The 69,872-nt window shown below is 48.4% G+C and overlaps 3 protein-coding genes and 1 pseudogene across 7 annotated transcripts; 3 read left to right on the top strand and 1 right to left on the bottom strand.

Moving 5' to 3' along the window:
• Positions 1-2,031: 2,031 nt before the first annotated feature.
• On the top strand, positions 2,032-4,928 carry LOC116760454 (DNA dC->dU-editing enzyme APOBEC-3G-like). Of its 4 annotated transcripts, XM_032645313.1 has the most exons (5): positions 2,032-2,180; positions 2,488-2,779; positions 3,749-4,028; positions 4,463-4,578; positions 4,842-4,928. In XM_032645313.1, the coding sequence occupies exons 1-5, from the start codon at positions 2,152-2,154 to the stop codon at positions 4,854-4,856; spliced, it is 732 nt and encodes a 243-aa protein (XP_032501204.1). In that variant the 5' UTR covers positions 2,032-2,151; the 3' UTR covers positions 4,857-4,928. The 4 variants fall into 4 exon arrangements, with proteins under 4 accessions (XP_032501204.1, XP_032501207.1, XP_032501203.1 ...); XM_032645316.1 differs by lacking the exon at positions 2,032-2,180 and having other exon boundaries at positions 2,211-2,779; positions 3,749-3,919; XM_032645312.1 differs by lacking the exon at positions 2,032-2,180 and having other exon boundaries at positions 2,222-2,779.
• An 18,345-nt stretch (positions 4,929-23,273) lies between these two features.
• Positions 23,274-23,397, top strand: LOC116761395 (annotated as a pseudogene).
• A 12,001-nt stretch (positions 23,398-35,398) lies between these two features.
• Positions 35,399-38,067, bottom strand: LOC116760455 (activating signal cointegrator 1 complex subunit 2-like). Its single transcript, XM_032645317.1, is given in 3 exon segments — positions 35,399-37,068; positions 37,070-37,657; positions 37,962-38,067. Coding segments are annotated over 3 exon segments (1,566 nt in total). The 5' UTR covers positions 38,055-38,067; the 3' UTR covers positions 35,399-36,183.
• Positions 38,068-43,138: 5,071 nt separating this feature from the next.
• LOC116760453 (DNA dC->dU-editing enzyme APOBEC-3H-like) lies at positions 43,139-55,538 on the top strand. Of its 2 annotated transcripts, none has more exons than XM_032645311.1 (8): positions 43,139-43,413; positions 44,737-44,833; positions 46,782-47,052; positions 47,278-47,392; positions 53,027-53,183; positions 53,906-54,173; positions 54,457-54,572; positions 55,256-55,538. In XM_032645311.1, exons 1-8 carry the CDS (start codon positions 43,334-43,336, stop codon positions 55,343-55,345), a joined length of 1,194 nt encoding a protein of 397 aa, XP_032501202.1. In that variant the 5' UTR covers positions 43,139-43,333; the 3' UTR covers positions 55,346-55,538. The 2 variants fall into 2 exon arrangements, with proteins under 2 accessions (XP_032501202.1, XP_032501201.1); XM_032645310.1 differs by having other exon boundaries at positions 44,737-44,893.
• Positions 55,539-69,872: the final 14,334 nt, after the last annotated feature.

Genomic DNA, 69,872 nt, shown 5'->3' with positions numbered 1-69,872 from the left:
TGCTTGGGACATGACACAGCCTGGGGACTTCCGAGAGCCGGGCTGGGCACAGGCAGCCTCTCCTCCATCCCTCTCTAGGGAGCAAAGGGCACCCTCAGGAGGGCAGAGCTGGGACCTTGCACAGAGCAGCCTGGCCAGGACTCCAGAAACTTTGGAATCATTCACTCCAGTCCCTGAGGCACTCAGGCTGAGCAGCCCCGCCCCCTTCCCCAGGGTCCTTTGGCCCTGTCTGTCTCTCTGACCCCAGTCTGGTCTCCCCCAGGGCATCCAGCCCTGTTCCCAGTTTTCCTGATGGAGGAACAGGGGAACGGGGCATATCCCAGCACAGTCTGCACCTGCTCAGGGGGCCACTCTCCCCACACGCACCCTCCCTCGCTGGTGGACCTAGGTCCTGCCTTCCCTTCTGGGACCTTCCCACACTTTGGTGGAGAACTCCAGCAGGGTGTAGGAATTTCCCCACAGTTTTACTCTGAGTGACAGAGGCAGACATAGGGGAGGGGCTGTCATTCCCCAGAAAAGACAGGACCTCTTTTCTGCTTTCTTCTTACCTGATGGACTGAGGTGAGCCGCACACTTTCATCTCATCATCACATCAGCACGGGGCCTCCTGCACCAGAGAGCTCCCTCAGAAATCTACGGGGGCACAGGGGAACCAGAAGAACCCAGTGAGCTGAGTGGCGAGGAGACTTTGTAGCGGTGCCAGAGGAGAGCTTGGTCTGGATCGGGATCACATTCTCCCTCCCTGGAAGGCAAGCGTTGGGGGATGGTTTTGGGGAGATTCTCAGGGACCCCAGCCGGGTCTCTGTAACCCCGGTCCTCGTAGAGACCCCGTCTCCTGCTCAGGAGGACTGGAGGCTGCTGGGTGTGAAGACCGTGACCTGGGAAGCGTGGGCGCTGCTCAGGACACCCCACACCCCAGGGCCGTTCTCACCCACAAACCACCTGTCACAAAAATGGGGGCTGAGCCATCACCTGGGGGACAGTGTCTGTTCTCCAGGGGACCAGGTCTAGAGGGCAGAGGTGACAGAGGGGCCCCAGCCCAGGGTGAGGGCGGGGTGGAGGGCACCCTCCATGAGGAGGGGCACCCACCCGAGAAGGAGGGGACACTGTGCTGAGTTTCCTCCCTGAGGATGTAGGTCAGCAGCCTGGTTCCCGTGCAGGTGGCCAGGCTGGGCTTCGGGGCAGGGCGGGCTGGTAGCCAGCTCCCCTGGGAGGAGCGCTGGGCCAGGACAGGGGCTCTAAGAGGAGCCGGATGGGGAGTCAGTGGGACACGGGGCAGCCCCTCGGGGACAAACAGGGCCAGCTAGGGCCAGGGTCCCACTTGGGGCTGGAAGACACAGTCACCACATTCCTCGGGCCTGGAGGGGGACAGCAAGAGCATGGGCGGCCACGCTTTCTGAGGCCGAAGTACGTCCCACAGCCACGTGTCCCTGCGTGGTCCTGGTCCAGCCTGGTCCCTCCGGGAGCCTTTCTCTTCTCTTCTGTGTAATGGGGTGAAAATGTGCCATGGCCAGTCGGCTGGCCCTGCACGGGGGGCTCCTAAGGAGAGCTCGGCCCAGGTTTCTCCCCTTCCCTTCCCTTCCCCAAGGATGAAGGCGGCTGCCTGCCTGTCTGAGCAACTTCTCCCCTCCCCACTGAGCGCCCCACGGGTCCCTCAGCCCAGCGGGCCCCAGGGAGCCTGCGCCAGGCCACGGCCCGTGCAGGAGACTCAGCGATGGGCCGCCATGGAGCTTGTCCTCCAGGGTACGGACACCTGTCCTTTCATCTGTCCCTTCACCGCCCGCCTTGCTGGTCCCTGCTGCCCAGATGACCGCACTCTCGCAGACCTCACTGGCCCATGGTCAGTTCTGGTGGCATCCAAGTCGGGCCTTTGTCAGAACAGGGAAAAAGAAACCTAAACTTCTCCGTGAAAGTATGACGTTTGGGTGGAGAAGTTCACCGTTTCATCAGTGGCCAGAGTTCAGGAAGGGGTGAGGCCCAACTCTGCCGACACAGTGGTTTCCAGGCGCTCTGATTGTATATAAGGCTCCTGGTGCTTGAAGAGGAGGCCTGGTGCTTGTAGGAGGCTCCTGGTGCTTGTAGGAGGCCACAGGCTGTGACCGAGCACAGAAACAGAAGACTCAGAGCCAGGGACGGTGAAGAAACTGACTCATGGAGGCCAGCACAGCACCCTGGACCAGGTACCACGCTACAGGGGAGCGGGGCAGTGGGAGCTAGGACAGGGGCGGGACGGTGGGGAGAGGCCGTGACCCAGTCTGACTTTGGGCAGAGGGTCAGGTCTTCACTGAGGCTCTGAGCATCTTGCATCGCTCCTGGGGGGAGATCCTGAGTTCCCTGGGAGCCCCCAGTGGGGGTCAGAGGGGGAGGACTCGTGGCTCCAGCAGAGATGTGGGGTGCAGAGGGAAAGGGTGTGCGGGGAGGAGAGGAGCGCTGGGCAGTCCCAGAAGGAGCCCCGCGTCTTCGGGCTTCTCCCGCCTTTGACCGTAGCTGCCTGTTGGATGAAAACACCTTCACTGAGAACTTCATGAATCGTATAAGGCCTCGTAAGACCTACCTGTGCTACAAGGTGGAGATCCTGGATGGTGACGCTAGGGTCCCTCTGGATGAGAAAAAGGGCTTCGTGCGCAACAAGGTGACTGACCCAGCCTGCCCGCAGCAGGCAGGGCCTCCCTATCGTGGGACACTCAGGGTAGAAGGTTGTCAGTTGCACACAGGATGTCCCACAAGCTCTCTCACCCCCGGTCCCTGCCATTGCTACCGCTGCTCTGCTTGGAATCAGGTGAGGACCCTTGCTGTGTGGCTGGCAGCTCTGAGCCACATGTCATAAGCCAATCACAGCAATCCAGGGCCTGGTACCTCCAATGTCACCCCAGGCTCTAGGACTAGGCTACTCCTCTCCTGCTGTGCCTCTGGGGAGGGGTTGGGACAGAGGGAAAGGCATCTGGACAAGGGGCCGGGTTCTTCCCCGGATTCCGCCAGGGGGATGGCTCTGGCTAGAGAGCCCGATTTCTTCCTCAGTCACTGTGGACTTAGACGGGCCCAGCAGGACCCCTGCCCACTGCTTGAGAGATCTTGCCAAGGGCGCTGATCCCTGCAACCCCACTGCCAGCTGTCCTTAGCCCAAGGACGCCCCTCAGCCACGGGGTCAGCACAGGGTGAGGCCCAGAGTAGAAGACTGTAGAAGTTTTGGTGCACATGTGGGGTGGGGTAGAGGGGGAGCTGGAGAGCAGGGTGAGTCGCTCCAGGGAGGAAACACCCACTTCCATGGCAGGAGGCCAGCGTGGGAGCTCCCCTGGCCTCCTCTCTGCAGGGCTGGACTAGGTGAGGCTCCTGAAGGCCCTACCTCGGGCACAAAATAAGAGGCGCTCCAGAAAACTCAGAAATCAAGATGAGTCACATTTCAAGGCAATAGTTTAAAAATCAAAATTAACACAATTCTGTGATGAACAAAACATCAACGTTTGCATGAAGACTGATGGGTTTCAGTGCTATGCAGAGCCACAGGGAGCCGAGGGCTGGTAACAAGTCATCACTGCTTGCCGAGCTTTTTGTAAAACACTGATACTGTGTCTCTCATGGAGTTTTGCGTTACTTTGAATCATGTAAACGCTGCATTGAAATATCATTCACTTGGCGCTGAGGCTTGCCCGTGCGCTAGTTTAGCGCTGGAGGCCAGTGCCTCTCCCACCTGCCTACTCTGGCCTCGTCCTGCCCCAACCCCGTCCACTTTTCTTCCTCTTCTATGTAGGGTGCTAACGAACCAGGGATGCCCCGCCATGCGGAGTGCTACTTCCTGGACCGGATCCGTTCTTGGAATTTGGACCGGGGGCTGCACTACAGGCTCACCTGTTTCATCTCCTGGACCCCTTGTCATTCCTGTGCCCAGGAACTGGCTACTTTCCTGGGGGAGAACAGCCACTTGAGCCTGCACATCTTCGCCTCCCGCATCTATAGACGCCCCGGTTATGAGGCTGGGATTCTCACACTGCAGGCGGCTGGGGCCCAGATTGCCATCATGACCTCTAAGGGTCAGCATGGGTCTCCTGGGGGTGGGGCGGTGTCAGGGAGAGGCCTGTGGGAAGTTGCTAGAAAGGGGCGGGTAGGGTGGGAATCCCTGGTAGAGAGGCCTTTGTGTGCTGCCTGAGAGGTGATGCTTGACTCTGGAAGGAGTCTATGGGAAGAGAGAGTTCGGGGGAGCAGAGCTGGTTTGGGGAGGGGAAGAAGGGGAGTGGGTGGATATGCAAGAAAGACTAGGGGACTTCCAGAAAGGAGAATTGGGCTGGCTCAAATTCCAGTTGCAAGAAAGAGCTGGAGGGGTAAGCTATTGAGTCCCCAGGAGGAAGGAGAGAGGAAGAAGTGAAATTATGAAGGGGAAAGTCTGTCCCGAAGAGTCATCTCAGCCCTGTGGCCCCAACCCTTCCCCAAACTGGAGTTCACCTTTCTCTCCCCTGTTCCATCTCAGAGTTTCAGCACTGCTGGGAAAACTTTGTGGACCACCAGGAAAGACCCTTTCGGCCCTGGGTTGGGCTGGAAGTAGAGAGTCAACATCAATGTAACGAACTGCAGGCGATTCTCCAGGTGAGGGCTCCTTCCTGCTGCTTCCCTGGACCTCCTCCGTCCCCTCCTCTCCCTGTGGCTTTTTCCTCCTCTCAGAGCCTCCTTTGGGTGACCTGCTCCCTCCTGGGGCGCCAGCTCCATCCTTTCCTTCCCTTCTCATGCGGTCCCTCTACTTTCTCACTTGCTGTGTCCCTCCTTCCTTCCCCATCTTTGTAACACTCCCCAGACCTCCTCTCGGTTTTTGTTTCATCTTCCAACGGTCTCACTCCCTGCTCCCGTTCTAGACGCAGGCAAACTGAAGGCTGGACGTCAACCTCTCTAAAGAAGTCAGGAGACCTCTGTTGAACAGGAGAAAAAACAGCTTTTTTTGAGAAATATAAACATGCCATTTGCTACCCTCTCCAGATTGATCCAAAGAAACCAGTGAAAGGCAAATGGCTCACAATAAAGAGTTTAAAAACACCCACAACAATCTGGGGGCTTCCCTGGTTGCGCAGTGGTTGAGAGTCCGCCTGCTGATGCAGGGCACACGGGTTCGTGCCCCGGTCCGGGAAGATGCCACATGCCGCGGAGCGGCTGCGCCCATGAGCCATGGCCGCTGAGCCTGCGCGTCTGGAGCCTGTGCTCCGCAACGGGAGAGGCCACAACAGTGAGAGGCCCACGTACCGCAAAACAAAACAAAACAAAACAAAATAAAACAAAAACAATCTGGGTAGATTTACTTTTCATTCAAACCTATATTATGTTCCAATCTACATTAGTAAGATCCTATTCAATATTATCAGAATGGTTTTCGATTTTTAGAGAAATGGATATTTTAATTGATTTTAAATCCAAAGCAATAAAATGAAATATTAAGAATCTTCCACCAAATATTTTTCCTCAGTAAATGTATCATGAACTACAAGTAGTTTATTAAAAGTTGCAGACATGAAGATGCCTTTCTCTTTTGTAGTGGATCTGATTCATGGTGGAGTGGAGGTATAGTGGTCACACTAATTCCTGCTGGAGTGAGTAAAAATCAACTAAATCTTGTAGGAGGGGAATCTAGGATTCAAAAATCTACAGTATACCCTAATGATGAAAAATCTGAAAGTGAAATTAAGAAAACACTCCCATTTACCATTGCAACAAAAAGAATAAAATATCTAGGAATAAACCTACCTAAGTAGACAAAAGATCTGTGTGTAGAAAATTATAAGACACTGATGAAATAAAGATGATACAAATAGATGGAGAGGTATACCATGTTCTTGGATTGGAAGAATCAACATTGTGAAAATGACTATACTACCCAAAGCAATCTACAGATTCAATGCCATCCCTATCAAACTATCACTGACATTTTCCACACAACTAGAACAAAAAAATCTCACAATTTGTATGGAAACACAAAAGACCCTGAATAGCCAAAGCAATTATGAGAAAGAAAAACGGAGCTGGAGGAATCAGGCTCCCTAACTTCAGACTATACTGCAAAGCTACAGTAACCAAGACAGTATGGTACTGGCACAAAAACAGACATATAGATCAATGGAACAGGATAGAAAGCCCAGAGATAAACCCACGCACATATGGTCACCTTATCTTTGATAAAGGAGACAAGAATATACAGTGGAGAAAAGACAGCCTCTTCAGTAAGTGGTGCTGGGAAAACTGGACAGCTACATGTAAAAGCATGAATTTAGAACACTCCCTAACACCATACACAAAAATAAACTCAAAATGGATTAGAGACCTAAATGTAAGGCCAGACACTATTAAACTCTTAGAGGAAAACATAGGCAGAACAAGCCATGGCATAAATCACAGCAAGATCCTTTTTGACCCACCTCCTAGAAAAATGGAAATAAAAACAAAAATAAACAAGTGGGATCTGATGAAACTTAAAAGCTTTTGCACAGCAAAGGAAACCATAAACAAGACCAAAAGACAACCCTCAGAATGGGAGAAAACATTTGCAAACGAAGCAACTGACAAAGGATTAATCTCCAAAATATAGAAGCAGCTCATGCAGCTCAATATCAAAAAAACAAACAACCCAATCCAAAAATGGGCAGAAGACCTTAACAGACATTTCTCCAAAGAAGATATACAGATTGCCAACAAATACTCAAAAGAATGTTCAACATCATTAATCATTAGAGAAATGCAAATCAAAACTACAATGAGATATCATCTCACACCGTCAGAATGGCCATCGTCAAAAAATCTACAAACAACAAATGCTGGAGAGGGTGTGGAGAAAAGGGAACACTCTTGCACTGTTGGTGGGAATGTAAATTGATACAGCCACTATGGGGAACAGTATGGAGGTTCCTTAAAGAACTAAAAATAGAACTACCATATGACCCAGCAATCCCACTACTGGGCATATACCCTGAGAAAACCATAATTCAAAAAGAGTCATGTACCACAATGTTCATTGCAGCTCTATTTACAATAGCCAGGACATGGAAGCAACCTAAGTGTCCATCAGCAGATGAATGGATAAAGAAGATGTGGCACATATATACAATGGAATATTACTCAGCCATAAAAAGAAATGAAATTGAGTTATTTGTAGTGAGGTGGATGGACCTAGAGTCTGTCATACAGAGTGAAGTAAGTCAGAAAGAGAAAAACAAATACCATATGCTAACACATATATATGGAGTCTAAGAAACAAAAATGGTCATGAAGAACCTATGGACAAGACGGGAATAAAGATGCAGACCTACTAGAGAATGGACTTGAGGATATGGGGAGGGGGAAGGGTAAGCTGGGACGAAGTGAAAGAGTGGCATGGACATATATACACTACCAAATGTAAAATAGATAACTAGTGGGAAGCAGCCGCATAGCACAGGGAGATCAGCTCGGTGCTTTGTGACCACCTAGAAGGGTGGGATAGGGAGGGTGGGAGGGAGGAAGACGCAAGAGGGAAGAGATATGAAGATATATGTATATGTACAACTGTTTCATTTTGTTATAAAGCAGAAACTAACACACCATTGTAAAGTAATTATACTCCAATAAAGATGTTAAAAAAAAATCTACAGGCATTGACAACCTATCACCCTGCCAACAATACTGTTTTGAAATGACAGACCATGCGACAGGAGAAGAGAAAGAATGAGTCTAAATACTGGAAGGGAAATTTCAAATCAGCAGTCGGGTGAACACCAGGAATTACTTCAGCCCCACACCACTCCTAATTCTACCGCCCTGTAGGGGAAGCCAGAGGGAGGTGCTTTCCTGCACAGATGATGAACTGGCCCCTGCACAGTACATGGACCCAAGCAGGACCCATCTCAGGCACTAGATTTCTCTCCTGCCACTGATTCTGTCGGGCCTGAACTGAGCTGAGTCAGCCCCTGACAGCTGGTTGTCCTGCACAGGCGTCCAGACAGCGAAGTCTCCCCAGGCCTCTCCTCACAGACTTCTGCTCACATGTCAGGGGCCCAAACTGTGTCACAACCTCACACAATGACTGTGAGGGGCTAGGAGTGGAATCATCTGGTTTGAGACCTGAAGGGATAGAAAATAAGGGAGAGACGATGATGATGGCCAAGGAGGGAGGAAGGGACAAAGTCAGGGAGGGCTGGCACCCCAGAGGGAAGGACTGATAGAACAGTGTGACCCGGAAGGGGGAGGGGATGGGAGAGGAGGGGAGAGGAAAGGAGAGGAGAGGAGCAAAGCAGGGCCAAGGACCAAGGGTGGAAGGACAAGGGACCTAAGGACAGGATGCTGGGATGGGGGAGGGTGGGCAGGGACAGAGCTACCTGGAGGGGCTATAAGTCAGGCTTGTTTCACAGAAGAAGCCATGTGGGGAGGGTAGGATGGTCCAGGCCTGGCTCAGCTGCTCAGCGGTGCTGTCAAGGAGCAACCTGCTGTTCCTGCTCCCCAATCTCAGCTCTCGGCACTTGTTTCCTCAGGGCCTCAGATGGCTGCCCACCTCCAGACGTCACATCTCATTCCAGAGGGGAAGAAAGAGGATGGGACAAACCCCAGAACTTCAGAGCCTGTACATCTTTTTAATGGATACTAGCAGTGTCCTACCGTGAGAAGGGGCTGATGGGAAAACTCACAGATCACACTTTCTGTTGGTGTTTCACTTGAGCCAGTGTGGGCTGCAGAGGGAAAAAGATCGGTTCTTGGGCTCCTCACCTGGAACATATGGAGAATAATAGTGACTGACTGAGGGCTGTTGTGCAGTTAAACGTCAAGTACTTAGGACGATTTGACACAGTTAGTCTTCAACAGATGATGATGCTACTATAAAAAAGAGGAGAAATCACATTTAATAAATCACTCAATCCACAGATAATGCAGTCTTCCGGCACATTCTGGCTCACACCGCGTGCAGCCAGGTGCCCAGAGAGACGTGGTGGACAGGCAGCACTGGGGGCCTCAGCAGCAGAGCGGTTCTGGCCGAGACCCAGGCCAGGCTGGTTCCTGCTCCCGAGCCCCTCAGTGTCGCTGATGGGGCCTCACCTCCTCCTCCCGGGGTCTCCTCCTCTGACCCCTAGGGGCTCTCCTCCTGCACTCCTGACTCGATGTCTGGGCCTGACCTCTTTTGATGAGTCCCGGGTGTGTTCTCAGCTGATGCCCTCATTTCTGTGTCTCCTGCCCCCTCCTGCTGCAGGTGTGCCAGGGAGTCTGCAAGTCCCCAGAGACGAAGGAGTCACGCCCATGGGAGGGAGGATGGACTGAGAGGGGACTCCTTTCACTTATCTTTATTTTATTTTTAATAGTAATTAATTAATTTATTAATTAGGCTACATGGGGTCTTAGTTGTGGCACTCGGGATCTTTTAGTTGTGGCATACAGGCTCTTAGTTGCAGCATGCTGGATCTAGTTCCCTGACCAGGGATTGAACCTGGGACCCCGGCAATGGGAGCGTGGAGTCTTAGTCACTGGACCACCAGGGAAGTCCCTCACTTGGCTTTAAATTAACAGCTACCTTTTGGTTGCAAACTCACCATGTCTCCTCGCGTTGACCAAGCCCTCTTCATACATAAGCTTATCCCAACTTTACCAAATCTCAGAACAAGGAATTACTACTATTTTGCTATGAGGCAAAATCCTTTTTCCCCTCTTCCCAAGGTCTCACATGTAGGACGTGGTAGAGGCCAGATTCACACCTGGGTCCGTGCCAGTCCCTAGCCAACACTGAGACACTTTCTTAAAGACTGTGAGTTATACTAGGATGCACACAGAGGGGCAGGAGAAGGCCACAAGCAAAGCCGGTGTTTCCAGCCCAGGAGTCTGGAGTTGGCCCAGTCAGACCAGAGAGCACATGTGAGAGACTTCAGGGCAGAGGGGAGGGACTGAGACAGGACCAGGATCCTGGGGAGATGTCTGGAGAGGGCAAAGGAGGGTCAGGGCTGAGGGTCGGAGGGGCCCGAGTGAGGACACAGGAGCATTTGTCACCTAGGGAGCTGGAGGGGAGGTATCTTCATCATCCTGGAACCCTGTGAAGGTGCCGTGCTCTGCGTCAAGGTGTCAGAGGGTACAGACACAAGCACTGTGTCAGAGGACTGCTAGTGACAGAGACTGCATACCCGGTTGACTCTGAATTTCAGATAAACAACAAATATATATATTTGGAACTTAACCAAAAATATATTCACATTTAACTGGGGTCCTATATTTTCGTTTGATCTATCTGACTGCTCTTTTTGTACAGGAGACATTTACAGGAACTCTCATTCTTGTCCCAGCCCTGCTCGGGCTGAGCAGTGGTCCTGCATCCTCCCTGGGGGTCCTTCGGCCCCAATCTCCCCTCTGATGGGCTCCCCTGGGGCACCCCGCCATGTCCCCAGGATGGTTTCTGGTGTGTTCCAAACAGAATTCGGGTTGACAAGGGCATGCTTCCTGTCTGCTTGTGAAATATCAAAAGAGGGAAGTCCTCTGAACGTGACACTAAGAGACTTTGAGTTGCACAAGTGTCGTTGCACAAGCGACACTGCAACACTATGAAGGGAAAGATAACTCTTCTTGCTCGTGGAGAGACAAATATCTGCATACCTTTAGGTTTAAACTGCAGAAAGTGGTGGGTGTTTAACACAGCAGAATATTTTCTCTGAAATGTAAAATGAAAGGCTGAAGTTTCAGGGGAGGTGGACTGGCAGGGAGAAACACAGGGGAGGCTGAGCCCTCCTGTTACAAATATGGGAGCCACGGGAGACGTTCATGGTTGGCATGATGAAAAATAGAATTTAAGCTGGAGGATTGGGGGGGGTGGGGAAGAGTTGAGGGTCTGAGAACAGTGATATTACTTCCAAGGCAGAGACGAGTGAAAGGAAGATGCTGTGGTGTACATTCTCCCCGATCAGAAATGACGTCAAAAGATGATGGATCAAGACCCAGAAGTATAAGCACATCATGTAACTGTAAGGAAAGGACCGTGGAAGTTAGAGAGGTAGTTAAAAGCTGTGGTGTTTGACAGGGCTGGAGTCGGCAAGAATGATGGCACAACTTTGCTTTTAGTTTTGGGTTTCTTTGTCATTTTGATTTTGTAATGGTGTGTGTCTTTACATGAATATCTTCTAATTCCATTCACAGTAGGGACAAAACCCGTAGAAAATGCTTTGTAATAAATTTAATAAGGAATGAATAAAACTAAAGTAATATATAAATTTAATAGAAATCCATAGAAAAACATGATTGCTTTTGCCTTTTTTGTTTGTTTTTTGAACTTGAAAAACTACTACTTAGGTTCAAATAGTAAAAGAAGAAGTTAGGTAACATGTGATGGATGGTGATGCAGCCAAATATCTCATGGGCCTCGTGGGCCCGAAAGCACAGCAGGGGCCCAACTGGGAGAGGGGCTTGAGCTTGGACATCACTCAAGACAGGGAGATGTCCCTCCCCACACTCTGGGTGAAACAGGGACTCAGAAAGCCCCAAGGAACTGTGGTTGAAACAATCTAACACCTGGCTTTTTTCTGGACTGCAAGAAGCTCAGGTTAAGAACTAGTGTGCCTATAGATCTCTTCTTGTGTTGTAGGTGCAAAGGAAGGTGAAGTGAAGTACAAACTGGATGTGAATTTCACATCAACCTCATTAACGCCAAACATTTGCTTGGATACTGATGGGAAATGTGTACTGAACCCAATGGCCAATCAGGAACTGCCAGTTCTTGGAGGGTATCTAGCTCTCATTCATTTGTAGCAGAAACGTTTTTTTCCTGTATTATTAGATGTCCAGTCCAGCATGCTCTCTTTACGCTGTCTGGACAGGCAGCTGTTTGACTGGCACTAGGCAGGCTGAATGTCATTTGAAGAATATACTTTTGCAATCCCTTTCAAATTACCCATGACATTTTTCACAGAACTAGAATAAATGATCCTAAAATTTATATGGAATCCCAAAAGACTCAGAATTGCCAAGGCAATCCTGAGGAAAAAGAGCAAAGGTGGAGGCATAACCCTCCCAGACTTCAGACAATACTACAAAGCTACAGTAATCAAAACAGCATGGTATTGGCACAAAAACAGGCATATGGATCAATGGAACAGAATAAAGAGCCCAGAAATAAACCCACACACCTATGGTCAATTAATCTTCAACAAAGGAGGCAAGAATATACAATGGAGAAAAAGAGTCTCTTCAGCAAGTGGTGTTGGGAAAGCTGGACAGCCACATGTAAATCAGTGAAGTTAGAACACTCCTTCACACCATACACAAAAATAAACTCAAAATGACTTAAAGACTTAAATATAAGACATGACATCATAGAAATCTAGAAGAGAACATAGGCAAAACATTCTCTGGTGTAAATCATACCAATGTTTTCTTAGGTTAGCCTCCCAAGACAATAGAAGTTTTTGCTTTTGCAAAAATAAACAAATGGGATCTAATCAAATTTATAAGCTTTTGTACAGCAAAGGAGGCCATAAACAAAACAAAACAAAAAGACAACCTACTGACTGCAAGAAAATATTTGCAAATGATGTGACCAACAAGGGTTTAATTTCCAAAATATACAAACAGCTCATACAACTCAATAAAAAAAAAAAACCCAATCAAAAAATGGGCAGAAGACCTAAATAGACATTTCTCCAAAGAAGACATACAGATGGCCAAGAGGCACATGAAAAGATACTCAACTTCGCTAACTATCAGAGAAATGCACATCAAAACTACAAAAAGGGCTGAGAGGAACCAAGATGGTGGGGTAGAAGGACGTGCTCTCACTCCCTCTTGTGAGAACACCAGAATCACAACTAGCTGCTGGACAATCATCGACAGGAAGACACTGGAACTCACCAAAAATATACCCCACATCCAAAGACAAAGGAGAAGCCACAATGAGATGGTAGGAGGGGCACAATCACAGTAAAATCAAATCCCATAACTGCTGGGTGGGTGACTCACAGACTGGAGAACACTTATACCACAGAAGTCCACCCACTGGAGTGAAGTTTCTGAGCCCCACGTCAGGCTTCCCAACCTGGGGGTCCGGCAACGGGAGGAGGAATTCCTAGAGAATCAGACTTTGAAGGTTACGGGGATTTGAAAGCAGGACTTCAACAGGACTGGGGGAAACAGAGACTCCACTCTTGGAGGGCACACACAAAGTAGTGTGCACATCAGGACTCAGGGGAAGGAGTCGCGGCCCCAGGGGAGACTGAACCAGACCTACGTGCTAGTGTTGGAGGGTCTCCTGCAGAGGCTGGGGGTGCCCGTGGCTCACTGTGGGGACAAGGACACTGGCAGCAGAAGTTCTGGGTAGTACTCCTTGGCGTGAGCCCTCCCAGAGTCCACCATTAGCCCCACCAAAGAACGCAGGTAGGCTCCAATGTTCGGATGCGACAGGCCAAACAACCAACAGGGAGGGAATCCAGCCCCACCCATCAGCAGTCAATCGGATTAAAGTTTTGCTGAGCTTTGCCCACCAGAGCAACAGTCAGCTCTACCCACCACCAGTCCCTCCCATCAGGAAACTTGCACAAGCCTCTTAGATAGCCTCATCCACCAGAGGGCAGATAGCAGAAGCAAGAACTACAGGCCTGCAGCCTGTGGAACAAAAAACATATTCACAGATAGACAAGATGAAAAGACAGAGGGCTATGTACCAGATGAAGGAACAAGATAAAACCCCAGAAAAACAACTGAATGAAGTGGAGATAGGCAACCTTCCAGAAAAAGAATTCAGAATAATGATAGTGAAGATGATCCAGGACCTCAGAAAAAGAATGGAGGCAAAGATCGAGAAGATGCAAGAAATGTTTAACAAAGACCTAGAAGAATTAAAGAACAAACAAACAGAGATGAATAATACAATAACTGAAATGAAAACTACACTAGAAGGAATCAACAGCAGAATAACTGAAGCAGAAGAACAGATAAGTGACCTGGAAGACAGAATGGTGGAATTCACTGCTGTGGAACAGACTAAAGAAAAAAGAATGGAAAGAAATGAAGACAGCCTAAGAGACCTCTGGGACAACATTAAACGCAACAACACTTGCGTTATAGGGGTCCCAGAAGGAGAAGAGAGAGAGAAAGGACCAGAGAAAGTATCTGAAGAGATTATAGTCAAAAACTTCCCTAACATGGGAAAGGAAATAGCCACCCAAGTCCAGGAAGCGCAGAGAGTCCCATACAGGATAAACCCAAGGAGAAACACGCCGAGACACATAGTAATCAAATTGGCAAAAATTAAAGACAAAGAAAAACTTATTGAAAGCATCAAGGGAAAAATGACAAATAACATACAAGGGAACTTCCATAAGTTTAACAGCTGATTTCTCAGAAGAAACTGTACAAGCCAGAAGGGAGTGGCATGATATACTTAAAGTGATGATAGGGAAGAACCTACAACAAAGATTACTCTACCCGGCAAGGATCTCATTCAGATTCAATGGAGAAATCAAAAACTTAACAGACAAGCAAAAGCTAAGAGAATTCAGCACCACCAAACCAGCTCTATAGCAAATGCTAAAGGAACTTCTCTAAGTGGGAAACACAAGAGAAGAAAAGGACCTACAAAAACAAACCCAAAACAATTAAGAAAATGGTCATAGGAACATACATATCAATAATTACCTCAAACGTGAATGGATTAAATGCTCTAACCAAAAGACACAGGCTTGCTGAATGGATACAAAAGCAAGATCCATCTATATGCTGTCTACAAGAGACCCACTTCAGACCTAGGGACACATACAGACTGAAAGTGAGGGGATGGAAGAAGATATTCCATGCAAATGGAAATCAAAAGAAAGCTGGAGTAGCAATACTCATATCAGATAAAATAGAGTTTAAAATAAAGAATGTTACAAGAGATAAGGAAGGACACTACATAATGATCAAGGGATCAATCCAAGATGAAGATACAACAATTATAAATATATATGCACCCAACATAGGAGCACCTCAATACATAAGGCAACTGCTAGCAGCTATAAAAGAGGAAATCGATAGTAACAAAATAATAGTGGGGGACTTTAACACCTCACTTACACCAATGGACAGATCATCCAAACAGAAAATTAATAAGAAAACAGAAGCTTTAAATGACACAATAGACCAGATAGATTTAATTGATATTTATAGGACATTCCATCCAAAAATAGCAGATTACACTTTCTTCTCAAGTGCGTACAGAACATTCTCCGGGATAGATCACATCTTGGGTCACAAATCAAGCCTCAGTAAACTTAAGAAAATTGAAATCATATCAAGCATCTTTTCTGACCACAATACTATGAGATTATACATGAATTACAGGGAAAAAAACGTAAAAAACACAAACACATGGAGGCTAAACAATACGTTACTAAATAAACAAGACATCACTGACGAAATCAAAGAGGAAATCAAAAAGAACCAGAGACAAATGACAATGAAAACACGACGACCCAAAACCTATGGGATGCAGCAAAAGCAGTTCTAAGAGGGAAGTTTATAGCTATACAAGCCTACCTCAAGAAACAAGAAAAATCTCAAATAAACAATCTAACCTTACACCTAAAGGAACTAGAGAAAGAACAAACAAAACCCAAAGTTAGCAGAAGGAAGGAAATCATAAAGATCAGAGCAGAATAAATGAAATAGAAACAAAGAAAACAATAGCAAAGATCAATAAAACTAAAAGCTGGTTCTTTGAGAAGATAAGCAAAGTTGGTAAACCATTAGCCAGACTCATCAAGAAAAAGAGGGAGAGGACTCAAATCAATAAACTTAGAAATGAAAAAGGAGAAGTTACGACAGACACTGCAGAAATACAAAGCATCCTAAGAGACTACCACAAGCAACTCTATGTCAATGAAATGGACCACCTGGAAGAAATGGACAAATTCTTAGAAAGGTATAACGTTCCAAGACTGAACCAGGAAGAAATAGAAAATATGAACAGATCAATCACAAGTAATGAAATTGAAACTGTGATTAAAAATCTTCCAAGAAACAAAAGTCCAGGACCAGATGGCTTCACAGGTGAATTCTATCAAACATTTAGAGCAGAGCTAACACCCATCCTTCTCAAACTCTTCCAAAAAACTGCAGAAGAAGGAACACTCCCAAACTCATTCTAAGAGGCCACCATCACCCTGATACCAAAACCAGACAAAGATACTACAAAAAAAGAAAATTACAGACCAGTATCACTGATGAATATAGATGCAAAAATCCTCAACAAAATACTAGCAAACAGAATCCAACAACACATTTAAAGGATCATACACCATGATCAAGTGGGATTTATCCCAGGGATGGAAGGATTCTTCAATATATGCAAATCAATCAATGTGATACACCATATTAACAAACTGAAGAATAAAAACCATACGATCCTCTCAATCGATGCAGAAAAAGCTTTTGACAAAGTTCAACACCCACTTATGAAAAAAACTCTCCAGAAAGTGGGCATAGAGGGAACCTACCTCAACATAATAAAGGCCATATATGACAAACCCACAGCAAACATCATTCTCAATGGTGAAAAACTGAAAGCATTTCCTCTAAGATCAGGAACAAGACAAGGAAGTCCACTGTCACCACTATTATTCAACATAGTTTTGGAAGTCCTAGCCACGGCAATCAGAGAAGAAAAAGAAATAAAAGGAATACAAATTGGGAAAACTCGACAGCTACATGTAAAATAATGAAATTAGAACACTCCCTAACACCATACACAAAAATAAACTCAAAATGGATTCGAGACCTAAATGTAAAACTGGACACTATAAAACTCTTAGAGGAAAACATAGGAAGAACACTCTTTGACATAAATCACAGCAAGATCTTTTCTGATCCACCTCCTAGAGTAATGGAAATTAAAACAAAAACCAGAGAAAACCATAATTCAAAAAGACACATGCACCCCAATGTTCATTGCAGCACTATTTACAATAGCCAGGTCATGGAAGCAACCTAAATGTCCATCGACAGACGAATGGATAAAGAAGATGTGGTACATATATACAGGGAATATTACTCAGCCATAAAAGGGAACGAAATTGAGTGATTTGTTGAGATGTGGGTGGATCTAGACTGTCATACAGAGTGAAGTAAGTCAGAAAGAGAAAAACAAATATCGTATAGTAACGCATGTATGTGGAACCTAGAAAAATTGTACAGATGAACCGGTTTGCTGGGCAGGAGTTGAGACACAGATGTAGAGAAGAAAGGTATGGACACCAAGGGGGGAAAAGCCACGGGGTGGTGGGCATGGTGGTGTGCTGAATTGGGCGATTGGGATTGACCAATGTATACACTGATGTGCATAAAATTGATGACTAATAAGAACCTGCTGTATAAAAAAATAAAATAAAATTCAAAAATTCAAAAAAAAAACTAGAAAAAGTTATCACCTCACACTGGTCAGAATGGCCATCATTAAAAAGCCTACAAACAATAAATGGTGGAGAGAGTGTGGAGAAAAGGGAGCCCTCCTACACTGTTGGTAGGAATGTAAATTGGTGCAGCCACTATGGAGAACGGTATGGAGGTTCCTTAAAAAGCTATATGATCCAGCAATCCCATTCCTGGGCGTATATCTGGAGAAAATTCTAATTCAAATTAGATACATGCACCCCAATGTTCATAGAAGCACTATTTACAATAGCCAAGGCATGGAAACAACCTAAATGGACAGATAAATGGATAATACACACCACACACACACACACACACACACACACACACACACACACAATGTAATACCACTCAGCCGTAAAAAGGAATGAAATAATGCCATTTGCATCAACTTGGGTGGACCTAGAGATTATCAAACTAAATGAAGTCAGACAAAGACAAATATATGATATCACTTATATATGGAATCTAAAATATGATACAAACGAACTTATTTGCAAAACAGAAACAGACTCACAGACAGAGAAAACAAACTTATGGTTACCAAAGTGGAAAGGGGAAGGGAAGGATAAATTAGGAGTTTGGGATTAGTAGATACAAACTATGGTGTATAAAATAGATAAACAACAAGGTCTTACTGTATAGCACAGAGAATTATACCTTTTAAAAAAAGAACATACGTTTAAAAATTGTGGTACAATACACATATAACATCAAATTTACCTCAAGAATACACTTTTATTTTTCATCTCTGAATGATGTCCCTTGAATACCTCATTTATTCAACTTCGATGGCTCTCCTTTATTTTTTAACATGATATTTAACTTTTCAGATGTGCCTGGATGTTTGTGAGCCCAGAACTCTGGATGGGGGTCCCAGACCCCTAGCAGCTCGGCAACCCCCTCGCTCAGCAGTGTTCTGTGTGCAGGAAGCATGTGTGACTTACATGTGTATTCGGATGTCACTGGGCCTATGAACATACCAGGCTGTTGTGGGATTTTTAATTGCCATTTTCATCAATATCATTAAATATGATCTCATCTATGTAATTAAAACTAAATTTAAAAATTAAAAAAAAAGAAAGTCAGAGCAGCCATATCTGAGAGGCATCACCTGGGTCCTGGGGTTTTCATTCTCCTGCTATATGATGACCCAGCTGGATGCCTGCAGTCCCCTGGGCTGGACCCTGTGGTCACCCTTGACTCTCTCGTCCCTTCCTCCACATTCTTGCTGCTTCTGCCTGTGGTTTTTGTCTTTGGTGCTGTGGGCCCTCGAATGTGTGCAATTATATAACCTGGGAGCTGACCCTTGGTCATCATGACACTCCTGTGTTATAAACTTAGGACTTAATGTGAAGCAGAAATAAGTGAAAATAAGCAACACTTACTGAGTGCTGACTGTCCACTACATTCTCACCCTCATGCCTGAACAGGAATGAGTGGCTCACTTAAACCTCCACCCGGCCCAGCAGTGAAGATCAATTCCTCACCTCTACTGCACAGGTGAGGAAACTGAGGGTCTCGGGGTCAGAGGTAACAAAGCAGAGGTGGTCTGAACCAGTTGGCACCTCTTAGCCCACGTGCTTGAACACTTTGCCTGGGATGATTAAAGAAAGTCTGAAATCAATAGCCAAGATTTTTTTAATATAAAGATTTATGCAATTTTACAAGAAATATCCTTATCTAGATACAATTTAAAAAAAGAAAAGCTTCCTTGTAAAGGAAGAAGTGGTTATACAGTTTCCTGTTAGGAAACTGTCACTTTTCAGAAAGGAAGTCAATTTGTCCTTGAATTTCACAGACAGAACTTTCCAAAATCTACAATCAAAATCACTCCATTGCAAAGTATAAGTGCACCACTAAAATGCTTTTTTTTTAAGTTTAATTACATATTCAATATAGAAATTCTTTTATTTATTTATTTATTTTTTGCAGTACGCGGGCCTCTCACTGTTGTGGCCTCTCCCGTTGCGGAGCGCAGGCTCCGGACGCGCAGGCTCAGCGGCCATGGCTCACACGCCCAGCAGCTCCGCGGCATGTGGGATCCTCCCGGACCGGGGCACGAAACCGCGTCCCCTGCATCGGCAGGCGGACTCTCAACCACTGCGCCACCAGGGAAGCCCAGAAATTCTTTTATTGATAAGATTTAAATATGATACTATGTGAACACCAGGTGCTCGCTCCCCAACTTGAGAAATAGACACAAAACAGCCCATCACCACTGTCCCCCCATCTCCCTCCAGCTATAAAATTCAGGAAAATCAATCATGCTTGACTTCTAGCTCAGAAGTAAGTCTAGCAACATTTCTTGTGTTTCTTCTGCCTGATTTTTCTTCTGCCCAATATATTTACAACAAAGATGATAGAGTATAGCTGTCAAAGTCATGGGCTGTGGGTACAGATTTCCTGGGTTCAACTCCCGGCAACTCTTCCTCCTAGCTGTGTGACCTCAGCTGAGTGACTAACCCCCTCTGTGCCGCAGCACTAGGTGCAGGGTAGGAAGAGGATTAAGTGTATGAGTATAGGCACAGCCCTGAGAACTGGGCATGCCTCTGGCTCCCAGGTCATAAACTGTACTGCGCTTGAAACCATACTATACCCTCAAGTTGGAGTCCTGCTTTTCCTCCCATAGCATGTCATAAACATTTCCTCAAGTCTTAAAGATTCATCATAAATACATAACATTCAAATATAGAAACAAATGCATCAATATTCAAAAGGCCATATAATGTTCTATGTGTGGATATTTCCTGATTTATTTGATCCAAGCAACACCCCCAGTGGAGCACATTAAGGTAGTTTCCAAATTTTTGGTATTGTCAATAAAGCAGAGACACTGCGTTTTATAAGTTCTCTGGCATTTTGGACGGATGGTCCTAGAAAACTTCCTAAGAGCTGGACACTGAGCTTTTGGTACACTTTCCTATGAAAATCTTCTTGGAGTTCCTCTCCCAACAGGTGGGTGTGAGAGGGGTCTGTGGGACCACCATCTCCTGGCTCCTCTGCATCTGGGGTTGTCCCTGGTCAGGTGAAGAACAGGAGTCAACCCACAGGCTGCGAGGAGCTCAGCCCCAAACCAGGTCCCAGCCCCTATTCTGGGACAAAATCCAAGTGTTACTGCAATTCCGTCACTCTGGATGAAGGCTAGACCTTAAACACCTGGTCTCAGCAGAGTCACTCAGTTACAGCCCCATGTTGGCTGACTGCTGTCCCCTAAAGGAGGAGGGGTTCAGGGGACACCTGTAGGGACAGAGGTGCCTGTGGGATGGTCAAGGAGAGAAACCCAGTGAACAGGAAGCCAGAGAGTCAGTGGGGGAGGCCACCATACAGAGGAGGTGATTACACTGAGGAGGACAGCCCTGGGTCTCAGGGGTGACCATGACCCCAACAATATACAGCAAAGGATGAGATGTGGTCACGTGGACCAGCCTAACTTCGGGGCAGAGCTGCCTGGAGGCCACCAGCAAAGGAACCAAAAGCTGCTGGGCTGGTCCCAGGTGGTTGGAGGCTCAGAGGGGAACAGGTGCCTGCAAGGACCCCAAGAGCATTCTGCACCTTCCTTTTCTCTCCCCACTCTGGCCCCAGATGCCGGATGCCTCCAGAGGTCTTCAACTTCCACCACGGAAACTGGTAACAGGCTGAAGAGCAGCACGAGACTTACCTCTGCTACCATCTGGAGTAACTGACCAGTGACACTCTGTCTTGCTGGATATCAATGTCCTTCACAGCCAGGTGTCAGCCAGGGACAGGCACAGACATGGCCGATGTGCAGGGAGAGGTGAAGCCAAATCTGGCCTCTGTACCCCAACACCAAATTAATTCTCAAAGACAGAGTTTTGGGTGAAGTAGAAAAGAATAGCTTTATTGCTTTGCCAGGCAAAGGGGGCCACAGTGGGCTGATGCCCTCAAAACTGTGTGTCCCAACCCAGGGGAGTTTGGTGAGGAGTTTTATGGCAAAGGTTCAGGGTGGGGTTGCTAATAAGATTAGGGTGTGTGCAGGGTCTGTACCCCTTTAATCTGGTTTCAGGTAATCTTTTTTTTTTTTTTTTTTTTTTTTTTTTGCGGTACGCGGGCCTCTCACTGTTGTGGCCTCTCCCGCTGCGGAGCACAGGCTCCGGACGCGCAGGCTCAGCAGCCATGGCTCACGGGCCCAGCCGCTCCGCGGCATGTGGGATCTTCCCGGACCGGGGCACGAACCCGCGTCCCCTACATTGGCAGGCGGACTCTCAACCACTGCGCCACCAGGGAAGCCCTCAGGTAATCTTTTGATGAATTTCTCTGGTTCCTTTAATCTGGCCTCAGGTGGTCTTCCCTGGAATGAAGAATGCTACATCTTCCATTTGTTGGGGCCTTTAGTACTGTAAAGAGCTCAGAGATATTATGTGTATCCCTTGATATGGAACCAGGACCCTTCCCCAAGGCTACACTATTGTTTATTGGCTGTTCCTCCTTTGTCTCTGCATCCCTTCCCTTCCCTGATTAGCAACTGTTTGAACCTGCCGTTTGGAACTCAGGAAAGGTCAGGGAGGCTGAACAGAAAGACTCCCATGTCCAGGAGACCCACAGGGCCCTGCTCAGTTTCACTCCCCCCCTTTTCTTTGATACTCCTCAATCTTGAGGAGGACAGATGTTGGACAAGAAAAGGAAAAATTGTTTTGGATAGAGATGTTAATCATAAACTCGGCAGAGGAACTCGATTCTAGGGGGACTCAATTTTAATCCCCACTTCGCTTTTTCTCTTTCCCCAAATCTTTCAGGGGATGGGATGACAACCACTCTGGCTACTTCCTGCTGAAATGGAGCATAATCCTGTCTAAATTTGGGGGAATGGATACCGAATTAGAAATATATTTGAGTTCCAAGTCCTGGATCTGAGTCTTACATGACTGAGGTGTAATTTGTCTGCCATTTTGGTGCAACAGATGCAGTTAGCGTTAGAAGGAAGTGACAACTGGAACTTCTGCAACAGCCACTTCGTTTTTACCTTGGATGTCTGAACAACAGTTCCTCCATTTTGACTTTCAAATGCATTCTCCTCCTTGATGGCTAAAGCAGATGTACAATGCATGTCTGAAAGGCCACAAAACAGGCTGCTTTGATGAGCAAAATTTAAGTTAAACCATGTATAAGCCAGTGACTTCCTCATACATCAATATGTGCAGAGTTTTTTTCTTTCATCTTATCCTGTCTTGATTGAAAGTCTTTCAGTAGAAGACATTGATGATCAAAACATCTGTCCCTCAATGCTGGGGTAATTCAGCTGTTTGCCCCTGGTGCAGATCATGTCCCTTGGTGCTAGGCCTCCTTTGTATTCGCCTAGTTAATCCATGTTGGGGAAAAATTGATCAGGTATTGTGAACAAGCTCAGAGGTATGTTAATGATGAAATGCTTTATAGGCCGTACATTCGATAATTTATACCCAATTGTCACACAAGCATTGTATATACGCTTTTAGCAGTAGACCTAAAGCAAACGGTGATGTCATGAGTAATTACACTCTGATAACTTCACTAGGTAATTTTCCTTTCCTCCTAAACATCAGGGCAAAAGTGTGATTAACACAATAACTTTCATAAATACAGACTTCAATGAACAGAACTAGAATTTCATATCTGTTGAAACATAAGCCCGCCATCAGATTCTGCCTTCGTGGATTTCTCCTTTCTAGAAGTCGCCGAAATATCAAGATTCCTACACATGCCAGGAGACAGTCTCTCCCATTCACCTGACGAGGCTGCTCAGAACACAAGCATCTCCAATTTCTGGAGGGACCAGGCAGAGAGAAAAAAATATATTTCCATTTTTCTGACAGAGGTGTAATTTATCCAATTGCTCTAAGTCATAAGTAGCTTGAGGGGAAGGACTTCTCTATGTCTGGAAAACACAGATCAAAACCAGTGATAATTTGCAGTCAATTAAGCCAACCATGCTCTTTTCCCCAGTGTACAATGGCTGCAAACAGTAGCCTCCTTGGTAGTTCTGCAGCCTGTTGTCTGTATGGGTTCCCCTAAGGGACCTTGGAGACAGCCCTTTCCAGTGGACATTCATGACTGGCATGCTGTGCTCAATCTAGGCTCCAGACAGGGATATGCACAGTCTTTGGAAAGCCCAAGGGCACAGTGGCCAGGGCCGCCATTGGCCAAGTCATAATATCCATCCTCCCCAAGCTGCAGAACACGGATCATGTGACTGAGGCCCTAGGCAGGGCCAAGTTCAAGTTCCCTGGCCGCCAGAAGACCCACATCTCCAAGGAGTGGGGATTTACTAACTTTAACACTGATGAATTTGAAAACATGGTGGCAGAAAAGCAGCTCGTCCCGGATGGCTGTGGAGTCAAATATATCCCTAATCGTGGCTCCCTGGATAAATGATGGGCCCTGCACTCATGAGAGTCTTGGCACTGTCTCTTCCTTACTCATGCCCACCAACGAACCCTACTTTCCCGTCCAAAAAAAAGTAATAAAAAACCCATAAACATTATAACTGTATTCACCAGTTCACTCAGTAACCAATCCTTTTTCAACTTTTTATGAAGCCATCAGATTCTCCGTTAAGATTTTTCATTTCTTACCCAGTTCAGCAGTAGGATATGAAGTTTATGAGACCTGTACTTGTCAAAATGGTCCTTCACATAAATCTTCTTAAAGATAAAGCACTTTTGCAAAGGCATCAGAGTACAATAAAAAACTATCTATAAATGACAGAAAGACTTAAAAAGAGCATGGTTACACATCTGATTACAATGCAATCAATAAATAGCCCAAAGACTCCATTTCTACTCCCAGACAGAGGTCTCAGAGTGGCTCGCAATGAGCAGTTAGAATTTTCCCAGAGTGGCTCACCCCAAAATAATACACGAAAAAAACGCAAACAACAGATAAGCTACAGCTGCACAGACAGAAAATCAGAGCGGGTATAGTTTAAAAATTCCACTTCCATTCACAGACATAGGCTTCCAAACAGACTGGCTCAGTTTTTAAAAGAGAACAAACCCAGAATTGGCTCTCAGGGAGCCCAAAGTGGCTCAATTCCCACAAGGGACTGAACCCAGTGTGGCTAGCCCACGTGGAGTGGAGAGAAGTCCCAGCTTTCCCATTCCTGTGACAAAACAGTTCTAGCTGACGAATAGTATAATAATTTAGGCTACCATTCACTGGCCACCTTTCCTCACTTTCAAGAATGTACGTTGGCCAAACAGAATGACAATAGAATCGCGTTCTCCTCTTAGTCATAGGTTATCACTATAGGGTCGACCAAGCTGCCAAAATTTTCCCCAGGGAAAATTATCAGATGAAATCAAGGAAGTGCTTCCCATATCTGATCACAAAACACTCACGCAGGGACTGGAAACAAACCAGAACCTCCACCAGCAGATGGAAGACTGACACCAGAAACAAAACGAAAACAAATACAAAAAACAAAATTTGAAAACATCGGACAGCTCAAAGCTCAGAGTCCCACGAAGCCAGTGACCTTAGTCCAAGCAGTGCCTTACACGTGGGATTTCCAAAACGGAAAATCCCCAGATGGAAACGAAATGTTCCCCAGATGTAGGCGAAAGTTCTCCAGAGGGACAAAGTTGAAGGAGCCCCAGAGTGCACATCCAGGGGACTTACCCACATTCTGGCGGAGGTGTCTCGATGTCAGACACTATTTTTCTCCTCCCCCCAAATAACTCCTTGGTGTAGGAAATCCGAGCTGGTGCAGGCAGGAGGAAGAAGGGAGTGTCCTCAAGGCAAAAGTGACCTTGGCAGCTGCTAAGATGGTCCCTCTTTTGCTGCCCACTCCTGACTTGGAGGAGTGCTGACTGCTGGAATGGTGGAAGGGGTATGACCAGGGCTGGGCCTTTCCAGGCAAGGGTCCCAGGCGATCTGACCTCTAAAGGAATTCTGCAGCCCTCTGCTCTCTTGAAAGAGGATGACATGGAGAAAACCTCAGAGCATCCAATCAAGCCAGGGGACCCTCCTGGGGCTGTTCCCAAGTCGGCCCCACACTGGGCACCAAATTTGAAGCTGAATCTGGCCTCTGTACCCTGACACCAAATTAATTCATGGAGACAGAGTTTTGGGTGAAGTAGAAAAGAATAGCTTTATTGCTTTGCCAGGCAAAGGGGGCCACAGTGGGCTAATGCCCTCAAAACTGTGTGTCCCAACCCAGGAGGATTTTTATAGCAACGGTTCAAGGGTGGGGTTGCTGATAAGGATTAGGGTGTGTACAGGGCCTGTACCCCTTTAATCTGGTTTCAGGTAATCTTTTGATGAATTTCTCTGGTTCCTTTAATCTGGCCTCAGGTGGTCATCCCTGGAATGAAGAACGCTACATCTTCCATTTGTTGGAGGTCTTAGTTCTGTAAAGAGCTCAAAGATATTGTTATGTGTATCCCTTGATGTGGAACCAGGACACTTCCCCAAGGCTACACTATTGTTCTTGGCTGTTCCTTCCTTGTCTCTGCATCTGTTCTCTTTCCTGATTAGTGACTATTTGAACCTGCCCTTTGGAACACAGGGAAGGTCATGGAGGCTAAACAGAAAGGCTCATGCCCAGGATACCCACAGGGTCCTACTTGGTTTCAAAGGCGAAGCTCTGGGTGGGATTTTCTTGATTGTACACCTTTCCTCCCACTAAGTTTACCAAAGATGCTGGCAGTGTGGAGCTGGGTGGAGACAACAACAATGAAAACCTGGGTCCTGGGGTGCCTCTCAGAACACTCCACAATGCTTAGTGTGACCAAGACCAGCCCACAAGTTAGCCAGAGCGGGTTCCCACCGGCCCCTGGAGCAGAGCTGCCATCATGGCTACCTGCAGTACATCCTCCCCTTTCTGTCCTGCCTTGTCCCTGGGCATGGTTGCCTCCCAACAAGGCTTGCTTGCCCCACGTACAGTGAGCCAAAGGCTGAGATGCCAATGTTTGCAGCAGAGAAGAGGTTTACTCAGGAGGCATCCAAGAGAGAACATGGGAGAAATGATGAGGGCTTGGGGTATTTATGAGATAAAGCTGAGGCATGGGGAGCATGGCGAAAGGTGACTGGAGATAAGAAGAAGGCGAGGTAACTGTCGTTCTGTGCAGATGCAGCTAAGCTACGGTGTCTTCATGGGGAGAGTGTCCAAAGATGGCAGCACCAGCTCCCACTGAGGGTGGAGTTTTTGACCCTCTGAAACAAAGCAGAACCCTGTGGGGCCCCTGGGCACGGGAGCCTTTCTGTTCAGCCTCCAGGACCTTCACTGAATTCCAAAGGGCAGGTTCAAACAGTTGCTAATCAGAGGAGGGAGGGGATACAGAGACAAGGGAGGAGCCGTCAAGAAAAAATAGTGCAGCCTTGGGGCAGGGTCCTTGTTCGAGATTACCTGAGGCCAAATTGCAGGAGCGGGTCCTGCACATACCCTAATCTTGTCAGCAATCCCACCCTTGAACTATTGGTATAAAACTCCTCACCAGGGGCTTCCCTGGCGTACCACAGCTACTAAAGCCCACATGCCTAGAGCCCGTGCTCTGCAACAAGAAAAGCCACTGCAGTGAGAAGCCCACGCATGGCAACGAAGAGTAGACCCTGCTCAAGAGCAGCCCCTGCTCGATGCAACTAGAGAAAGCCCATGCACGGCAACGAAGACCCAATGCAAACAGAAAAACAAACAACAAAACTCCTCACCAATTCCTCCCGGGTTGGGACACATTTTCGAGGGCAGGAGCCTGGCAAAGCAATAAAGCTATTTTTTTCTACTTCACCCAAAATTCTGTCTCCGAGATTTGATTCAGCACCAGTGTACGGAGTCTGAGCTTTCGGCATCACCTCTGATGTCAAAAGGTCTCCCAGCAGACACTCACACATGCCCAATTGGAGGGTCAGTGGTCTTAACCAATCTTAACTGGTTTGAGCTCAAACTGGACACAGCTAACTCCAAGTTCCTAAAAAAACAACTTGGGCAAACACCTTACTGTTTAGACTATGTTAAGCTTAGAATACATGCAAGTTTTTGCAAAAACAATTAAAGCAAGCTCGATCAGTGAAGACAGTTTACAGTTTCTTATTTATTAATGGCTAACTGATGACTACCCCTGGTTCCACCCCAACTTGACTGCAGGTGTCAGGGCGACACCTGTACGTAGCTGCTGGGGCAAAAGTCCAGGCTGCTGTGTCTACAGGGAGGGGGTCTGTGGGATGGAGAGGGTGGGGGTCACTATGGATCCAGACTGGGATTGCCTTGAGGGCAGGACTGTGCCTGGCCCACCTTAGTATCCCAGGTTCCTGCCTGAAGTGTGTCCCCGCATAGGTGCTCAGTGAGCTATCGTTGAACAGGTGAGGGAATCAATGAATGAACCAGCCTTCTCTTTCCTGTGGGAGAGAACAGGTTTCCAAAACACTGAGCCTGGTGGCCTTCCATCTGATAGGAATCTCACTGTGTGGAGACATGTTTCATATTCTCCTCGAACATTCTGGAGAAGCTGGAAGCAACGAGGCACTGCCGGGTCCCGTGGTACATTTCCTGGAGCCTTTGTTCTGAATGTGCTCAGACCCCAACTGCGTTTCTGATGAGCACAGCGACCATGGCCTGAGGACTCTGCAGCCCCAGCTCTACTACAGCGACGTCCCAGCAGATGGCAGGAGCTGGGACCCTGCGCAGGGCTGGGCCTCACAGGATCAGGGCCTCCAGGGTCAGCTGCCCGGTGGGGGTTGGTGGGAAGGCCCAGCCAGCCCTCAGGGGGAGCGTGGGGGAGGAGTCTGGGTTAGGACTGTAGGTGACACTGGGGACGAGATTCGGAGTCCACGTGGGAAGGACATTTTTTTTTTGGCTGCACTGGGTCTTCGTTGCTGCGCGCGGGCTTTCCCTAGTTGCAGCAAGCCTGGGGCTACTCTTCGTCGCGGTGCGCGGGCTTCTTATTGCGGTGGCTTCTCTTGTTATGGAGCATGGGCTCTAGGCGCACGGGCTTCGTAGTTGTGGCACGCGGGCTCAGTAGTTGCGGTTCGCGGATTCTAGAGCGCAGGCTCAGTAGTTGTGGCGCACAGGCTTAGTTGCTCCGCGGCAGGTGGGATCTTCCTGGATCAGGGCTCGAACCCGTGTCCCCTGCATTGGTAAGCGGATTCTTTTTTTTTTGCGGTACGCGGGCCTCTCACTGTGGTGGCCTTTCCCGTTGCGGAGCACAGGCTCCAGACGCGCAGGCTCAGCGGCCATGGCTCACGGGCCCAGCCGCTCCGCGGCATGTGGAATCTTCCCGGATCGGGGCACGAACCCATGTGCCCTGCATCGGCAGGCGGACTCTCAACCATTGCGCCACCAGGGAAGCCCAGTAGGCGGATTCTTAACCACTGCGCCACCAGGGAAGTCCCAGAAGGATCTCTGGGTGAGGGTGAGGCAATGGAGAGGGGTCTGTGTGGCGGGGGTTAGGGAGGGCCTCTGCTCGCCTCGTGGAAACTGACTGTCTCCTCTGCCATCGCAGTCTGTGGGATGCTGGGAAGACTTAGTGGACCCCCAGGGAAGGCCTTTGAGCCTGGCCCAGTCTGCACACAGATGCTTGAGGACGCCCAAGGTGAGCCGCCCTCCTCCCCGTTGGCCCCCCCTCCTTACCAGTTTACCCATCACTGGACCTTCCGCCCTTTCTGGGGAGACCTTCCTTTCTGTAGCTTTTCCTTTCTCTGCGAAGCTCCTGCAGCCTCTCTGCTGTAGCCAAAACCCGGCCTCTGTACACCGGCGCCAAATTGAATCTCAGAGACAGAGTTTTAGGTGAAGTAGGAAAGAATAGCTTTATTGCTTTGCCAGGGTAATGCCTTCAAGTCTGTGTCCTCCTTTTGGAGGGGGAAGTGAGGAGTCTTACAGTATCAGCCTCAAGGAAGAGGGTTGTCGATAAGGAACAGGGTAGGTGCAGGGCCCGCCTTCTTCATCCACAGAACATTTCAAAACCATCAAGGTTGGCATCCGGTGGTCCCGTGACGGGCTCTGGTGGTCTCCGAGGTTATCATACTGTGACCTTCTCTCTGGAACGAAGAATGCTCGCAAAGGAAGGGAGTGTTAGGGAGTGTTTCAAAAGAGAAAAATAGCAGGTACACGATACGAATCTAACAAGAAAGGAATCATTTGTGAAAATCAATATGGAGTGAGGGAGTGAGTTAAAACGGAACACAACAGGATGGAAACTGTTTTTAACTAGTTTTTAGCTGGGACAATTCTGTCCTCCGTGTGCTCACTTCAGCTTCACTCCCTGCTTTGTCCCCTCTTCCCTGTCCCTCCCTCCCTCCCTCAGCCTCCCTGCCTCCATTCTCTCCTCTCTTGGGCCCCTTTTGCTTCTCTTCATCTGCCCAGCGTGTTTTATCTTCCTCCTCTCCCCCTCACTTTCCTCCTCTTCTCCCTCATGGCTGCTTCTTCCCTTCCAGGTTCCTCCCTAATTATTAGGCTTCATTTCTCTTTGTCTGTCTCAAACCCAGCATGAATCAAGGCCTTTAGTGTCTTCCACCCTCTGGGACTTTCTTCTCCAAGATGACCCGGCATGAGTCATCTCACATGACCATAGCCTGAAAAAGCCTTTCTTGGAAATGCCACCCTGGACCATGAGTCAAGTCCCTGGGTCAACGCAGAGGAGCAAATGTCCCCCTGTGTCTTGCTGTCCTTCCCCCTGCCTCCACAGAGTTTGGAGTCTGTTGTTCATCTTTGCTCTTTTAGAGCAGAAAGCCCGTGTTCAGCTGCTACTGGAGGGGCTGCCCCAGTCCTTTGGCACTCTGATAACCAGCCCAGCCCGTCTCAGGAAAGACAGCACATCTGTTGAGAGAGTGGCCTGAGACCCTGCTCTCAACACGGCTGCTCACTCCATCTCTGAGCCCATCTGGCCCTTAGTTCAGCTCCTCTGGTCACAGACTGTGTCCTTGCACTTTAGCTCGGGGCTTGGGGGGGGCAGTCCTTAAAATAATGGTGGGGTATATTAGTTACCACAAAAATAAAAATTACTGGGACTCTATTCTTGTGTATTAAAAAATATTTTATACAGATGAACCAAATTATAGGCTTCTAGTAAAACACTCAAGCAACTTATAATCAAGAGAATTAGAAAGAAAATCTCCTCTTCTTCCATTCCCTGTGTTCATCCTACCCAGCCCTCTCCAGACAAGTTGTCTGGTACGGTTGTCCAGTGTACCTGTCCAGACCTTTCTCCATGAACTAAGGACAAATGTGCATGCAAACACATCTGCAGTGGGATTATAAGGAAGTTTCTAATTAAGGTGTGAAGCACAGACAGCTAAATTCACAATTTCCAAAAATGAATGTCCCAGGTAGATTATAAAACAGAAAAGTCCAGCCCCTGGGGACCCACTTTCTGCCCCATCTCACTCCCTCTCCCTGTCTCCCCCAGGATAAACACTGTCATGATTTCTAACACAATAGGTTGGTTCGTCTTTTTTCTGTGCTTTGTATAAACGCACTCACAACCCCCAGAACCTTTGGAGTCTGCCTTCTGTCACTCAATTATGTTTGAGGTTCATCCATTCTGCTTCTTATCATCAGTTCTCATTGCTGTATAGAATCCCACTGCATTCTTCATCAGCTGTGTTGTTGATGGGCATTGGCTAGGGGCACAGTGACCATGGCTGAGCTCAGGAGGCCATGAGGGGTATGAGGGGAATGGAGACCGCCTGAGCCCTGCTTCATCAGAACTGTGTTCTTTCCCCCAGAACATTGCCCATGAGTCCATTCAAAGAATCTCGTCAATGTTTCCCAATCCGATGTGGGAAGGAGCTCTTGTATTGGTCCTAATTTGTATTTCCCTGATTCCTAGTGTTACCAAACCAAACTTGGGTTCACTGGCCCACGCACAGGAAGGCCAGTCTACCGACACCAGGTTGTGGTGAAGGAAAGTGCAGCGTTTATTGCAGGCGGCAAACAGGGAGTCTAGGCAGCTAGTGCTCAAAAGACCCCCCCCCCCAACTCCCCAGTGACTTTCAAGGAAAATTTTTTTGAAGACCAGGTGAGGGAGGGGAGTGGTGCAGTGTGTGATCAGCTCGTGGACATTCTTCTGATTGGTGGGTGGTGAGGTAATTGGGAGTCAACACCCTCAGCCTTCTGGTTCCAAACGGTCTGGGGTCTACGTGCTTGTGGTCAGCATGAAATTAACGTCTTTCACGGGTGGGGGTTTCAGTATCTGCAAAAACAGCTCAAAGGATATGGTTCAGAATATTATCTAGAGCCCTTGAGGAAGAACTAAAGGTCCTTGACTTTGTTTAATGGCTAAACTGTTATATTACTTGTTCTTGCTTGACTGTTTTCCTTTGTTTCTGCATTTTCTCACTTCTCTGATTAAATTTATTCTTTGGAACTCAGGAAAGGCCTAGGAGGCTAAAGTTTTTCTACAGATGAGAAAGAGGCAGGTGGAGGACATGGCTGGTGTGTGTGTAGGGGGATGGTCCTTTTCAGTACACTAGGGACAAGATGAAAACAGTATGTTTGCTTTAAACTCTTTTTTAAGTGAAATCCTATCACCTCCCACTCCCTTTCTTCCTGTAAAAGTTGACTCGACCAACCTGCTACTGGCTTTTCCACTACAGATGAAGTTCCATGGACTTGTTCCAAAAAAATGTGCTCATCTTGATAAATACATAATAATATAAGACAGAGGTGAAAACATCCCTCCCCCCACAGCAGTTGTGAGAGAGAGACCTTGCCGTGTCATAGAAGTAGTTCAAAGAACTAGTTCAACAAATCTGAACATAAGATTGAATCTTCCATTCAGAGCGTCAGCCTTGTTTTCTGTGCTGTTGGACTCTTGTGTGAACGTTGCTAGCTACTACCAAGTAGCATAGCGTAATGGTGGGAGTAGGGGCTCTGGAGCCAGCTGCGTGGGTTCCAATCCCCTCTCCACCACCTGCTGGATTATGACACTTGGCAAGTTACTTAGCCCCTCTGTGCTTCAGTCCTATAGTGTAAAATGGAGACAGTAGTAGAACTTCCTCATAGGTGGTTGTGAGGCTCAAGTGAGTTTGTTTATATTTATATCTACGTGTATTATGAAGAGTGCCTGACCCATAATAAGCAGTATAGAAGTGTTTGCTGATCTATTACTAGAAATCTGTCTCTGAAAACAGAGCATTAAACATCATCTCGGAAAAGGTGTGTAAGACCCATACACTGAAAACACCACTAAGAGAAGGTAAAGAAGACCTAAATACATAGAGAGATGTACCATGTTCGTGGATCGGAGGGCTCACTAATGTTAAAACGTCAGTCCTATAGATTCCATGCCATTCCAACCACAGTCTCAGGATCCCGCCCCCTTGTGGTAGCTTTGTAATGTGTGAGCTTGGCCAGGCCGAACGACGTTTTCCAGAGTTCCTTCCCAGTAGTTTTGGGCCAGGCCCCCGGCACCTTTTCTAGGTGCTCAAGTGTTGCTGGTGTGCTGTCCCAACTGACCACCCTGCTGTGAAGCAGCAGCTGGGCCTGCAGCTTCCAGGAGCTTCCGCACATCCCCCTCCGGCATCATACTGCATCTTTAGCTCCCAGAGGAAGGGCCTCAGTAGGACACCCAGACCACTAAAGTCAGAGGCAAGAATGATTGTATGGGTTTCTGTCTACCCTCGTGTGCTCCACAGCCTGTCCTGAGGGTTCCAGCTTATTCTTACTCTCCCACACTTTACATCCATCTTCCTTCCCAAATACTTTCTTGCAGACTTCAGCATCAGACATAAGACAACCCTGACGGAGACTGCTTAACTAGCCCCCACCACTGCAGAAAGTCAGAGTTCTGTAAGAAACCCTTATATGCACCGTGTGATCCAGTAATCCTACCTCTGGATATATATCAGAAGGAAATGAAATCAGTATGTCAGAGAGAGAGATTGCTTTGTGATACGTCCCATGTTCAGTGCACCGTTATTCACAATGGCCAAGATATGGAAACAACCAAAGTGCTCATCAATGGATGAGGGGAATAAGAAGATATTGTGTGTATATATATATATATATATATATATATATATATATATATATATATTAACACACAATGAAATATGATTCAGCCATAAAAAAGAAGAAAATCCTGCTGTTTGTGACAATGTGGGTGTAGCTGGATGCCATTATGCTACATGAAATAAGCCCGACAGGACTTCCCTGGTGGCGCAGTGGTTAAGAATCCACCTGCCAATGCAGGGGACACGGGTTCAAGCCCTGGTCCAGGAAGATCCCACATGCCGCGGAGCAACTAAGCCCGTGCGCCACAACTACTGAGCCTGTGCTCTAGAGCCCGTGAGCCACAACTAATGAGCCCACGTGCTACAACTACTGAAGCCCACGTACCTAAAGCCCCGTGCTCCACAACAAGAGAAGCCACCGCAGTGAGAAGCCCATGCACCGCAACAAAGAGTAGTCCCCACTCGCCACAACTAAAGAAAGCCCACGCACAGCAATGAAGACCCAACACAGCCCAAAATAAATAAATTGATTAATTAAATAAAATTTTTTTAAAAAGGGGGCTTCCCTGGTGGCGCAGTGGTTGAGAGTCCGCCTGCTGATGCAGGGGACACGGGTTCGTGCCCCGGTCTGGAAAAATCCCACATGCCGCGGAGCGGCTGGGCCCGTGAGCCATGGCCACTGAGCCTGCACGTCCGGAGCCTGTGTTCCACAATGGGAGAGGCCACAACAGTGAGAGGCCCGTGTACCAAAAAAAATAAAAATAAAAAAATACTGTATTGGAGACTTGAAATTTGCTAAGAGTAGATCTTAAGAGTGCTTGCCATTCAAAAGTTGACTCTGTGAGGTGACAGATGTGTTAACTTGATTGTAGCCATCATTTTACAATTTATATGTATATCAAGTCATCATGTTGTATATTATAAATAAATACAATTGTATTTGTGAATTATACTGCAATAAAGCTGGAAAAAAGAGAAGTCCTTATATGAAATGTATATATCGTAGATGCTCTGACTCGTGGTTGAACCTTGACTAATGCATCCCTGAAGTGTTACTCTCCTCCTTCATCTTTCCAAGAATATTAGTAAAATTTTAATGTTCTTTCTGCTTTGTGTGAGATGTATCTGTTTCTTGGGGATATGATGAAGGCTGAGCCCTGATTGATCCTCATACCCACAGACAGTTGGATATTGATTTCCAGTGAGTTCAAGCTAAGTCATCAGGATTTGAATGAGATCCCTGCTTTCACGTAGACCGCCACATCGATAGATAATTCATGTGCTAAAGACAAAACTGTAGTGGAAACTGGGCATATTTAGAACTCATTGATTATTTAAAACAATAGAAAGCAAATTTGTGGAATATAACTAAAACAGTACTTAAGAGAAAATTTGTGTCGTATGCATGTATTAGAAAAAAATGGATATTTGAAGCTTAAGTGGTCAGGTCAAGAAAAGGGAATAGCAAAAGGATTAACGTCGAAACCTAGTACTTTGAAGCAGATGAAGCTGAAAGATCTCTGCAAAAAAAGAGAAAGCAAAAATACATTATGAGTAAAATGGGATCATAACTATAGACACTGTAAAAAGTCTCCATACCTTTTATAGAGGTGTAGAAAGTCAGAAGAGAATACTGTGAACACACTTATGCCAATAAATCTGAAAAATTAGGCAGAAAGAACAACTTTCTAGAAAAAAAAAATAGCAATGATACCAAAAGAAATAAACAGGGACTTCCCTGGTGGCTCAGTGGTTAAGAATCCTAGCCTGCCAATGCAGGGGACATGGGTTTGAGCCCTGGCCCGGGAAGATCCCACATGCCACAGAGCAACTAAGTCTGTGCACCACAGCTACTGAAGCCCGCGCACCTAGAGCCCGTGCTCCCCAACAAGAGAAGCCACGGCAGTGAGAAGCCCGCGCACCGCAATGAAGAGTAGCGGCCGCTCACCACAACTAGGGAAAGTCTGCACGCAGCAACAAAGACCCAACACAGCCAAAATAAATAAATAAATAAATAGATAGATGGATAGATTTATTAAAAAAAAAAAAAGAAATAGAACATATGCGTTAACCCTAAACCATTAAAGAAATGCAATTATTAGTTAAAATGTCCACATAAACAACCATATCATGTTACCAGCCCAGGAGGTTTTATGCTGAGTTCAATCAACCCTATAAGGATCAGAACTAAAGTTTCTCAAGAAATAGGAAAAACGTAAACCTCCTCCAATTGATTTTGGGCAGTTACAATAATCTTGATTTTTTTTTTTTGAAAGGGTCAAAAACTTTATTTGCAGGGCTTTTGTGTGTTTTTTGTTTTTGAATACACAGGTTTCCTGCCGTCCAGGGAGAAAGGGACGTGGTGTCCGGCTGCACGAGGTTTGGGGACTGGCCTTGGGGCTCCAACCCCGTCCCTTGCACCTGTGCGCTGGCCGCACGGTTCCTCCGCTGTGGATAAGGCACTGTGTGTTCTGTAGGAAGGCGCTCACGGCCGGCTGGCAGACGACGAGGCGGCCTTCTCAGGGGCTGCGAAGCTGAGGCTGTCGAGGGGTGGACTTGAACTTGGGGACTGGCAGGGGGCCAACTGGCGAGGAAGCCCCAGGCTATGGTACCTCAGCCTGGCAGGTCCGGCTGGCCCTGGCGCAGCGGCCTCAGGTTGGAATCCTGCCTTAGCTTCTTTTGCGGTCAGCCATAGCTCTCCGGTTGTGGTTGGCTCGTGTGGCTTGCTGGCTTCCTTCTTCCTGCGCTCCTGTGTTGTCTCCCAGCTCTGCCCGTGGCCTCGGGGGCTGCCAGCCACTGCCGTTGAGCTGTCATGCCGGTACCCCTTCCTGACCAAGAAGACCATGCACCTGGCTTCTGCTTTTTCCCGCAGCACTGCAGGGTCCTGCACAAGATGGTCGGGCTTGGGGGCCTCGTCCTCCTCTTTGGTTCTCAGCACCTGAGGGATGGTGAAGGGCCTGCGGCTGCCTTCCTCCTGCCCTTGTGTACCCGGCTCAGGTCCACTGAGTCCCTGCTGAACACGTCCAACTCAACGTTCTGAGAGATGTTGTGACGAGACGTCAGCAGGGGCGCCGGGTCTGGCTTCACCTGTCTGTCTAGGCCACGGTCCAGCTGGCCAAGGGCAGGGGCCAGCCGCCCCTCCAGGCTCTTGTTGATCACCTGGGCCGCGTCATAGCTGTAGTGCTCCAGGCAGGCCACGATGAAGCCCTCGCCGAGGTCTGGCAGCAGGTCCTTCACCTGGGAGTTGAGTGAGTCCAGCTCCATGCCGCACGCGGCAGGGCCTGGAGCAGCCGCTGCCCCCAGGCACTCCTCTTCCTCCGAGTTCTGGGGAAGCGGTGACGGTCTGCTGACCGCCTCTGCCGCCTCCACGACCCTGTTAGGATTCTCAGCCATCGGTGGGTCTTTGGCATCGGTGGCTTTCCCTCGGTCCACCCCTTCCCATGCACTCTCGACTGCCTGGAGGATGTGGGCCGTCCGAGTCTCATCCAAGGCTGAGGCCTGCTGCAACAGGCTGACGTCATCGGCCACAGGGAAGAGCGCATCATAGTCTCGGAGAAGCCTTTTCTCCTGCAGCAAGGAGTTGAAGATCTGAAGGAACTCTTCAGTGAAGCCCTGAATGTTGTCACAGCTGCTTTCTAGGACTGGGAGAAGGCAGATCTGCTTCAGGAGGATGTGAAAAATCTCCAGTAGCTTCTTCCTGGAATGAGAGAGCCTCTGCCACAGGTCACCTAGCAGCTTGCTATCTTCAAGCCTCCTCTTCTTAATTACAGACTCCAGTTCGGGAATTGCTATTTCGTAAAAGGAAGCTAGCCGGTTAACAGAAGTCGTGTTTCTGGAAGGTTGGGCAAGCCAAAGGGAAGATATCTGGAAAGGCCCAGAGTGTGGTGCAGGTATCACAAAGGTAGAGAACAATGTCCTTTAATTTCAGGAGAGGCATGTCGCTGGGGGTCAGCCGGCCCCTCTCCTCAAGCTTCTGGGGTGTGGTGCAGGCCCCGTCCCCTTGCAAACCACAGTGCTGGAGGATATTGCTGCAGACCTGAAGGATGGTGGGCATGCTTTCATCCAGGTCATTATAGTAACTTGGCTGCTGGATGAAGATGTTTCCTATCGTCTTCTGCAGCAGCGGGGAGTTGCCTTTTCCAGAGAGCACGCAGAGGTCCAGGATCTTTGGGATGTCAAACTGGAAGTTGTTGTAGAGGATTCATCCAAAAGCAGAGGGGGAAATGAAGTGATCTTTGGATTCCTTGTGAGTGGACATGCGAAGGAAGGCGAGAAAAACACTTCGGTGGAGGCACTTCTCCATGTCAATGACCTCAGGGACTGAGGCCACCCGCTGGTCGAACTTTCGGGGGACACAGTGCAGGTAGGAGTCCAGGCACTTCTGCAGGGTCTCGTCGAAGACAACCTGGCACCAGAATTTATCGTGAGGCAGGGCCAGGAGCCAGTCAAGGTCATTGGCTATGAAGGTGGTGCGTTCCAAGTACTCCTCCACTAGGGTGGGAACGTTGTCTTTAGGGGGCGGTTTGTGTAACGCAAGATACCGGTCTGCCTTCTGCTCAGGGTGTTTGTTCACCAAGAAGAGAAGATGAGCTCAGCTTTCTCCTCTGACTACATAAGGGCTGCTTTCTCCGGTGGGGTGGTGGTGGTGGTGGTTGTAATAAGAGGAAGAAGGCCGGGCTGCGTCTCAGCTGTTGTCAACCACAATCCACCCACTTCCAGGTCAGCGCTGGTGAAGTCCTCAGCTTCCCTGTCTCCAGGTCCTTGTGGGTGATCTGGAGTTGGTCCAGGGGCAGAGCTGGCATTGTGCTGCATTGACCCTCCCCGGCGGCTCCACTGCCAGCGCTGTACTGCCGCTGCCGCCGCCGTGGTCCACGGTGACAGCTCCCACAGCGCCGGCACTTCCGGGGTCCACAATAATCTTGATTTTAAAACTGAATACAAAGAACATGAGAAAGAAAACTTATAGCCATATTTATTTATAAACATAGATGCAAAAAAGCATAATTAAACACTTAGCAAACAAATATTCAAGCCAAGGAAGACTTAAAGAATACAGGACTTGTAATTTTTATTTCCCTGTCTTAGAAGAATTTTCTTGGGACTTCCCTGGTGGTCGAGTGATTAAGACTCCGCGCTTCTACTGCAGGGCGCGTGGGTTTGATCCCTGGTCAGAGAAATAAGGAGCCCACATGCCGCATGGCAGCAGCCAAAAAAAAAAAAGAATTTTCTTTAAACTGGAAGGACACAGCATGCCCCTTATGACTGCGGCTGCTCAGTGCTCTACAGTGGTCCAAGCCAGTGTCCCAAGACCACAATTAGAAATAAGAGCTTCAGGGATTGGAAAAGAACAGAAACTACTAGAAATAGTAAGCAAGTTCTTAGCAAGGTTGGGTTAGATCCAAGTTCAATTTAGAAAAATTAATCGTGTTCCCAGATACTGGCAACAAACAAAAGTATAAAGGTAGATGAAGTCTACAATATCACCAAAAAAGTTTACTAGAAATAAACCTGATAAAATGTGTAAGATCTTTATGAAAAAGTATAAGACTTATGGAAAACATCAAAGAAGACCTGTATAAATTGAGGTACATACCATGTTAATGGATGGAAAGATTCAATGCCACAAATATGTCTATCCTTCCCCATTGATACTGGGATTTTTCATGGAACATGAAAAGTTTTGTCCATAAATTCATATGGATCTATAAGGGGTCAATACAATTTCAAAGAGTAAGAAGGCAAGATGCATCTCCATATCAGATATTAAGAGTACTAGAAAGACATAAGGAGAACAATATGGTAGTCGCACAGGCTTAGACAATGGGGCAGATGAGAGAATTCAGAGACAGCCTATACACACACACACACATTAAATAAGTTTGCGTCATTACACATAGGACAGGAGGACATGGATAGATATTCATTAAATTGTTCTTATATTGGCTTTCCATATACAAAATTAAAAATTAATTATCTATGTTATATCAAACAAGTACATGGAAAAATGGTTACATTTGAAAACATTAAAAATTAAAACATCTACACATGGAAAGACTTCATAAACTAAGAGCCTTATCACAGATTGGAAGAGAGTATTTGTGATGTATATAACTGACAAAGGATTACTACGCAGAATATCAAAAAATTCTTATAAAGCAATAAGGAAAGAAAACTTCCTACTAGAAAAATATACAAAGGATGCAGCCAACAATTCTATAAAAGAAGAAAATGGAAGGGACAGAAAAATATGAAAAGACACTTGGGGGACTTCCCTGGTGGTCCAGTGGTTAAGACTCCGAGCTCCCAATGCAGGGGGCCCGGGTTTGATCCCTGGTCAGGGAACTAGATCCCACGTGCATGCCACAACTAAGAGCCCGCATGCTGCAACTAAAAGATCCCGCATGCCACAGCGAAGATCCTGCACGCGGCAGCGAAGATCCCATGTGCCGCAACTAAGACCCAGGGCAGCCAAATAAGTAAATAAATAAATATATTTTTAAAAAAAGAAAAGAAAAGAAAGAAAAGACACTTGGCCTCACTAGAAATCAGGAAAGTATAAAATAAAACCTCAATGAGATAGCTTTTCACATTCCAGAAGGTTGGGAAATGAGAGGTCTCATAATACCAGTATTGGTGAAGATATGGGAAATGGTAACACTTTTTATTTCTCCTGGAGGTGTCTGTTCGCACAAGAGCTTTAGAAAGCAATTTGGCAGTGAGTGCCCAGTACGTCATTTTATTTCCACTAGGAGATCTAGATCCTGCTAAGGGCAGCAACAGCCCAGCTAAAATTACCCATACTCCGGGCCTCCCGTGAGGTAGCAGTGAACATGACTTCTGGAAAGGCATATGCACCAGAGTTTCAGCTCTGGGTGTGAGGCAGCACCTACGCTGCTGAGAGCAGTGATAAATCATCACTGTCCAGGAGGCAGCCAAAGGAATCCTGTTGGGCACGGCCTGCTGTGGGCTAAAGCTCTGCGCCACTTGTGCACAATGAACATTTGTGTGCAAATTTGTATGTTGAAGCCCTGTTACCGAGTCCAAACTTGTACTGCTCGCCGCAGGACATGCCAATAAATTGAGAGATGAGGTGTTGGGGCAAAGAATAGTGACTTTATTTGGAAAGCCAGCAGACCGAGAAGATGGTGGACTAGTGTCCCAAAGAACCAGGCTTCTTTAATACTAAAAGGGGAGGGGGTGTTCTCGCTCTCAAACATTGCTTAGAAATGGCAGCTGTTGTTTCAGGTTCTAGACTTTAATTTATTATGTAAAACTCACCCAGATTATCTGCATCAAGTGATATGAATACAGGACTGGGTCTACGCAGTGAGGAAGAACTCAAACCCCATTTAGTATTTAGCTTTGAATTTACCTCAGAACCTGAAAATTAATTTCAAACAAGATAATGAAGCCATACCTTGAAGATCTTCCTCAAGAGTCTGGAAATCTATTTCTGTTTCTAATTTCTAAAAAATTATTTGTGATGATCCACTCAAACTGAGGCCAATTACTAGGATGTAAGCACCACACTGTACTCTATTTGTGCCCTGGATGTGTCGTGAATCAATGAATGAATAGTACCAAGTTTTTGTACAGCACAGATGGTGTTTGTGGCAGCCATGAGAACGTGCATCTCAGATCTCCAAGCATAATCCTGACAGCCTGGACTGCTGCGTTATGAATCCACATTTCCTCCAGGCTGCTCCCAGCCACTGACTGAGGAGATGGGGAGTATGGCAGGCCTGTTGCTGTGAGACACGAAACTCCTCTGACAGGTAACTTTGGCTTGAGGTTTCCCCATTGACCTAGAAAAAATGCTCTAAACTGCATTGCACTCCAAGATGCTTTCTATTGAAACTTCCTTGCTTCCCCACTCCTTTACCATCACCAGCTCTCCCCTTTGCTCTGGCTCCCTCCCCATCGTTCCCTTAGAGGTGTTTCCCTCCAAATTCTCTTACACATCTAATCCCTGCTTATTGGAGGATCTTAATACTGTGGTTAAGGGTATGGGTTTCAAAGGATTCCCTAGGGCTTCCCTGGTGGCGCAGTGGTTGAGAGTCCGCCTGCCAATGCAGGGGACACGGGTTCGTGCCCCGCTCCGGGAGGATCCCACATGCCGCGGAGCGGCTGCGCCCGTGAGCCATGGCCACTGAGCCTGCGCATCTGGAGCCTGTGCTCCGCAACGGGAGAGGCCACAACAGTGAGAGACCCGCGTACCGCAAAAAAAAAAAAAAAAAAGAGTATTCCCTAGACAGGACATTGAGAACAAAAGAGAAACAATGAAGTAGGTGCTCAAAGACTTAGGATGTGAGGATATAGGATTAGGATCTAGCTCAAGGATGTGAGTGATTACAACTTAAATCTGCTCCTGAAGTGATTGATAACATACATTATTATGTAAATATACGCAATGGAATTCTTCTTTTTTTCAGGTTTCACTTTTTATTGCACTTACATTTAAATTACCATTAAATACGAAGCATAAGTTAAATAAATAAATAAAAGGGGAGGGGGTGTGGCTGGTCGTTGCAGGAATCTTTTGTTCTTGCAGCTGTCCAGGTAGGTCTGGTCGCAATGTTCCCATAAACCTCCAACAAGATAATTGTTACTTTCTGTCTTGCAACTTTTTTTTTTTTTTTTTTCCTCTCACTGTTGTGGCCTCTCCCGTTGCGGAGCACAGGCTCCAGACGTGCAGGCTCAGCGGCCATGGCTCACGGGCCCAGACACTCCGTGGCATGTGGGATCTTCCCGGACCGGGGCACGAACCCGTGTCCCCTGCATCGGCAGGCAGACTCTCAACCATTGCTCCACCTGGGAAGTCCCTGTTCTGCAACTTTTTATCTCTATATGAATGGAAAAGTGTGTCTTTAAAGGTCAGAGGCTAGAGAATGGGCTATCAGCTATATTCCAGGCTCTAGGCAACATTCTTGTGTGTGTGTGTGTGTGTGTGTGTGTGCGTGCGCGTGTGTGTGTGTGTGTGTGTGTGTTTGAAGTAACATTTATTGATTGATTCCCCTTCCCTTTTTTTTTTTTTGGCCACACCACAAGGCTTGTGGGAATCTCAGTTCCCTGACCAGGTATTGAACCCGGGCCACAGCAATGAAAGTGCCGAACCCTAATCGTTAGATCACCAGGGAACTCCCTGACTTCCCCTTTCTTTTTTGAGTCCCAATAAAATTTTATTTACAAAAAAATCAGGTGGTTAGCCTGGGGCCATAATTTGCCACCCCTGCTCTAAAGAGTGGGACCCAGAGCCTGAATCCATGGGAGATCCTAGGCAACATTCTTCTATAAAGGTGCAGGGCCGGCATGACTAAGTACAGGCAACAGAGCACAAGGGTTAGAGGTAAAGGACTAGATTCAATGCGAAGTCAGGTTTGTTCTACTCTGTTACAGCCCTAACCCCCAGTGTGATGGAGATTGGAGGTGGGGTCTTTGGGTGATTGGGTTTAGATGAGGTCATGAGGATGGGACCCCCATGAGGGGATTAGTGTCCTTATAAAGAGAGCCTTCGTGCAAGCATGCCCTCTCTCTGCCCTGCGAAGGCTGAGGGGACTCTTGCCGAGGACCAAGCACAGAAGTAGGAATTCAAAGCACGTCTGTCCCCTCACCTCTGGCTGTGCCAGGAGAAAATAAGGAGTCCTGATCCAAGGTCCATACTTTCTCATTGTCTCTATTCATTCAACAGGTGAGTGTAGAGCCAGGTGCAGATTTGGGCCGGGTGCAGGGGTGGGGTGGAGAGGGCTCCAGCCTGCCCCTCCCCCAATGGGAGCAAGCCTTTGTCCTGCTCTCTTCCGCCAGGGTCTGTCCCATCCCCCTCTCTCTGGCATCTTTACTTTCTCTTTCCCTTTGCAATAACCTCGGGTCCTGCTGCACAGAGGGGTCCAGCTCCATCAGAGACTGACCTCTGCCAAGAGGGAGGGCCCAGGAGAAGGTGGGTCGGAGCCTAAGGAAGCAAACCACCCCAGGGCCCTCCCACCCCTGGTGCCAAAGCAGGAAGGAGGTGGAGCCTCGGCTGAGACGGCCTGGGAGGTCGCTCACAGATAAGGGGGTTTTCTACACAAGAGCCCTGGGAGAGGAAATGGAGCCCCAGCACCCGAGACAAAGGGCAGGGATGGGACTAGCCAGCAAAGGAGGCTGCAGCCAGAGGCCCCGGATCAGGTACCGCCGCTGCCTGCTCTGTCCCACTGGACCCCGTCTCCAGCCCTCTCTAGGGCTGCGCCTCTGTCCTTGGCCTGCTTTTCCCCCCCGCGCAGTCCCTGCAGTCCCAGCCTTGTTACTTTCCCTCTCTGGGCTCCTTCTCTGCAGGGCCCACTCCCATCTGGGGTCTTTGCCCTGTTCTGGGGGTGCCCCCACTATTGTTTCTGAACTGGCCCCTCCCAAACCTCCACCCAGCTCTGAGGGTCCTCGTGGCCCAGCTCTCAGTCTGAAAGTCTATCGGGCTAGGCCGTCCCCTCCCTGCCTGTGCGGGGCTGCACCCTCTATTGGTCGGAAGTATCTGTGCTCTGTTAACGCTTAGAATTTGGCGAAAGGATGACTGACGCAGCTGGTGACATTTTTTAACGCGCTCTGATCAGTTTTCTGTAGTATTTACACCATCGTAAACACGGTGTGAGAATAGTTCTCCGAGGCAAGAAGATAAATCATCTCTTCCAAGGATATCTCAACTCTGAGCAGGAAAATAAATGCACACTGTTCACACACCTGGCCACATCCTAGGTGGTGACCGCGCTTCACGTTTATAACTGTACCACTAACAGCTCTAATGGAACTGGAGGAAAGATCAGGAGAAACGCTCCTATTTTAAAATTAAGTAGAAAAGAAAGCCACACCCAAGACTTCACACAGCTGCAAGGTCACATAATGGAAGAGCTGGAAATGGCCTGGCCTGGTCAGGGGACCCAGCTCTATCACTTACAGCTCTGTGACTTAGGCAGGCTACTTGTCCCCCTCTGCATCCCCGCTTCCTCCTCTATAAAATGGGCATGGCTGCCGCAGCATTTGAGTTCAGATACAGAAAGCACTTGTAACCATAGCCCAAGCCTGTGAATTTAGGTGTTCATCCGACATTGAAACACAAAACAAACACGCGCAAGTGAAAAGTCAGGAAGGAACTGAACTGAAATGTTAAAGGCTCTGATTTTGGAGTGGAGAGGTTTTCGTTACTCTTTTTTATTTTTCTAATGATTTGGGGGATGGGTGGGCAGGAAAACTGGAGTGGAGGTGGCGGGATGTGCTATTGGAAGTAGCAGAGCCGGGGTCCCTGTGGGAGAACATCACCCGTCCCTGCTGTCCCAGCACCCTCTCCTCTCCCTCTCCCCCAGCCTTCCTGCCTGGAAAGGCGCAGGAAATTCTCAAGGCCCTGGCGGGTTGCTGGGAGGCCCAGCGCCTAGGGCGTCCAGGGGGCTACGCTCTGGAGAGACCAGCCGGGAGTAACTCCAGGGGGCGCTCTCTGCATTTTCCCTTTTCTCTCTTTTGCCGCAGGCACCCAGTGGAGTGGTTAGATCGCCAAACCTTCTCCTTCCACTTTCGCAACCTGAGATTTGCCAATGGGCGGAACTACACCTACCTCTGCTACCAGGTGGAAAGACTGAAGCACTGCTCTCCTGACTCCTCCGACTGGGGGGTCTTTCAAAACTGGGTATGGGCCCCAGGACACTCTCATCGCAGGCGGGAGCTAAGTGTTGACCCAGAAAAGAGGCGCAGCCGAGAGACACAAAAGCATTTATCTGGTGCCTTAGAATTGCAATGCGGGGAGCACAGATTCAGGAGCAGCCTGCGCTGTGTCCCGCCACAGGGAAAAAAGCCGGGACGGGGGCGGGGGCGGGTATCGGCAAATTGCGGAAGGTTTAGGATGCCTTGCACAAGTTGTTTTCCCAATATTATGATTGGGAGATATAATTACAATTGCAATTCATTGGTTTTCAGAGTATATTATGTCAGATACTAGGAAAATCCCTTTTGCAGTGTGTCCAGTTTTTAATCAAGAATGCGGATATGGGGACTTCCTTGGCGGTCCAGTGGTTAAGACTGGGTGCTCCCAATGCAGGGGGCGCTGGGAACTAAGATCCCGCATTTCGCCCGCACCCAGCCCCCCCCCAATAAAAAAGAATGCGGATATAGCAGTGACAGGCTCTGTCCTATGCCCTTGCCCAGTGTAATAGTTCGAATCTGGTGCCTGTTTCAAAAATGGGATGAAATTTTAGCCCCCAAATGGTGTCCCTCATGTCAGAGGTGTTACACAGGTTCACATAAGCCAGTAGAGGATGTGGAAAAAATGGTAATAAGTCCAACGCCTTTTGGGGATTCTCAGTGGCGGATGTATCTTCCCACACATTTTCTTAAGTCCGGGAACCGGCTACGCGATAGCGGTTGACTTACTCCCACAAAGCCTTGTTTAGCGAGTCTGCTGGTGGGGGGTCTCTGAGTTTGTCATCGGGCTTGGCGAAATGTCCCCCCACCCGCCTGCCCTCCTCCACCCAGAGGGCAGCCTTTTCAGAACCTGTGTGCGGAAGGGGCGGGGAGGGGGTGTGCACTGTAGCGGTATTATCCCATCAAAACCTAATCTGAGTCACAGGTGTCATCTCACTCTTTCTACTACCCAGTGTTCAAAAGGTTAAGAGAAACTGATGAAATTAATATTGACGCTGTGTTAGACAACACAGTCATCCCTAGATATGGGGGTGGGGAGGTTGGTTCCAGGACCCCCACGAACACCAAAATCTGAAGATGCTAAATCCCTCAGGTAAGATGGCATAGCATTTGTATATAACCTACCCACATCCTCCCATAGACCTTAGATCATCTCTAGTTTACTTGTAATACCTGATACAATGTAAATGCTATGTAAATAGTTGTAAATACAATGTGGATGTTATGTAAGTAGTTGCCAGCCTGGCAAATTCAAGTTTTGGAACTTTCTGGAATTTTTTTTTTCCTGAATAATTTCAATAGGTTGAATCTGCAGATGAGTAGCTCTCATATACAGAGGACTGACTGTATATCTAATCTATTATCTCAATTAGATGTATTTATAACTAATATAAAACTTCCTCATGAGATAGTTTACATTCTTATTTCTTCATACGAAGTCACTGAAATGAACTGTGTATTTTTACACTTGCCACACACCTCCCTTCAGACGAGCCGCACCTCAAGTGCTCTGTAGACACGTGTGGCTGGCGTTTCTGCCGACGGACAGGGCAGCTCTGTGGGCCTCCCAGCAGACAGCACCTAGGGACCGAGCCTGGACCCCACAGGGCCTGGACCAAAGCAGGCACTCAGGTTACTTGTAGAATGAATGAATGGGAGGATGGATGTTAGAATGAATGGGTGAGTCGATGAATGAGGGAAGTCGATGACTAAAGAAGAAAAGAAGGGAGGGGAGAGATGGAAAGAAGGGATAACTCCTGAACAACCTGCCTCTGGGATGCCCACGCCCCTTACCCCTCCTCCCCAACTCCCTAGCCCAGCCTCACTGCCTGCTCTGGCGGCCAAAAACGCCCCCTTTCCGCCTCCATCTCTCCCAGGTCTATCCCTGCCATGCGGAACTCTGCTTCCTCTCTTGGTTTCGCGCTAAGAAGCTGTCCTCTTACGAGCAGTACCACATCACCTGGTTCTTATCCTGGAGCCCCTGCTTGTCATGTGCAGAGCAGGTGGCTGCGTTCCTGAAGGAGAACAGGAACGTGAGGCTGAGCATCTTCGCCGCCCGCCTCTACTACTTCTGGAAACCAGATTACCAGCACGGGCTGCGCCTGCTGCGCCACCAGAGGGCCTGGGTGCGCATCATGTCCTTCCGAGGTGAGAGCAGAGGGGGCCGGGGGCTGGAGGGCGGGGCGGTGGGAGGGATGGGGGCGGACCTAGAATACCCGCCAGGGAGGGTGAGCGGGCGGAGAACCTGGGAAACGAGGCAGGACTGAGGGCGCACGGCAGGGAGTGGGCAGGAGGGGGCAGGGCACAGGACGGTCAGCAGAGAAAGGCCTCCCAGGGCCCGGACCTGATGGCTTTCTCTCCTCTTTATTTCAGACTTTAAATACTGTTGGGAAAACTTTGTGTACAATCAGGGAATGCCCTTCGAGCCTTGGAAGAAACTGCGTAAAAATTATCAGTTCCTGGTGGCAAAGCTTCATGAAATTCTCGGGTGAGGGCTTCCTTAGCCTTCCTCCCCCCACCTCCTCCTTATCTCCGAGTACCTTCCACCTCCCTCCTCAGCCTCCTCTCCTCCCTGGCCCCAGAGGGCCACTGCCCTTGGGCTGCCCCTGCCCTCCCTCAACTCCTCTCTCCTTTCTTCCCCCAGCGTCTTCCCCTACCCCCCCCCGCCCCCCGTGAGATCTCCCTCTCCTCCAGCGAGGGAGCCCCACCTCCTCCCATCTCACACATTGACCAAACCTTGTTATTGAACTGAACATAAATGGGCATGAATATGTATAAGTGTGAAAATGAGATTTGAAAAACATCCTTGAAGACAGACTTGACTTATCAGAGAACGAGGCTCTTTGATGGGAATGATGGTACTCGTTTGCTAGGATATCCGCAACAGAACGCCACAGACTGGGTGACTTAACAACAGGTATTTACTTTCTCACCGATATGGAGGCTAGAAGTCCAAGATCAAGGAGTCGGTAGGTTGGGCTTCTCCTGCACCCTTCCTCCTTGGCTGCAGACAGCTGCCTTCTCGCTCTATCCTCAGATGGTCTTTCTTCTGTGCATGACCCCTGGGGAGCCCCAGGTGTCCCTCTGTGTGTCCCAATTTCCTCTTCTCATAAGGACATCAGGCAGATTGGACTAAGGATCACCCTAAGAGCTTCCTCTTAACACAATCACCTCTTTAAAGGCCCTATCTCAAGTATGGTCACGTTCTGAGAAACTGGAGGTTGGGATTTCAGCATACGGATTTGCAGGGACGCGGTTCAGCCCATACGATGACCAAAGGCTTTCTTGAGCTGAGCAGGTGCAGTGAGAGCAGGATCCTTGTCCTGTGTGTCTCTCTCCGGATTATGCCTCCTTGACCCTGACTCCTCTGCTTGCATTCCAGACCTTGGTGTCCCTAGAACCCCACCGCCACCCCACCTTCACTTTGTCATCGTCACACCCTGTCCTCACTCTGTTCATCCCTCATCCCATTCCCAGATTGCTGCCAGAGACGAAGCTCTGCGGATGGTGACGGAGAATGAGCAAAAGGAAAAAAAAGAATGCTTACGTTTACATTTAAATACGTTTTTAGAAGAAAAAAGTAGGATTGGGGATGTGAGGATTGAGATTATTGGAGCTTTTTCAAAAAGCAGAATAGAAAGCGGAAGGGCTGCTAAGAGTCAGGTCAGAGGCCACAGTTCAGTTGCTCAAGGTAGATCAGGAAGCGAGCGTCTGGCCCTTTGTCCACAGAGCCAGGTGCCGCGTGAACGCACCGGGGAGGAACTCAGTGGAGGTTCCAGAAGGGGTGGCCGGGATTGTGGCAGGGCCAAAAGCGAGTAAGAGCCTGGTGAGGTGGGATTCTGGGCAGGCAGATGCAGAGGAAGGAACAGCAAGTGGGAAGCTGTTGGTTTGGAATCTGTCCTTAAAGTCCTTGTGGAGAAGGTCTGGGGTCCCACTGATCTTGGCCGTCTGGGTGGGAATTGTCAGTAGCAGCAGACACCTGTCCCTTTACTCTCCCTTCCTGTTTGCACTGCTGCCTGGGGGTCTTGGGCAGAATCCAGGCTGTCTCTGGTTGCTTCGGCTCTTCTGCCTTGATGCTCTCCCTGTCGGTGTTTCCTTCAAGGAGGGATGCACAGAGGGACATGGTTGGGGATGGCGTACCTCCTGCTTGTCTCGGGCATTAAAACGGGCCACAGTGGCCAGCTTAAAATGTCCCTCTCCTGGCACACCTGCATTTTGGCCCATCTCAGGTGGCTCACAGGAATCTCCAAGCCGGGGCTGTAGGATTGCTGTCACTAGGGAAAGGCCAGCAAACGGTTTCAACCTTCTTGTCCATCTTTCCTGCCTCTCAGGCCAGGGGTGACTTAGCTCTCTGAGTTTGACCAACACTTCAGTGTACAAATCTGATCACTCTTTGGATTTCCCTGGTGGTCCAGTGGTTAAGACTCCATGCTTCCAGTGCAGGGGGCACAGGTTCAATCCCCGGTTGGGCAAGCTCTGCGTGCCACGTGCTGTGGCAAAAAAAAAAAAAAAAATCTGGTCACTCTTCCCAGAAGGATCCAGCTCATTCTAGAATCTTTTGTTGGCTGTGGCCCTGGGCATTAGGACAGATGGGGGTGAAGGGGACACCATTCCTGTGGATCCTCTAACCTCCTGCCCAAGCTCTTGTTACCCCCGAGGCCGTACCAGGGCCTGTGGGGCAGAAGGTGGTGTGTGCAGGGCGGGCAGCGGGGAGCAGTGGGATGACAAGCTGGGAAAAGTTAATTTGGGAATCACGTTTGTGTGCAGTTTGGACTGGAGGTGGCCATGACTGCTCTAAGACCTCCTCGCTAGGTTTCAACTTTCCCCAGAGCTGTTTTCTCATCTGGAGGTCTTGGTGGCCACGTGACAAAGTAAGCAGATAACTTACCCCTTCTCTTGTGCTCCCTCCCCCACTCCTTTTCATGGAACAATGAGGAAGCAAGGGGAGGGAACCAGGCTAGGCTTCCTGGACAGCTTTCCAGTTCTGCCATTTATCTGCTGTGTGACCTCAAGAGAGTGTCTTAACCTCTCTGTGCTGGGACCACATCTAAAATGTCAGGATAATGCTCCTCCCCGCTTGATGCTACTGGGAAGCTGGGGGTAGCAGATGGTGCACAGGATCTGCTCAACACAGGGCTGGAGATGAAGATCTGGAGTACTGACCCCCAGCCCTCATTTTCCGTCCTACCCAGAGTCTTGTCAGGGTACTGAATAAAAGCTAAGTGTCAAGTAGGAGTAGGATGGAGAGGGCTCCAGCCTACCCCTCCCCCAGTGGGGGCAGGCCTTTGTCCTGCTCTCTTCTGCCAGGGTCTGTCCCATCCCCGTCTCTCTGGCATCTTTACTTTCTCTTTCCCTTTGCAATAACCTCGGGTCCTGCTGCACAGAGGGGTCCGGCTGCATCAGAGACAGACCTTTGCCAAGAGGGAGAGCCCAAGAGAAGGTGGGTGGGAGCCTAAGGAAGCAAACCACCCCAGGGCCCTCCCACCCCTGGTGCCAAAGCAGGAAGGAGGTGGAGCCTCGGCTGAGACGGCCTGGGAGGTCGCTCACAGATAGGGGGCTGTCCTAAAAAAAACGGTCCTGTCCTAAAAAAAGGGTCCTGGGAGAGGAAATCGAGGCAGAGTGCCTATGACAAAGGGCTGGGCTTGGACAAGCCTTCCTAGGCCAGGAGACTGCATCTGGACTCCTGGGATCAGGTAAGTCCAGAGCCCAGGGGGAGGAAAGAGGATGGGTCTGAGAGACAAAAACCACCCTGGGCCTCCCACCTCGGCTTACCCAGACAGGAAGGGCATCTACCGCTCCGAGAGCTGTAGGGGAACGCTCTCAGATAAGGGACTTTCCCAAGGCCAAGCGCAGCCTTGTGAGAGGCAGGTGGAACCAGAGATCCCAGTGCCCAGGGCAAGCTGGGACATGTCTGCCAAGGAGGCTGGAGCCCGGCTGCAGGGGCCAGGTGGGGCTGCTGGTCCTCCTCGCTGCCTCGGGCTCCGTGCCTAGCCCTGGGTTCTCTCCCTCTCTGGCTCCTTCTCTTGCCTCAGGCCTCCCAGCCCTACCTCTGCCACAGCCTGTCTCTCTGTGTCCCTGGCCATATCCCATAGGCATGGCCACTGGGTCTTCCTAAAGCTCTCTGTGCACCCTCAGTCCTAGACTTTAGGTTCAAGGATGAGTGAAACAATGTTTGGAGTCAGCTATAAAAGCGTTTTTGTAAATTTTATGTTAAAGGCACAATTTTGCAGAGAATATTCTCGTTTCTCCTCTGTGGAGGGAAAACTCTCCAAGACAAGAAGATAACTCGTTTCCCATGAAGACACTACCAAGTATAAAAAATTCAATTGGTCTTTAAGTACTTCTTACAAGTTGTTTCTATCGTACCTACAGTTTTAGCTATTCAAGGGCAAGGTGCAACATTTGTGCTATGAAGATAAGTCCTCTTGTCTCAAATGTGAAATATCTCAGCCTTGAGTGTCTGGCTTTCCCCAGGACTGGGGAGTTTCTCAGAACATGGGAACTTCAGGGCTAAAATCAGGAAGACTCCGGGCAAACGGGGCAGTGGTTGTCTCAGGTGTGCTATGAATGGGGTTTCCCTTCTAATCCTTACCCTGAGGGTGGCCAGTTGCCCTCATGGGGAGTATGAACTTCAGGCGAGGTCATTGGCCAGTAATCGAAGGCCACAGTCCAGAGATGGTCTCTTCAGCAATCGTTACCCAAATCCATCTAAAGTTTTACTAATTAACACAAGGGACGTCAGAGATAGGTTTCCACTGATGAAGTTTGTGGCTTTGTTAATTAGCATAACATATCAGAAATGGTTTTTCATTGGTGAAACTGGTGGTGTTTCAATGAGTTGGCTGGAAATATGGTGAGACTCCTCTGGCCTTGCAGGAACAAAGTGTTGTGTCCCGTGGTCTGGGCCGTGAGGGCACCCTTGGCTTGATTCCTGTGTCCAGATGCCAATTCTGAGGCTCTGAGGTCATCTGAGTCTGACTCGGCGGTCAACCAAGTGACATTACCTTGGGTGGAGTGTCCAGGAGGGCAATGGGCTGGGGCCATCAAGCCTCCCAAGCTCGTTCAGACTGGCATCTGCTTGGTCATGGGTGTCCACGTGCAGTGCGGCTCTGGCCAGAGGGTGCCTTCATGCGCCTCTCTGGGGCCCGGCAGGAAGGCTTCTGGTTACACCCATCTACTGCTGTCCGTGCAGAGCCAACAGCACTTATTGAAAAGAACCTGGTGGGCTTCCCTAGTGGCGCAGTGGTTGAGAGTCCGCCTGCCGATGCAGGGGACACGGGTTCGTGTCCCAGTCCGGAAAGATCCCACATGCCGTGGAGTGGCTGGGCCCGTGAGCCATGGCCGCTGAGCCTGCGTGTCCGGAGCCTGTGCTCCGCAACGGGAGAGGCCACAACAGTGAGAGGCCCGCATACCGGAAAAAAAAAAAAAAAAAAAAGAACCTGGTGGTTCTGCATCCCCACATGGGCTGGGCCACTTTGCAGTATAACATTAAATGAAAAAAAAGCAAGATACAAAATGGAATACTCTATAGAGTACAGTCATAATTAGGGGGAGAAAAAGCTATGTGAGCCCTTCAGCCAAAGGGTCTGTCACAACACTACCTTGGTGACAACAGTTTTTCCTGTTCACATGCCTCTGTGCTCTTTGTACAGACAAAATTATGATACACACATCTCGGCCAAGAGCACAGTGTTAAAGGAAGCTCTTTAACTTCCATCCCCCTCCCCACTCCCCAAAGAGAAGGGTCCTGACATTAGGTACAGGGTTGAGGTGCTTGTGGGACCTTAACAGAGGGGTCTGGGGTGCAAGACAAAGATGTGAGAGACGAGGAAGGACATGCCGTGTCCAATTCTCGGGGTGGGGGCACCCGCACTCAGCCCAGGAGTCCTGCCCGCAATGGCCTCTAGCATGGGCTGGAGGGGTGGTGATGTGTGAGGGGGGAGAGCTCGCCCTCTTCCCTCTGCCTCCCAGTACTCCTGGCCAACAAAGAAGGAAGAGACCCTCCCTTACCTCCCCTTAGGGGCCTAGGTGAACCCAAGGAACTGGGTTCAGAATGTGACAGAGCCTTGGGTGACACCAGAAAACACTCTGCATCTTTGGTTTTCTCCTTCCTGTTGCACAGAAACACAATGAATCTGCTAAAAACAAATATATTCAGACAACAGTTTGGCAACCAGCTCCGGGTCCCACAGCCCTGCTACCGGAGGAAGACCTATTTGTGCTACCAGCTGAAGCAGCTCGATGGCTTCACGCTTGACAAAGGCTGCTTCCAAAACAAGGTGCCAAGTGGGTTCCCTGGGCACAGGGCAAGCAGGGGCAACCGCACCAGGCAGGGAAAGTCCTGAGGCTTAGCAGAATCTGAGTGACCCCGCTTCCCTGGAGCTCTCCACATTCTTTCCCATCCGCGGGCCACCGCACAAGCCCTTCCCACCCGCAGAATGTACCTCCTAACCCCTCTTTGAGAAGTTGATGTTTCCTCATCCTCCAGATCTCAGCTCGGTCACCACTTCGGGGAAGCCAAGCGCTCTTCCAAGGACTGAGCACCTAACCTCACCTACAAGATCTCCATCACACTTCTGCCTTTCTGCCATCTTCCTACCTGTCCCGTCCCCTCTCCCTCCGTCCCTGACCTCCCTGGTACCCTCAGGTTCAAACATCTCCAGACAACCTCCCGGACATGTCCAAAAGCCAGGTCACAGAGTATTCAGGACTGTGCCCTGGGGGTGTCTGTTCTACAACCCGTCTCCTCTGGGCACTGGGACCCTGATCTGATTCCAACGAAGTTACAGGTGCTTGGGGAGTGTGGAATTAATGGATGAGTGAGTGAGTGAAGGAATGAATAATTGAAGGAAAGAAGGAGGTTCTTTCCTTGTGCTATAGGCAGTTCACATACTGGAAAGTTCACAGGACAGAGGCCCTCGTCCCGAGCTTCACCCTCGGTGTGTGACCTCTGGCCTCTGCCTTCTAACCAACCCGTCCGTCTCTCTGAGAACCTCTCCAGAAACAGCGACATGCAGAAATTCGCTTTATTGACAAGATCACCTCGCTGAATCTCGACCCAAACCAGCGCTACAAAATCATCTGCTATGTCACGTGGAGCCCCTGCCCTGCCTGTGCCGGGGAACTCGTTGATTTCATCAATGGTCGGGACAACCTGAGCCTGCAGATCTTTGCCTCCCGCCTGTACTTCCACTGGGTCAAGGTGTTTCAGAGGGGGCTGCAGCAGCTACAAGCAGCCCAGGTCTCAGTGGCTGTCATGACCCGCTCAGGTAGGAAGAGAGACAGAGCTGTCGGTGGACGGGAGGATCTGCAGTTCCAAGAGCGAAAGCCACTGAGTGGGAGTGGGGGAGAGGGGAGGCTGGACAGGAAGGACGGCGGCCCAGCTGAGACCCAAGATGTGATACCACCTGAAGGGGAAATTCCAGGGACAGACTAATTCCAGGGAGAGGAAGAGAAGGAAGGGGAAAGGAAGGAGGGACGGTGGCCCTGCTGGTGCAAGCTTGCTGCTCCCCTGCCCTTGGGGCCTGACTCAGTTTCCCTCTCTCATCTCAGAGTTTGAAGACTGCTGGGAAGAATTTGTGGATAACCAGGGGATGCCCTTCGAGTCCTGGGATAAGCTGGAGCAATACAGTGAAAGCATAAGCCGTCGGCTCCAGAGGATCCTGTCGGTGAGAAGCTCTCCCCGCTGCAGGCCCCTGGCCTCTCCACACCCCGCCGACCCCCTTCCCAGCTTCAGCCCCACTTCTGTCTGTCAATCCTCTCCTTGCTCTCTCCCCACTGGCCCCCACTGCTTTCTCTTTTCTCATGACACCCCCTTTAGGTCCCCTCTTCCAGGGGCTCCCAGTTCCTTCATTCTCTCTCTCTTCATAGACTTTTTTTAAAATACATTTTATTTTACTCATTTATTTTTGGCTGCGTTGGGTCTTTGTTGCTGCGCGTGGGCTTTCTCTAGTTGTGGCAAGCAGGGGCTACTCTTTGTTGCGGTGCGCGGGCTTCTCTTGTTGCGGAGCATGGGCTCTCGGCACGCGGGCTCAGTAGTTGTGGCTCACAGGCTCTAGAGCGCAGGCTCAGTAGTTGTGGCGCACGGGCTTAGTTGCTCCATGGCCTGTGGGATCGTCCCGGGCCAGGGCTCACACCCGTGTCCCCTGCATTGGCAGGAGGATTCTCAACCTCTGCACCATCAGGGAAGCCCCTCTTCATAGACTCTTCTTAGCTTTCTGTTTCTCTTAAGGCATCCCTGGCCTGCCTTGATCCAGTTCTTTTCTTGTCCCGGCATTTTCAGCCTCGCCTCTGTTCCCCTTCCTCCCTCAGTTTCCTGCCAACCGAAGCTTTCTCATTTCTCTCTCAATAGCCCTCGAATTGGAATAATTTAGAGGATTCCTTCAGAGACTTGAGACTTGGATCCCCATCCCCTTCATCGTTAAGAAGTGACTCAAGATGACAGGCCCTGGAGGCATCTCACTGCTTCATAAACTGCTGGCTCTTAGGAGCAAGTAGCTCCACGGTCACCCCTGACCCTCGCCCAAGTCCACAGACCTTTCTTTCCTCTTTCATTCTTCTTTTTTCCTTTCTTTTCTAAGTGGGTAAATATTTTTATAATTGAAAAAATAAAGATAATTTGTAAGTCTGTAAAACTTGGGTTACTTTCTGAAAGGAGAATCAGGTTTTTCCTTCATAAAAAGATGAGTATAAAGAACTTTCATACTACAGCACTAAGGAAAAATTTACTTAAGAATTCCTAGTATAGGGACATCCCTGGTGGCGCAGTGGTTAAAAATCCACCTGCCAATGCTGGGGACACGGGTTCAAGCCCTGGTCCGGGAAGGTCCCACATGCCGTGGAGCAGCTAAGCCCATGCACCACAACTACTGAGCCTGTGCTCTAGAACCCGTGAGCCACAACTACTGAGCCTGCGTGCCATAACTAATGAAGCCCGCACACCTTGAGTCTGTGCTCTGCAATAAGAGAAGCCACTGCAGTGAGAAGCCCGCACACCACAACGAAGAGTAGCCCCCGCTCGCCACAACCAGAGAAAGCCCGCATGCAGCGACTACAAAAGCCCACGTGCCTAGAGCCCGTGCTCTGCAGCAAGAGAAGCCACCCAAATGAGAAGCCCGCGCGCCGCAACAAACAGCATCCCCTGCTGGCGGCAACTAGAGAAAGCCTGCGCAGCAACAAAGACCCAACACAACCAGAAATACATTAAAAAATTTTATAAAAAAAAAAATAAAATAAAAATGGGCAAAAAAACTGAATAGACATTTTTCCGAAGAGGAAATGCAGATGGCCAACAGGCACATGAAAAGATGCTCAACATCGCTAATCATCAGGGAAATGAAAATCAAAACCACAATGAGATACCACCTCACACCTATCAGAATGGCTAGTATCAAAAAACGCAAATAGCAAACGTTAGCGAGGGTGTGGAGAAAAGGGAACCCTTCTACCCCGTTGGTGGGAATTGGTGCAGCCACTGTGGAAAAGAGCACGGAAGTTTCCCAAAAAACTAAAAATAGAACTATCATATGACCCAGCAATACCACTCCTGGGTATATATCTGGAAAAAAACAAGAACACTAGTTTGAAAAGATACACGCATTCCAATGTTCATAGCAGCGTTATTTACAATTGCCAAGATATGGAAGCAACCTAAGTGTCCATCAACAGATGAATGGATAAAGAAGATGTGGCATATATATACAAAGGAATATTACTCAGCCCTAAAAAGGAACAAAATTTTGTCTTTTGCAGCAACATGGATGGACTTGAGGACACTATGCTAAATGAAATAAGTGAGGCAAAACAAATACTGTATGATATCACTTATATGCGGAATGTAAAAAATACAACAAACCAGTGAATAAAACAAAAAAGAGGGCTTCCCTGGTGGCGCAGTAGTTGAAAGTCCGCCTGCCGATGCAGGGGACACGGGTTCGTGTCCCGGTCCGGGAAGATCCAACATGCCGCGGAGCGGCTGGGCCCGTGAGCCATGGCCGCTGAGCCTGTGCGTCCGGAGCCCGTGCTCCGCAACGGGAGAGACCACAGCAGTGAGAGGCCCGCGTACCGCAAAAAAAAAAAAAGCAGACTCACAGTTATAGAAACAAACTAGTGGTTACCAGTGGGGAGAGGGAAGGGGGGAGGGGCAATATAGGGGTGGGGGAGTGGGAGGTGTAAGATAGGCTTCAGGATGTATTGTACAACACGGGGAATAGAGCCAATACTTTGTAATAGCTGTAAATGGAAAGTAACCTTTTTTTTTTTTTTTTGCGGTACGCGGGCCTCTTCGGGTTTGGAAGGTATAAAATAATCAACAATAACAGGAGAAAGTTTGTATCTTCTTTTCCAGTGTTTACACAATTTCTGGAATTTCCTTGTCTTATTCCATTCCTTAGAACTCCAAGACAATGAGGAGTAAATGGTGACATGGTCCCAATTTAACTGAAATGATTTTAATATTTTGCCATTATAATAATATTTATTGCTTTTCTATAAAAATCATTTTGTACACTTGAATTTGAAAGGGAGAGAAAAAAGAAAAAAGACGTAGGGTAAACAAGAGGGCTGAAGTCAGAATTAATGTATAAAAGCTTTTTCTCTATATTAACAACAATTACCTAAAAATGGAAAAGGGGGAAATATTACACTTAAAAAAGCAATAAAAAGTATTAAATCCAATCAACATACAAAAATCAGTTGCATTTCTTTACACCAATAATGAACAATCCGAGAAGGAAATTAAGAAAGCAATCCCATTCACAACAGAATCAAAAAGGATAAAATACTTAGGAGTTAACCAAGAAAACCAAAGACCGCTACATGGACAACTACAAAACACTGCTGAAAAAAATTAAAGAAGACACGGACAAGTGGAAAGACATCTCATGTTCATGGATTCGAAAAGTTAATATTGTTAAAACGTCCATACTACCCAAAATGATCTACAGATTCAATGTGATCACTTCAAAATCTCAGTCATTTTTTGCAGAAATAGGAAAAAACATCCTAAAAGTTCATATGGAATTTCAAGGGATCCCAAATTGCCATGCAAACTTAGAACATGCATAAATTCTGGAAAAGATACAAAGTGTCAGAAATTAAAATCTGTATGACAGGGACTTCCCTGGTGGTGCAGTGGTTAAGACTCCGCGCTCCCAACGCAGGGGGCCTGGGTTCGCTCCCTGGTCAGGGAACTAGATCCCATGTGCATGCCACAACTAAGAGTTCGAATGCCACAACTAAGGACCCCGCCTGCTGCAACCAAAACCTGATGCAACCAAATAAATAGGTAAATAAATATTTAAAAAAAAAAAAAAGGAATTCCCTGGCAGTCCAGTGGTTAGGACTCAGCCCCATCACTGTCAGGGGAACTAAGATCTCACAAGCTGTGTGCCGTGGCATAAATAAATAAATTAATTAATTAAATGGATAAAAAGTTAAAAAAAAATCTATGACAAAGAGAAACTTAACAGCTTCTGATGCCATAAATAAATATTTATTATTGTTAAAAAAGACTTGGCCTAACACTCAAAGATTTCAGTTTAAATCTCCTTAGTTTGTGCATCTCAATAAAGAATCAATCATTACGTTATTCAGATCCTACAACCTTGATTATTCTGAAATATTTTATCTGTGAATGTTTGGCTTGTTATTTAAGACATCTGAAGGGTTCAAAAAATCAATCATACTAGATCTGTAGTTGCCATTTAAGTTTTAAGGGACTGTAGCTAGTCACATTAATAATTATGTTTAAATGCTTGAGGAAAACTGATTTTCAGAGCTATATTATTTTTACAAATTGTGTAATAAACAAAGTACCAATACTAATGAGTATTCACCTGCAAGCACAAAACACTCCTGGATATTAAAGAAACTATCAAAAATTTATTAAAATTAAGATTGCCTGGAAGTAACTGAAATCCAACCAGGGGCTTAAACCAGACAGAAGCAGGGCCTCTGAGGATGGCCATGCAGTTTGTTCACCTCACAACTCCAGAGTCTTCCGTTCATGTCCTCTGCCCTGTGAACAGCACTCCCTGGGCTTGTGCAATATGGCAGCCCTGGATGGATGCTTATCTCAAACAGAGAAGTCCAGATAGAAGCTGCAGAGCTCAGAAAATGGGCCCACAGCCATTCAGGGCCTGGGCTGATTCCAGCTTTCTGCTGTCATCCTCAGGATGTGCTGGACCTTGGTCCTTGTGGCCCAAAATATAGCCCCATCATAACATCTGTGTTCTGTAGCTGGATGCGGGGAGAGGGGAAGAAAGGTCAAAGGACCAAACCAGCTGTCTCTTAGGAGGGGTCCCAGAAGCTGCTATACGGCATTTATTTTCACATCCCACCGAGCAGGACTTAGTGATCCGGCCACAACTAGCAGCAAAGGCGTATGGTAAATGTGGCCTTTATTTTGGATGGCCATGTAACTTGCTAAAAATCATGGGTTATAGACTCTGAAAAAAAGGGGAATAAAAAGAGTGGGATAATTAGTAGTTTCTATCCCATTTGTGAGAAAGCTTTTAATAATAAATGTGAAATATGTATGTACTGAGTTGGATAGTATCCCCCCCTTCCCAGGACCTCAGAATATTGCCCTTATTTGGAAATAGAATCGTTGCAGAGGTAATTATTTATGATGAGGTCACACTGAAGTATGGTGGACGCTTCATCTAACAGCACTGGTGTCCTTCAAGAAGAGGAGAGACACAGACTCGCATGGCGAAGTTCGTGTGGGGTGAGAGATAGAGGCTGCAGTGTTGATCTACAAACGAAGGAACACCAAGGAGTGCCGGCAACGCCAGGAGAGAAAGGCCCCAACTGGAGAAGACACAGGAAAGATTCTTCCCTAGCGCCTTCAGAGAAAGTACAGCCTGCCCACACCTTGATTCCAGACTTCTGTCCTCTAGAACTGTGAGAAGATACATTTCTGTCGCTTAAAGCCACCCGTTTGGTGACACTTTGTTATGGCAGCCTAGGAAACCATTACGATGTACATATATATAAACAGTGGTCCAATAAATCAGTGATAACTAATTTTAAAATGTTTGTGTGTGTTTGGTGTGGGGGAATACCATTCACAGCTGTAACAAAAATCACGAAATGCCTAGGAAGAGTCCTAAGAAGAAATAAGTACACTGTGTGAATGGAATTGTTAAACCATAATAAAGGACATAAAATAGAAGCTACATAAAGTGAAGAAACATTTAATGTTCCTAGAGAAAATATTTTATGTTTCTTTCTCCTTTCTTCTATAAATTCAAAATAATATTAACCAAAATTTCATTTGAAAATTTTATATAATTTGAGAAATCCAATTCTAAACTCGATATGGAAAGGGAAAATCTGCAAGAATAGCCAAGACAATTCTGAAAAAGAATAACAATGTTGCTGGGGGGGCAGGGAGGAGAATTGCCCTGCCAAGTATTTAAAAGCTTTAAATGTTAAGCACACCGTAAAGCTATAGTAGCCAAAATAGGTTAAAACTGGCCAAATCTGAGAAATTTTGAGCATTCAAGTAAATAGTGATAATAATGAATGATAGCCATTGAATAAAATAGGAAACCATGGGGCTTCCCTGGTGGCGCAGTGGTTGAGAGTCCGCCTGCCGATGCACGGGACGCGGGTTCGTGCCCCGGTCCGGGAAGATCCCACATGCCGCGGAGCGGCTGGGCCCGTGAGCCATGGCCGCTGAGCCTGCGCATCCGGAGCCTGTGCTCCGTAACGGGAGAGGCCACAACAGTGAGAGGCCTGCGTACCGCAAAAAAAAAAAAAGAAAAAAATAGGAAACCATGAATCCATACTAATATAAATAACTACACTGAAAGTGTGATGAGGAAGGGATTTTACATAGTTTCAAATTATAGGCAGACCTTGTTTAATTGCGTTTCACTTTATTGTGCTTCACAGATACTGTTTTTTTTTATTATTTTATTTTATTTATTTATTTTTGGCTGTGTTGGGCCTTCGTTGCTGCGTGTGGGCTTTCTCTAGTTGCAGCAAGCAGGGTCTACTCTCCGTCGCGGTACATGGGCTTCTCATTGCGGTGGCTTCTCTTGTTGCAGAGCATGGGCTCTAGGCGCGCGGACTTCAGTAGTTGTGGCACGCGGGCTCAGTAGCTGTGCCGCACGGGCTTAGTTGCTCCGTGGCATGTGGAATCTTCCCGGACCAGGGCTTGAACCTGTGTCGCCTGTATTGGCAGGCGGATTCTTAACCACTGCGCCACCAGGGCGGTCCCGTTTGTTTGTCTTTTAAAAATATGTATTTAGTTATTTATTTGGTTGCGCCAGGTCTTAGTTGCAGCACGTGGGCTCCTCAACTGCAGTATGCGAACTCTTAGTTGTGGCATGCATGTGGGATCTAGTTCCCTGACCAGGGATCGAACCCGGGCCCGTGCATTGAGAGCACGGAGTCTTAGCCGCTGCGCCACCAGGGAAGTCCCCGACACTGTGTTTTTTACAAACTGAAGGTTTGTGGCAACCCTGCATTCAGCAAGTCTATTAGCGCCATTTTTCCTACAACATTTGCTCACTTTGTGTCTTTGTGTCACTTGGAAATTCTCTCAACATTTCAAGCTTTTTCATTATTATTATATTTGTTATGGTGATCTGTGATCAGTGATCTTTGATGTTACTGTTCTAATTGGGTTTTTTCATTTTGTATCTTTATTTTATTTTATAAAGAAATTTACTTATTTATTTATTTTTGGCTACCTTGGGTCTTCATTGCTGAGCATGGGCTTTCTCTAGTTGCAGTGAGCAGGGGCTACTCGTGGTGGCTTCTCTTGTTGCGAAGCATGGGCTCTAGGCGCACAGGCTTCAGTAGTTGTGGCGCGCAGGCTCAGTAGTTGTGGCGCACGGGCTTAGTTGCTGCGCTGCATGTGGAAATCTTCCTGGACCAGGGATCGAACCCGTGTCCCCTGCATTGGCAGGCGGATTCTCAACCACTGCACCACCAGGGAAGCCCAATTTGTATTTTTAAATTAAGTTATGTACATTTTTAAAGACATAATGCTATCGCACACTTAGTAGACTACAGTATAGTGTAAACAACTTTTATATGCGCTGGGAAACCAAAACGTTTGTGTGACTTGCTTTATTTCGGTATTTACTTTATTGTGGTAGTCTGAAGCCAAACCTGCAATATCTCCAAGGTACGCCTATACCTCCTCCAGAAAATATTTATTAACTTCAAAACAAAAAGAGTAACTTCACAGTGGAGAAGGCTGGCAGACGCCATCTTAATCGAATAATCAAACTGGATAGCACGAGTAGTTGTATCCGGATGGGGTACCATGGCAACACAGCATCACTTTTGTGATATTCCTGCTGAAGATGCGTGACCTGAATCTAATCACAAGTGATGAAATAAAATTTATATTTTAAGGCAGGACAAGAAAAATTAAACATAAAATCCTCTCTCTGCGTGTTCATTTGGGCCTCCTGCCTCCCTCCCTCCTTCATGTGCGGTGTACATCTGCATTGCATATTGACCAGAGCTCCTCAAAGATGGGAGCGCCCACTTGACCATAAAGATCAATTTTTTTCCCTTTCTTCTGATGCTAGCAATGTCACTTCTTAAAGAATAGCTTTCTCTCCCAGCGCTGTAGGGGGTCGTGATGACTTGCTGCTTGCTTTGTCGAGGCTTACCTGGACTATGTATCCCTGGTGAACTTTAAGTAAAATACCAGTATGTCCTTTCAACGTATGACCCTTTGTCTCGAAAATGTATATGACTGCGCCTTTGACTTCTAATGAACAGGCGGAAGAGTTCTCAGAGCCTTCTGAGAATCTGCTTCCCAGGTTATAATCCTCAGTTTGGCTCAAATAAAATTCCCCTTTTTCTTTTTAACTTGCCAGTTAATTGAATTTTCATCGACATGAGGAAACATCAGGTGAGCCCAAATTCGGGGGCACACTTCAGATCGCTCAGTTACCTGTCATGGGTCATATAGCACTCCTAGCTGAAGGGAGCTGGGGAGAGGAACGGGGAAATTGAGTGTTTCGTTGGATAATTGCCACTTCCTCTCCTCCTGAATGATGAAGTTTCTACTAGCAGGAAGACGAATTGGGTGTCGGGAGGCAACTGTCACGAGCTGATGTGTGTCCCTCCTTGAAGCTCACGTTGGAGACCTAATCCCCAGGACCTCAGAATGTGATTGCATTCGGAGATAGAGCCTTTAAAGAGGTGATTAATTAAATGAGGTCATGGGGTGAACCCTAATCCAGTATGAGTGTTGTCCTTATAAGAGGGGATTAGGAAACTGACACACATAGAAGGAAGACCACGTGAAGACATGGGGAGAAGACAGCCATCTACAAGCCAAAGAGAGAGGCCTCAGGAGAAACAACTCTGCTGACACCTTGATTTCAAACTTCTAGCCTCCAGAACTGTGAGGACATAAATGTTTGCTGTTCAAGCCCCACCCTCCATTTGTGGTCCTCTGTTCTGGAGGCCCTAGGACACTAATGCAGCAAGTAAGAGTGTCAACCTCGATGTGGAGCAGGGTTGGGGAGGGCAGGACTCAGGAGACAGTCAGCCCCCCCGGGCCCTTCTTCAGCAAGAAGTGGGTACAAAGCTCCAGAAGCAGGGGGTGGGAGGGTGCTTTATGGCTGTTGGGAACACTTTATCCCCTCTTCCCTGTTGCGTGCCCTGACCCTGACGTCCACGTCAGAAGCCTATTGGGCAAGCCCTCCCCAAGCCCCACAGGAGCCAACCTGGCTGGTCATTTCTAGAAAGCTGACCACTCTGTTCATATGTCACAATGTCCAGAGTGGGAGCGTTCTCGAGGTCTGTTTGAAAAACTAGACTCTTTGTTGCTTGGGAGACCTGTCCCCACCCCTCACCTGTCCTCCTGAGTGTGCCCTCTACCTGCAGCCCTGCCAGCTCTGATTGGTCCCCATGCTACTCTGACCTCGGTCACTTTGATACCTTCTGGAAATTCCTCACCAGCTCTCCTTTGTTGGATGCCTCCCTTCCTGTTTTCCAGTCCTGCTATCCATCTTCCTCTAGCTTCAGCTTGATTGGTTGCTTGACGGTCATTTTCCTGGGATTTTAGGAGGGAGAAAAAATGAATGCCTGGGGTCAGTTTGCCATCTTGAACCGGAGGTGTGGGTTGTGCTGGCTGAGTGACTGGACAGATGAAAGAATCAAGAGGAAAGTGAACGAATGGTTGAGCAGAGGAGAAATGTTCACTCCGGTGACTGAGGGGTGGCGGGCGGACAGCACCTGGGGGCGGCTTGACTGCTGTGCTTGGTTATTCAACCAGACCTTGCCCTGTCCTTGGCTGCCCTGAGGCTCCCCCGACACCCCGCCACACAGCTTCCTTGGCAAGACTCCTTTCTCTCTGCGGTAGGCAGGGACTCCCATCCCACTCCCAGCCTCCCAAAGTCGGAATGCGCCCAGCGGGGAGAGAGAATGAAGAGAGATCAAACTTCCAGGGAAGATCACTAGGGGTGTATGGGTGTTAGGATCACGCCCGGCTCAGGTGCGCCTGATTCCACTAAAGGGTGGGGTCCAGGAAAAGACTGAAGGCCCTGGGTTGCGGTGCTGGGTTGGATGGGGAAGGCCCGACCCGGGGGCATGTGGGGCTGCAGCCCCCAACGCTGGGAGCCAGTGTCTCTTCCCCTTTCCCGTCACATTTTCAAGGACAGCTGGGAAACTTCAGAAAGCCGGGAAGGCTGCTGGCTGCCCGGTCCCAGGCCAGGGCGGTCTCCCTCTGCCCCTCCAAGGGCCCTCTCACTTCCCCCACCTTCTGGGGGGTCTTCTTTTCTCTTCCTTTTCACAGTTGCTGGCCCTGTGGTTCTCTACATGGCTTCTCAAGGTCGGTGGCCTCCTTTCCTCCCAGCCGCTCTCTCCCCTGGCTGCCACCCCTTCTGTTCCCAGGCTCCATCCGCACCCCTGCCACCCCTGCCGTTCCTCCCACTTGCCTTAAATCCTTCCTCTCTTGTCCATCTTTTCTCTTCCTCGGCTGGCCTTCTTTCTTGTTCTTCCGCTTTTCCTTTTAGAAGGCAGCGAGGAATGAAGGTGGGATGTTGACAGCTGACCTCTAGAAAAGTCACTCGCAGTGAGCTCTCTGAAGGCCCGAACCAGGAGAAACCTCGAGGCTGCCCCCAATGACTCCATGGAAGAGTCAGAACCAGACCTCGGCCCAGACATCCACCACAGAGCTCACAAGAAGAGGAGCGGCTCTCAGGCATGGACCAAGGAGCCCTGGGTGTCCCCAGGGCCCTTTCAGGGGTCTTCAAGGTCAAAAGCTTTTCATGATAATGTTTAAGATACTGTTTGTCTTTCCCACTGTATGCTCTCACAAGTGTATGGTGGAATTTTCTAGAGGCTACATACCATGGGCTATTGCAACAGACAATGCAGAAGCAGATACGAGAATCCAGCTATCTTCTGTTAAGCCAGACATGAAAGAGATTTGAAAAAAAAAAAAACAATGGCAATTCTTCTAATTTTTTTTGTTTTGGAAAATGTAACTATTTTTCATGAAATATTATTTATATCAATATGTAATAGGTCAATATTATTTTTTAATGAATATATATTTAAAACATTTCTCCATGTTAATGTCTAACACAGTAAATATTGAAAGATATAACCCACGTACACAAAAGCTCTGTGGGCTTCTCAATAATTTTTAAGACTCTAAACTGGTCCTGACACCAAAGAGTTTGAGAACTGCTTGTGGAGAGATTAATACTGAGACACAGGCTCAAATTCCTGGCTCCCTGCCATCTGGCTGTGCAGACTTGAATAGCTAACCACACCCTCTCTGTTTGTCCCACGCATAAAAGCGGGCGCAGTAACGGTGCCACCACAGAAGGTTGTGCTCAGGTAACACATCTGAGAGTCAGGCTGCGCATCTGTACCAGGGTCCCACGCGACTTTTCCTGGGGATCCAGAATCAGGGTGACGGCTCAGAGCTGAGGGCAAGGCCTGCTAAGTCCTCCAGTCTCTAACTGGAGTCATCAAGGAGCTGCCAGGGAAGAGGCCAGACTCCCCCCAGGGCAAGAACTAAGAGGCAGCAGCAGCTCGCCCACCCACTGCCTTCTCGCCTCTTCCCAACCAACCCTGACCTTGGACCCCTGCCATCACCCCTGTGGCTTTATCTACCACTTATGTGCCCACCAACACTTTAAACTCAGAACGAAAAACTGACTGGATCGTCTTTCTTCCTTCTGGTTGCTCAGCTCCTGTCCTCTCGCCCTCCTCTCTGATTTTAGCCGTGGAGGGTAGATGGCCCATCTTCACTTCCTGCCCCGAGGACTCCTCTGATGCCCTTGACCTCTGTAGGAACACAGCTCCTAGGTACAAGGGAGTCAGTGACCCTGGGACCCTTGCCAATGAGGGACAGGAGCCTGCAGATAAACCTCCGGGGTGACAATCTGCAGGGGGCGGCGGGGGGGGGGAGGGGCACTGGAATGCTTCTCACAAAGTCTGAGTGGAATCAATCCCCTGTTGCCCACGGCATCAACCTCAGTGACACACCTTATCCTGGCTTTTCTTCCTCCTTCCCTGTCCCTCTCTCCCCAGTGCTTACTCCGGCCCCCTAGGAGTAAGGACTTTTTTTTTTTTTTCAACTTTACTTTTATTTAAAATGAGGCCATATTTTCCTCTTATAAAAAGAGTTCAACTAGCACTGTCGATTTTCTCATCCGTAAAACAGGAGCACTGAACCAGCTGACTACATTCACTCAGAACCCAATTTCTTTATCGTATGATCACTAAGGCTCTCCCTACATCTAATATACTACAAGTTCTAAGCAAAGGAAAATATAGTACTAACGACATGTTTTGATTTTTATTTCTTAGAGTTCAAGGGTCCACCATTCACCTTGGTCTAAGCTTAAGGAACCATTCAAGGGGATACAGTACAGATGGGAGGGGAAAACAGAACCCTCACACAAGCTGTGCCGTGTTGCAATCAGGCTTCCATTTGAAAAACAATGTCGGAGTCCTTGTAATGTCCCTAGTCCTTACCCCACCTCCAAAATAAAGTCTCAGACCTGCACCCGAGCCCAGTCCCAGACTCTTGCTCTCATGGATGCGGTAGCAGTTTGCGGGGGCTGCTGTAACAAAGTTAAGACTGGGCAGCCTGAGCAACAGGAATTTATGTTCTCGCAGTTCTGGAGGCTGGAAGTCCAAGATCGAGGTGTTGGCAGGGCTGGTTCCTTCTGAGGGCTGTGAGGGAAGGATCTGTTCCAGGCCTCTCTCCTTGGCTGGTAGATGGCCATCTTCCTCCCATGTCTCTTCTTATCACCTTCCTTCTATGTCTGTCTCTGAGCCTAAATTTGCCACCAGTCGCACTGGATTAGGGCTCATCCTCATCCTAGTGGTATCATTTTCACTTGATTACCTCTGTCAAGACTCAATCTCCAAATGAAGCCGTATTTCTGAAGCACTGGAGGTTAGGACTTCCACATATGAATTCTGGGAGGTGAGGGGGTGGGGCTGGCTCTGGAGACACAATTCAACCCATAAGAGAAACCGAAGCTAAGACAGAGGTCCTGCACGTGGGTCTCAGAGACGGATCTTCAGGGTGGGATGTGCAACCCAATCCCCCACCAGACAGCAACAGGGACCCTGGGATAATCCCTGACATGCTGCGGCCTCACCACACCTGTGCACTGGGACAGGCTGCAGACGAAGCGCTGGCCACACAACAGCTCTAGCCCTGAATATAGAGTCGGCTCAGTGTGAAAGCCTGAATAAAGGGAATGGCAGCCCCAGGTCGGCCCACTATCCGCTCAGGCCATGCTGTGAAAGCCAGAAGGCCTCTTCTACGTTTTGTTTTGTTTCGTTTTGTTTTTGCGGTACGCGGGCCTCTCACTGTTGCGGCCTCTCCCGTTGCGGAGCACAGGCTCCGGACGCGCAGGCTCAGCGGCCATGGCTCACAGGCCCAGCCGCTCCGCGGCATGTGGGATCTTCCTGGACCGGGGCACGAACCCGTGTCCCCTGCATCGGCAGGCGGACTCTCAACCACTGCGCCACCAGGGAGGCCCTCTTCTAGGTTTCTTTTTGTTTTGGAAAGTAGAGTTACTTTCCGTGTATGTATATCAATCATATATTTTCTTTGTATTTTATTTATGAGAGTGTTTAAAGAGCCCCTGACCTCCTGCGCCCACGGGGCATATCCTGCTGGCCGTGGGGCCTGATGGTTGGTTGTAAGAGAGAAAGGTCTGCAAAGGAGACTGAACACACTGCCTCATGGGCCTCTTACGCTAGGTTGAGGGCCAGCAGGGAAGAGGCAGAACTCGAAGCCCTGCGATGAAAACATTAGGGATAAAGGGCCCAAGAAACTTGACCACCAGAATCCCCTGACCTCTCTGGCTGGCACTGGAAGACGGCTGACTACCTGGTGACCAAGTAAGGGCTTCACCTGAGGCAGATACTCCTCAAGAGCGCACGTGTCCTTCTCAATTCACCTTCACCTCCCCCTCCTTTTCCCAGCATTGACCAGGCAGGGGAGCACACTCCTTACCCAGGAGGAAATAACTTACCCACCGGAAGACGTGCAAGACCCACAGACACACAGGAACAGGAGTGTCAAGAACACGTGTGGGGCTGGATCTGAGGGTTTGCAACTTCGAGGGGAAAGCTAACCAGACAGGGAGAATGTATGGACATGAGAGCATCACCACGTCTCAGGATTCGGCAAGCTGACAAGGACACCTGGCGCCAGCCCCATGTACTGCCAAGATGGCTCTGGGGGGTCTGGGAGGTCTGGAGGGCTCACCCCCAGGGCTGCAGCTCTTTTCTCGGCACAGCTGTGACACCATCACAAGCAATGATCAGATGCCCAAGAGCTTTTTTTTTTAAAATCATCTTTAATGTAGTTTTAATATTTTTTTGCCTCATTTACCAGATAAATCATCTAAATAAATAGATGCTATACAGTCTCTTACCAATATCAGTACAAAAATAAAACCACGCTCTGCATCTGCTCTAGCTCTCCCCGCACACACTCACTCTGAAACGGCGTGTGCTTGGAATTGACTCGCGCCCCCAACCCCTCCCAAATACATTCATTTAGTCTGAACAAAGCTCGACGCTCATTCTGTGCAAAGGAAGCGTTCTTGTGCTGAGACCCGGAGGCCAGGCTGGCCAGTTATAAAGCGAAAGCGAAACCACCTGACAAGCCAAGCACCCTCCCCCAGGGCAGGAGCCAGGGGGAAGCTGGTGGAGGGACCACCATCCTAAGAGCGGCGGTGATTCCCGAGTGGCCGCGCCACGGGCGGAGAATATGCCCCTCGCCCCACCCCACAGCAAAAGAAAAGTACCAACCGGTCTCTCTACATTCAAAACAGGTGGGGCTGGGGGAAGGAAAGGCAGGTGGTCCAACCTTTTCAACGCCCACCCCCAAGTGAGTACTGGCCTTCTCGGGTGGCAGTGGGGTGGGAGGTCGTGCCCACCTTGCCCCCTCTCACCCCAAGGCCCTCTGGGACGCTCAGGGCTGGAGGAGTCCTGCAAGGCCACTTCCAGCCCCTCACAGAGGTCACCGTCCTGGGTCCTGGGCAGGAAGGTCCTAACAGCCTGCAGCCCTTCCCCCAGGGAGCCTCCGCTCCCAGGCCCGGCCCTCCAGAGAGCAGGGTGCCCTGCGGGCTGCGAAGGGCTGAGAGAGAGAGGCTAGAAGTGCTCCTCTGTGGCAGCTGCCTCTTCCCACGAGAGAGGCCCCAGACCCGCAAACGACACAAACAGCTCTTCAAAGTGAGGCAGGAGGAGGCCACGTGTCCCCTGGGGGCTGCGGAGTGCGGCTTCTCTTGGAGGCTGAAGCCAGCCGAGTCCCAAGCCAGGGCCCACAGCTTTCCGTCAGCGCGACACCCCTGCCCACCACCCTCCCCTCTGCCGGGAGCCGTTGATCTGGGACAGCTTCCCACTCAGGCTGCCCTTCCCCTCCCCAGGGTCCCGTAGCTGGGGAGGTTCCCCACTGCCCCTTCGTTCCCTGGTCCACCCCCAGACTCCCCTAGACACAA

The sequence above is a fragment of the Phocoena sinus genome, chromosome 10 (assembly GCF_008692025.1).
Source record: "Phocoena sinus isolate mPhoSin1 chromosome 10, mPhoSin1.pri, whole genome shotgun sequence".
Classification (NCBI taxonomy): domain Eukaryota; kingdom Metazoa; phylum Chordata; class Mammalia; order Artiodactyla; family Phocoenidae; genus Phocoena; species Phocoena sinus.
The sequence above is the reverse complement of the archived record's forward strand: the minus strand, read 5'-3'. Positions and strand labels throughout refer to the sequence as shown.

Excerpts from the sequence above, each read along its gene's own strand:
- LOC116760453 (XM_032645310.1), top strand. The coding sequence starts at position 43,334 with ATGGAGCCCCAGCACCCGAGACAAAGGGCAGGGATGGGACTAGCCAGC. Across the intron at positions 44,894-46,781 it reads GGGGGGTCTTTCAAAACTGG|GTCTATCCCTGCCATGCGGA; the intron begins GTATGGGCCCCA and ends CATCTCTCCCAG. Across the intron at positions 53,184-53,905 it reads AAGGCTGCTTCCAAAACAAG|AAACAGCGACATGCAGAAAT; the intron begins GTGCCAAGTGGG and ends GAACCTCTCCAG.
- LOC116760454 (XM_032645312.1), top strand. The coding sequence starts at position 2,387 with ATGTGGGGTGCAGAGGGAAAGGGTGTGCGGGGAGGAGAGGAGCGCTGG. Across the intron at positions 2,780-3,748 it reads GCTGCTCTGCTTGGAATCAG|GGTGCTAACGAACCAGGGAT; the intron begins GTGAGGACCCTT and ends TCTTCTATGTAG. Across the intron at positions 4,029-4,462 it reads TGCCATCATGACCTCTAAGG|AGTTTCAGCACTGCTGGGAA; the intron begins GTCAGCATGGGT and ends GTTCCATCTCAG.